Raw genomic sequence first — 72,089 nt, 5'->3', positions numbered from 1 at the left:
TTTTACCGCCATTAGGGCTGCTGCCCTTGCTCGCACATCATGCCTAGGGCGCAACACAAGGTTTGCCCTCGCAACAACAAAGGTGCTTGTCGCGGCGCCAGGAGCCTTTGCGCAGCGATCCAGGGAAAGGCATGATGTGCCAAAGCCAAGGCCGGGATGCCTAGGTCATTTTTGAATAGCGTTAATGTATCGAAGTTGATTCAAAGTGTTTTAATTGATAGGAATTACGGATTTCAATTTGACGGAAAATCGACGTAAAATTGTTAGGAATTACAGCCTTGATGCGAGTTGGATATTTTTAGTTGTGTAACTCCATATTAAATTCTATTTGTTGTTACAGAAACTTGCGGATGTTATCTACAGATTATATTCTATTTTTAGTTGTGTAACTCCATATTAAATTTTCTAAGATATTCGTTTTGATCAAAACATTATCTTGCTTAGTCTGTTCTACAGCTTGAACCTTGTTTAGTCAAATTGATATAATTTAGTGTACAGACCTTGTATTAATGCAAATCTTTTTTATTATAATTCTAGACTCATAGGGCTATAGGTTTGCCAAAGATTTTTCTCCAATTGTCTCTATATTGAGTTTTATACATGGTTTAGTACAAGGTATATGTTCTTCGTTTGTAGGCAAAATTGATACTTTGTTCCTTTCATGCATTTTCATGTAAAATTGATCAAAAATGGTTGTGAAATAGGTGTATAGTGTATTTAGGATGACGTAAATTCAACACAAAGATGAAAGGTTTAATTGTTAAACCTAAATACCTAATTGATATGGTATTAAGTATCGATAAGAAAAGATAGAGTTGTATCGAATTAGACGCGATCGGAACTAAACTATGTGTAAGTTTATGTCTCGAGACTAGCATATCTCTAGAGTTAGATTCTTACTCAAATTACGTTTTTATGTTTCCTATATTCGTTGAGGCAACCAGCTACCATACAAGGTGCTCGTGAAGCTTGACGAGTGTCGTTGATCAAAGAATATTGGTGTAGTACCCTGAAATTTGGGTATTTTAAAATAAGGCGGTGCGTCTTATTTTAAATAATTAAAATGAGAAAAATAAGAAATAAGCGGAATTATTAGATAAAGGAAGATCCGAGTAGGTCGACATTTAACTTTTACTAAGAAAAATTTAATAATAATATTCCATAAGAATAATGGAATTGGGTTAAAAAGGGAAAATTTAAGAAAGTGGCTAAAATTACACTTTAGTTCAAAATTGAAAAATAAGTTTTTTAACTCCCGGAAAATATAAATTATATAGATTATTGACAGAAATTAATATGTATAAAAATAATATCGACAAAATGGTTATCGATTATTATAAAAATGAAATTTGGACGAAAAAGTTGCAAAAAATGCATTATAGCTCAAATTGGAAATTGAGCGTTTTTGACAAAAATTACCAAAACTAAATTGATGGAAAATGGAATTAAAATATATGGGAACAAGATTATTTATTTTCAAAAATAATACGGAGTTGATCGAGTTCGAATAATTGAGCTATTAACGGACTACATTGGACGAAAGAACAATTACGAATTAACATATGAGGAAGTGGCAAACTTAGGGACCAAAGGGAGATATTTTCCATAAATATATAAGACTTTTAATTTGAGTTTAAAACACAGATTATCAATTGAGCCCAGATACAAAAACACTTCATCTTCAACCTCCAAAACCTTTACATTCAACAAAACTTCAATCCACTATAACTCACTCAATTTTTGACGGATTTGGACGATTCTTGCGGCTACGGAACGAGGAGAACGAGAGCTATTCATCAGCCCTGGAATTCAGAGAAATAATTGTAGGTACAAAAAATTGAATTTGAAAAGATAAGGAAAAGAAAAGTGCTGATGAGAATAAAGAGAGCATTGTGGAATCCCACATTGCTTAGGAGATCTCATTTAATTGAACTTATAAGTGTGTTCTCACACACTTGGGTTTGGGCCCCAAGGGGTACCCAATTTTGTGGATGGGCTAGGAGTTACATCCTACCCAATTTACCACACGCGCGCGCGCCGTCCGTCCGCCGGCTGGTCTGGTCAGGTTCGGATCGGTTTTAGCACTTAATAAATTTTTTATTTCTGAAATCTTTTTGTAACGGTTTTATTTTTGAATAAAACACAATCCATGATTTTTCTCCCACGATTTGACTATCTGATTTAATAAAGGAAAACGTTTTAATTTTTATTTGACTGTTTCAGTTTCTAATTTCTATAAACTGTTGTCTTCCCCTTCAGAAAAAATAATATCTTTTCACAACAGCTATTTTCTGAAAAACATAACAAACTGAGTTCTTGAGCAATAATTAGAAAGGTGTAATTGACCGCTGAATACAGTGCAGTATTCATCGGAGTTCGGCTGTTTTATCCTGGGGACGACGTGGTACGTACGACTGGTTGCACCATCGGAGGCAAAGCCGTGAAACGTCTTAAAGATAGCGACCTAGTCCGCGACTCAGCCAGAAACTGTCTTTGGTAATTTCGTTCCATTTCATAAACTGTTCCAACAATTTTAAGACGTATACAGTTTCTGCGATGGCTAATGATGATGTTTCTGGTTTAGATTCTGGTCGCTTTGATGTTAACAAAATGTTCCGTTTTGAGGGTCTCCATTTCAAAAGATGGAGGCAGAAAACTTTATTTTTTCTAACCATGAAAAATGTTGCTGCTGTTCTTACTACTCCTTTGCCTGTTGTTGCTGATACTGCCGATGGTGATGAACTGGATAAACAAACTGCTGATGTTCAACAGTGGCTTAACAATGACTATTTATGAAAAAATTATATTCTAAATGCTTTGTGTGATGATTTATATGACTATTATAATTCAGATAATTATAAGTCAGCTACTGAAATATGGGAGGCGCTGCAAAGGAAGTATGATACGGAGGAGGCTGGGACAAAAAAGTATGATGTCAGTCGCTATCTGAAATATCAGATGACGGATGAAAAATCAGTCGAGGCTCAGTCACATGAATTGCAGAAAATTGCACATGAGATAATCTCTGAAGGTATGGTCCTTGATGAACAATTTCAAGTTGCTGTATTGATTGATAAACTGCCCCCTTCATGGAAGGATTTTATGAATTCTCTCAGGCACAAAACCAAAGAATTTTCGCTGGAAAGTTTGATTACTCGCCTTCGTATTGAGGAAGAGGCGAGAAAACAGGACCAGAAAGATGAGGTGCTTGTTGTTTCAAACAACACCAGAAAGTTCAATTCTTCGGTTCTGAAGCCAAATGGCAAAATATTTAAGAATCAGAATCGCAATGTGAACTCGAACCAAAATGTGAACCGTAATAGAAATAATCAGAATGGTAATCCTGCTCGGAACCATATTGTAAGACAGCAACCACCTGTATGAAATGATCCGCCACAGTTTCTGTGTTTCAACTGTGGAAAACCGGGTCATATGGCACGTAAGTGTCGGAACAGACCAGGGGCAGCCCCTCAGGCTAACCTGACTGAAGAGCCGTTTGTGGCTATGATCATTGAGATGATGTCTGAGATCAACCTTGTTGGTGGATCAGAAGGGTGGTGGGTAGACACGGGCGCATCTCTCCATGTCTGTCATGATCGGGCTATGTTTAAAACATACACTGCTGTTGAAGATAAGAAAGTGTTGTTGGGTGACACTCACACCACTATTGTTGCTGGAATTGGAAGTGTCGAACTGAAGTTCACTTCAGGGAAGACATTGATCTTGAAGGATGTAATGCATACTCCTATGATGAGGAAGGATCTGGTGTCTGGCTATCTTCTCAACAAGGCTGGGTATTTTCAAACTATTGGGGGTGATATGTACACCATCACTAAGAATGGTACTTTTGTGGGAAAGGGTTATGCTTGTGAGAATATGTTGAAGATGAATGTTGAAATTAATAAAGTATCTACTTCAGTTTACTTGTTGTCTTATTTTAATGTTTGGCATGCTAGACTTTGTCACGTTAATAAACGGATAATTAATAATATGAGTAATCTAGGATTAATTCCTAAAATGACTTTAAATGATTTTGAAAAATGTGAATTTTGCAGTCAGGCTAAAATAACAAAAACGTCACATAGATCAGTAATTAGAGAATCTGAACCATTAGATTTAATTCATTCTGATATATGTGAACTTGATGGAACTTTGACTAGAAATGGCAAGCGTTATTTTATCACTTTTATTGATGATTGTTCTGATTTTACTTTTGTGTACTTGATGAAAAATAAGAGTGATGCACTTGATATGTTCAAGTTATTTGTTACAGAAATTGAAAATCAATTCAATAAGAAAATCAAAAGATTTCGCAGTGATAGAGGTACTGAATATGAATCAAGCTTGTTTATAGATTTCTATAACTCGCATGGTATAGTACATGAAAGAACTGCACCTTATTCTCCTGAAATGAACGGTAAAGCCGAAAGAAAAAATAGAACATTTATTAAACTCAGGTGCTGATTCTTATTGGTGGGGTGAAATATTATTGACTGTTTGCTATGTGCTAAACAGAGTACCAAAATCGAACAATAAGATTTCACCTTATGAGATTTTAAAGAAAAGACAACCAAATTTGTCTTATTTGAGAACATGGGGCTTTTGGTCTATGTTAGGATTCCTGATCCAAAACGAATAAAATTAGCAAGTAGAGCCTATGAATGTGTAGTCATTGGGTATGCAGTCAATAGCAAGGCATACAGATTTTATGACTTGACTGCACGAGTGATTATTGAACGTGGATGCTGATTTTTATGAACAGAAATTTCCTTTTAAATTAGGAAATAGTGGGGGCGAATCATCTAGTAGCATTCCTGTTGTCAGGAATAATGAGATTACAGATGATATAGAACTAGAGATCATAAGGAGTAAAAGAGCTAGAATCTCGAAAGACTTTGGTCCAGATTTCCAAGTCTATTCTTTAGAGGAGGATCCTGCAAACCTCCAGGAAGCTCTAACTTCTTTAGATGATGATCTTTGGCAAGAAGTCATAAATGATGAGATGGAATCTTTGGAGTCCAATAAGACTTGGCATTTGACTGATTTACCCCCCGGTTGCAAGACCATAGGTTGTAAGTGGATTTTGAAAAAGAAAATGAAACCTGATGGCACAGTTGATAAATATAAAGCTCGACTTGTGGCTAAGGGTTATAGACAACGTGAAAATGTTGATTTCTTTGATACCTATTCACCAGTTACTAGAATAACATCCATTAGAGTGCTGATTTCGATCGCTGCACTCTATGATTTGGTAGTACACCAAATGGATGTTAAGACCGCTTTTTTGAATGGTGAATTAGAGGAAGAAATTTACATGGACCAACCTGAAGGTTTTTTGATACATGGACAGGAACAGAAAGTGTGCAAGTTAGACAAATCCTTGTATGGTCTAATACAGGCACCTAAGCAATGGCATGAGAAATTTGATAATCTTGTCATCTCAAATGGTTTTAAAGTGAATGAAAGTGACAAATGCATATATTACAAATATGAGAATGAGCTTTGTACTTTCATATGTCTATATGTCGATGACTTGTTGATTTTTGGATCAAATATTCATGTTGTGAATGCTGTGAAATCAATGTTGGGTGCCAACTTTGATATGAAAGATCTAAGTGAAGCGAATGTCATTCTTGGCATAAAAATTACTAGATCTGAAAAAGGAATTTCATTAGATCAATCTCACTATGTTGAGAAGATTCCAAAGAAATATAACTACTTCGATTGTAAACCTGCATGTACACCTTATGATCCAAGTGTAAAACTTTTTAAGAACACTGGTGATAGTGTACGACAGTCTGAATATACGAGCATCATTGGCAGCCTTAGGTATGCCACTGATTGTACTAGACCCGACATTGCATATGTCGTTGGATTACTGTGCAGGTTTACTAGTAGACCTAGTATTGAGCACTGGCATGCTATTGAAAGGGTAATGAGATACCTTAAAAGAACCATGAATCTTGGACTACATTATCTGAAGCATCCTGCTGTACTTGAAGGGTACAGTGATGCAGATTGGAATACATTGTCAGATGATTCCAAAGCAACGAGCGGCTATATTTTTAGTATAGCTGGTGGAGCTGTTTCTTGGAAGTCAAAGAAACAGACGATTCTGGCTCAATCTACGATGGAGTCAGAAATGATAGCACTAGCTGCTGCTAATGAAGAAGCAGGATGGCTAAGAAGTCGTCTAGTTGAGATTCCTTTATGGGAAAGACCGATACCAGCTGTGTTGATCCATTGCGATAGTACCGCGGCTATTGCAAAAATTGAGAACCGTTATTATAATGGTAAGAAACGACAGATACGTCGTAAGCAAAGCACTTTTAGAGAATTTATCTCAACAGGGGCTGTTAGAGTGGATCATGTACGATCTGATGATAACTTAGCAGATCCTTTGACGAAAGGATTAGCTAGAGAGAAAGTCCATAAAACTTCCAAGGGAACGGGACTATTGCCTATAGAATGAATCATCCATAATGGAAACCCGACCTAACTGACTGGAGATCCCAAGAAATAGGTTCAATAGGTAATAACAAGTTATGAATGATACGAGCCAGAACATGCAAATTGAGGCATGATTCCTGAAGCGATTAGAGGATGAGTTAATAGAATCTCTTAATGAAGTCTATACTCCATTTGGAGTAGAGTACCTAGCTACTGGAGTACTCTTGATAGCTTCACCTTTGTGAATGTGGAAGTGGGGCCGCTTTCTATGAAATTTGAGGCAAAATTTCTAGAGCGTTCACTAAACTGGGATAGACGTGCATGGCCATAAACGCACGGGCTTTTGAATACACTCTTAGAAAAGGTTGTGTGTGGTTAGATGTCCGAGATAGAGTTCAAGACTACGAGTCACTCTTGCTGAATCAGAATCTAACACACTACGCAAAGGTTCAAATCGAGAGATACCTTTACTTATGCGCAATCTTACTGGATCCCACAAAAAATTGAATTTAAAAAGATAAGGAAAAGAAAAGTGCTAATGAAAATAAAGAGAGCATTGTGGAATCCCACATTGTTTAGGAGAGCTCATTTAATTGAGCTTATAAGTGTGTTCTCACACACTTGGGTTTGGGCCCCAAGGGGTACCCAATTTTGTGGATGGGCTAGGAGTTACATCCTACCCAATTTACCACACGCACGCACGCCGTCCGTCCGCCGGCTGGTCTGGTCAGGTTCGGTTTTAGCACTTAATAAATTTTTTATTTCTGAAATCTTTTTGTAACGGTTTTATTTTTAAATAAAACACAATCCCTGATTTTTCTCCCACGATTTGACTATCTGATTTAGTAAAGGAAAACGTTTTAATTTTTATTTGACTGTTTCAGTTTCTAATTTCTATAAACTGTTGTCTTCCCCTTCATAAAAAATAATATCTTTTCACAACACCTATTTTCTGAAAAACAAAACAAACTGAGTTCTTGAGCAATAATTAGAAAGGTGTAATTGACCGCTGAATACAGTGCAGTATTCATCGGAGTTTGGCTGTTTTATCTTGGGGACGACGTGGTACGTACGACTGCTTGCACCATCGGAGGCAGAGCCGCGAAACGTCTTAAAGATAGCGACCTAGTCCGCGACTCAGCCAGAAACTGTCTTTGGTAATTTCGTTCCATTTCATAAACTGTTCCAACAATCATTATCCGAGGTTAAAGTTTCTGAACTTTTAATTCGGTTTTAATGGTGAAAATTGGAATAGGTGATTTTAAAAGATAAGTTTGATATTTATGATGTGTAAATGATGAATAAGGCTGAGTTTGATGGCTTATGGTGAGATGTGAGGGTTGTGATTAAATATGTGTTAAGGAGTTTGATCATGGAGTGGCTGTCGAAGGTGGTAAACCACCGTACATGCTGGAACCAACGTCCAACAGGTACTGCCATCGTGCCCAGTAGTGGCACGATGGAGCTGAGCTCCATCAGTTTTGGAGCGACGTACCAGGAATTCATAAAGGGCAGTCCCCCTGGCAAAACAGGGGAGGGTAGTGAAGGAGGATGGGGCTGCAGTCACCCTTTCCCAATGTCCAATGTCGCTAAGTTTTGACGAAAACGTCAAGTTACGTAACTAGTTCGAATGGGACGTAAAATACGTTTGAAAATGGATAAAGAGACTAAGGTTTTTATTGAAGGAAAATGGTTGAATAATGATGCATAGGGCTGTTTTAAACAAATCAAAAACGCTAAGGAAGATTGATTAAAGATTAAGCATTTTAAGTTTAAAACGTCAAACTACGAAGTGGTAATCAAGGCTCGACGTAAAGTAGTTTTTGAAATCAAATAATAGCGAATAATGGCTAAGACATTATCAGTTACAAAGTTGATAAATATGTCAGGTATAATAACACATCGGTTGCATTTACTATCGATGTCAGACAAGCCAATCGATGACAGGTATAAGAACACATTGGTTGACTTTGCTATCGATGTCTGACAAGTAGGATTAAATAAATATAACGTACAACAAAAAGATCGAATACGAATACGAATCAGATATATGAATTTGGAGTATGATTTGAAAAGACGGTATTTTACACAAAGCAGTTTTAAAACGTTTTCACCCATTTTTTAGGTATAGTAAGTGTCAATTTGATGAAGCAAGCTTTTGAAGTTTTAATTCCTCGAGAGTTTCTTTATATGAGATTTGAAAGAAACACTTTCATTTTAGACATCTGCAGTAAATTAACTAGAACTCCTTAGCTATGTTTGTGTGTATACATATATGTATGTATACATATATGTATGTATACATATATTATGTATACACACACATATATATATATATATATACGTCTATACACACACACACATATATATACACGTGTATACACAAACACATATATATACACGTGTATACACACACATATATATATACGTATATATCTATATTTGTTTTAAATGGGTAACATTCATATATGAAATTGTTTTATGAAAGTATAATCGATTTGGAAAGAGAAAAATTTACTATATTTTTAGTTTTGCTATGGGTTTCAGAGCTACCACTCTCATGCCTTAGCGCCGGTCACGGCTCATGAATTTGGATTGTGATATTTTGTCAATATCCTTATTTGAAACATATGGTGATCGGGTATGAAATTTTGAATTTTGAAACTGTTGGAATTAATTAAATTTGAAAAAAATTCAAAAGGAAAGTATCTTGTTGTTAAAAATGAGAATATGGAGAGTTTTTGTGTTTTTCCGCATCTTAGGAGAATTCAATTTTATTGAGTTTATCAACTTGGAATATCTCATTTGGGTTTGGACCCCAAGGGGTACTGAGTTTTGGTAACGGGTTAGGAGTTATATCCTACTGTATTTACCACACACGCGCACGTCGTTTGTCCGTCTGGTCGGCCGGTCGGCCGGTCTGGTCTGAATTTGGTGGTTCGGTTCGGTCGGCACTATATTTTTTGGATACGTAATTTGTCATTTTATTTTATTACGTAACATATTTTTTTATCTTCAGATAAAAACTTTTGAACTGCTCCATAGGTTTTTGACTGTTGTAAAACAATTTATAATAAAAAATGTTGTCTGTTTTTATTTTTATATTTATTACTTCCTCAACAGTTCTATTATTTTCCAGCCTAGAAATAGAGGTCCCTTGTTCATTTGCAAGATACAGAAAATTATAGAGCAATATGAGAAAAGTGTTTTAGAGTTATTTTCATAGTGTAGTGAAAGTAGTATTCCCGGTTATATTATCCTAGGAAAGCCGCGGTTGTCAGTCAACTTTGCACCATCTAGATGTTTCGCGAAACGTCAAAAAGAGAGAGACCTAGTCAGCAACTCTGCCTCATCGTATTCCAGTTCATTTTCAGCAATTGAATCAATAATTTTCAAACGTGTCCCTTTACGATTGCTTCCATGAATACCGATGAGGTGGCTGCCTACGGTTCCTCTACTGTTGATGCCAACAAACCATTCTTGTTTGAAGGTTTGTATTTCAAAAGATGGAAACAAAAGATTGAATTCTTCTGTCGTTGATGAAGTTAATGAGAAAGTTGAAAAAGACAAACATAACGTTAAACTACAACAGTTGATAACCAATGATGACTTGTGCAAGGATTTCATTCATAATCCACTAAGTGATGATTTGTGCGATTATTTCAATGATGGAAAAATTACAAAGGAAACTTGGGAGGCGCAGCGAAGGAAATACGATACCGGGGAGGTGGGCACTAAGAAGTACGCAGTCACCTGCTACCTCAAATGTCAAATGAGTGATGACAAATCTGTCGAGGCTCACTCCCATGAATTGCATAAAATCGCTCATGAGATAATCTCTGAAGGTATGATTGTTGATGAACAATTTCAATTTGCTGTTTTATTTGACAAGTTACCTCCTTCATTGGAGATTTTAAGAATTCTCTCAGGCACAAAACAAAGGAGTTCTCGTTAGAAAGTTTGATCACTCGTCTTCAAATTGAGGAAGAGGCGAGAAAACAAGATCAAAAAGATGAAGTGCTTGTTGTTTCTAACCATACAAGAAAGTTAAGTTCGGTACGTGAATCTGAAGCCTAATGGAAATAAATTTAAGAATCAGAATCGCAATTCAAACTCAAACAAAAATATGAATCGCAACAAATGAAACCAGAATGGTAATCCTTCAAAGATCCATATTGTGAGACAGGCACCACCTGATAAGAATGACTTGCCACTGTTTCTATGCTTTAGCTGTGGAAAACCGGGTCATATGGCACGCAAGTGGCGGAACAGGCCAAGTAATGCTCCACATGAAAACTTGACTAAAGAGCCTTTTACAGCTATGATAACTTAAATGGTGTCTGAGATCAACCTTATTGGTGTTCAAGTAGTTGGTAGGTTGACACGGGCGCTAATCGTCATGTTTGCCACGATCATATGTTTAAAACATACACTGTTGTGGATGATAAAAAGTGTTGGGTGATACTCACACCACCACTGTTGCCAAAATTGGAAGTGTTGAAGTGAAGTCTACTTCAGGGAAAACACTAATCTTGAAGATGTGATGCACACTCCTATGATAAAGAAGAACTTGGTGTCTGGCTATCTTTTCAACAAGGCTGGGTTTTTTCAGACTGTTTGGGGAGATCTGTACACCATCATTAGAAATGGTATTTTTGTGGGAAAGGGTTATGATTGTGAGGGTATGTTTAAATTGAATGTTGAAATTATCAATAAAGATGTTGCTTATGTTTACATGGTTTGTGATATTAATATTTGGTATGCTAGACTCTGTCATGTAAATAAAAGGATTATTAACAACATAAGTACCCTAGGATTAATTCCTAAATTGAACCAAAATGAGTTTGAAAAATGTGAATTTTGTAGTCAAGCTAAGATAACAAAAAAATCACATAAATCAGTAATTAGAGAATCTGAACCTTTAGATCTAATACATTTTTATATCTGTGAACTTAACAGTTCCATGGTATTGGGCATGAAAGAACAACATTTTCACGACCCAATTTCATGAATCGCGACCGGCGCGAGGGTATGGGTAATGTAGTACTAAAACCCGTAGCTAGCCTTTCAATTAACATATAAACACATAAACCTGCAGAAAACCAATGCTCGGGGGCAACCGAGACTTCAGCCTAAATCTAGCAGTTATAATATTCAACAACTAATATAACATGCTTATCCAATTCCGAGTCTAAAATAGATTTATCATAAACCAATGTAAATAATATAACATGCCAAAGCAATATAACCAGTCGAACCAATCCGACAAAATATATAATAATAATAATAAAGACGTCTAGTTACTACTGCGGTCTAAGAATAAAACAGTTTTACAGTTTATCAAAAATAAATGGAACCTCCGAAGAAAAGTAAATGCGGAGATCACCGGACTCTCTCAGATCATAACCCTGGGAAAAATTGGGAAAACAACGGGGTCAGATATATTGAGATGAGTTTATACCACTATCTACATTTATTAAGTGGAAAACCTTTAAAACCGTTAAAAACATTTAATAATGATATTACGAGTAATAGGTGGAACCCTAATCCACAATTCTAAATAATAAACATAATCCAATAGGTCTGGTCCCGAGAGCTGAACTACACCGAGTTACCACTGACCACACTTATACCAGAGTCCCGAGAGCTGAGCTACACCGAGTTACTCTACCTGGTCCCGAAAGCTATGCTCACACCGAGCTATAACATTTCCATATATACCTTACCGAAATCAATACCGGTGCGCACGCAGTCCTAATGATGCCCATTAGGTAGCACGTTCCAACTAAGAGCCACAATATAAAAATAGTTCGAAATATTCGTACAGTATATATATTTAATATTAAAATAACAATATACTTAATAAAGCGGTAAATAGTAAGTACAAACTCACTGCTTGCTAATCCACGTGAATACCGGCAAGCAACTAATCCTGGTTCGCCTATGGAGCACGAACAATAGACGGGTCTAGACAAATAAAATAATTATTAAAACAAACCCTAACTCTAGAGAGTACTAGACACCACATAGGACTAGCACAAATTAACACGTCGGAATAAAACAAGCCAGAACACACAAAAATACCCAATAGGTAATAAACGTTCAATTAGCACAAGTCTATTGAGTTCTCACTAAAAATCCAATTTATAAATATTATTTATAATCTTTAAATAATAATTAATTTCCAAATAGTGGGTTAGCCGAGTTACCAATAACTACCAAGCTAACCCCACTTGTCGGGTGACCCAAGTCTAACCCGTCTCAAAACATTTATTAATGTAAACCCGAGTTTATATTTAGAAAACAATTCGATAAAATAATAATCCATTTTAAAAGCGGAACTCAATAACTTCAATTCCAAGTAACCCAAGTTACATCCCAAAAATCTAACCCTTTTAATTTCATAAAAGTTTAGGGACTAAACTGTACTTTAGCCAATTAGAGACTAATCTGTACTTCTGCCAATCAGGAACTAAATTGTACTTTAGCCAATTTGATATCCGAAAACAATTTAATAACCTTTATTTATAATTTAAACAAATATCAAGTTACCAACCAACAATTTACTTAATTAAATTATAAATTAAAATCAAGGGCTAAATTGTAATTTAGTCATTTTCATGCCAAATTAATATTCTTAACTAAATAGAATTACCCGAGTAATTATATTAACTCAATTTATAATTAACTATCGTTTTCAATATTTAATTTATAAATCAAAGTAAAACTCAAATTATTAAGTAAGGTTTAACTTTAAGAACTCATTTGATTTATAAAAAAACAATGAATGACCAAAGGGACTATTTTTCCATCCCTTTCAATTTGAAAACATATCAACCCGCCATGTTTGCAATTCAATCAACAAGCAACCCTTAAATTTTATCAATCAAACAAACCATTCCCTCCAAACTTACTACATGAACAATCTATAACTTAATCTTTCAATCAAAACCAAAATCAAACTTCAACACCAATATAAGACATCAAACTCTATGAATCCATCAAGAATGTTACTACCGAATCCTATTCATCCCGAGCACGAAGAACAATTGTGGAACAATGGATTGAAACTCATTGAAGTCTTAAACTAACAACAACCCAAGAGATTCATAACCATTAACAACCAAAATCATGGCCAAAAGAAAAAGAATAGATCGGTAACAACCATTATCTCAAGAACAGTGAAAGAATTTCAAAAAACGGAAACCATACGGCGATTAAAACGAGGTCGATTACGTACCGTTCAACAAAAACGAGGTGGGGGATCGAAGGTACGCGAGTCTAGATCGTCCGGAAATAAACGGTATTGATTTCGATCTAGAAACGAAAGAGAACGAATCAAATTACGGAATTTCCGCTTTGAACATAAACTCAATTTCAATGGTTTAAGAAACTTACCGGACATCGACCTTTAGAGGAAGATAACTATTTCGTTTCTCAGCGAACGAGCAAGAGGATGACGGCTAGGGTTTATTTTCAGCGTGGTGAAGATTTTCTATTTAGAAAACGTCCATAAATATCGAGAGGAATTAGGTCGAAAACGAGTGCAAAATGGGCTGTATGCAAGGCTCACATGGCCTGAGATGTTCTCGAACGAGAACATCCCATTTAGACTTGGTTCTCGTTCGAGAAGCCCTGGTCTCGTTCGAGACCAGGCCCCCAAGGTATGATTCTCGTTCGAGAATCTTAATTCTCGAACGAGAATTGATCAATTTCTTTTTTTTCTTTTTGATTTAAAAAAATATTAAATGGTTAAACCACAAATTAACCCACACACGAACCAACACGAACCCGGCCATTAACTTCGATTTTTACTTCAAAACGATCGGAAAATTTGTCGGAAAAATGCTGAAAATTTACGGGGTATTACAAACACCTTGTTCTCTTGAAATGTATGATAAAGCCGAAAGAAAAATAAAACATTTACAGAAGTTGCAGTGTCTATTTTATTAAATTCTGGTGCTGCTTCTTATTGGTGGGGTGAAATCCTATTGATTAATTGTTATATACTCAACAGAGTTCCTAAATAAAATAGTAAGATTTCACTTTATGAGATCCTAAAAAAAAGACAACCAAATTTGTCTTATTTGAAAAACAAGCCTATGTGTGGATTCCTGATCCAAACGAATATAATTAGCAAGCGGAGCCTATGAATGTGTTTTCATTGGGTATGCAGTCAATAGCAGAACATATAGATTTTATGACTTGACTGCACGAGTGATTATTGAATCTGTGGATGCTTATTTTTATGAACATAAATTTCCTTTCAAATTAGGAAATAGTGGGGGCGAATCATTGAGTAATATTCTTGTGGTCAGGAATAATATTACTAACAATACAGAACCAAAGATCAGAAGAAGTAAAAGAGCTATAATTTTGAAAGATTTTGGAACTGATTTCCATGTCTATGGATCATGCGAACTTCTAAGAAGCTCTGACTTCTTTAGATGCTAGTCTGTGGCAATAAGCCATAAATGATGAGATGAATTCACTAGAATCCAATAAGACATGGTATTTGACTGATCTGCCTCCCGGTTGCAAAATCATAGGCTGTAAATGAATATTGAAAAAGAAATTGAAATCTGATGGCACAGTTGACAAATATAAAGCTCGACTTATAGCCAAGGGTTATAGACAACTTGAAAATTTTGATTTCTTTTATACCTACTTACCAGATAATAGAATAACATCCATTGGAGTGCTGATCTCGATCGCTGCACTATATGATTTGGTTGTACACCAAATGGATTTTAAGACTTCTTTTCTGAAAGGTGAATTGGAGGAAAAAAGTTTATGGATTAACCAGAAGGTTTTGTGGTTCATGGTCAGAAGGAGAAGGTGCGCAAATTAGATAAATATTTGTATGGTCTAAAACAAGCACCTAAGCAATAGCATGAAAAATGTATTACGCTTAATTTTTAAGGTATTAAGTAAACTCCCTCGAGACATAATCAATAAGATAAAGATCGAGAATGTCAGATCAAAATTAAATAATAAAGATTTAAACCGAAGCAGGTCTATCAGAATTATCGTAAAATAATAATTTAAGCGAGAAATTACTATCGATAGATTAAATTTAAATGGGATTAAAAGAAAGGAAACAAAATAAAATAAATAAAATTAGTAAATCCCGAGCTAATAATATTCACACTGATATCCGTGAAATATTATTAGTAATTTATCGTCGATATTTTGTAAATTTACGAAATCGTTTTAAAATTAAGCCCGATGGTTAAAGTAAAATTTAGTCCCTTGAGTTAAAGTGGAATAGACCAAGCGGGGTATGTACAGGCACCGGGAGTGCCGCACAACCCAAGGTCGATATTAATCAGTTAGCAGTAGAAATAACTGATATGCAAAACAGTATGCTAATAATAGAACAGTTAATACAAAGACATTGCCAATGTGAAGAGAGAAACACAGTTATAGATTTGATATTGGCATACATGAAGTTATATCCAAAAGAGTATGCCGGATCAAGCGATGCGTTGGATTTTCTAGGAAAAAAAAGGGGAGCAAAGTGCTCGTAGACTTCAATCGGACGAAAGACAAACGGTAAAATTGATTGAGATGTCAATGAAAGGTCCATCCAAAGATTTGTTTCGACAAATAGTTGGACCGATAGTGGGTAAATTAACATGGACAGAGATTGTGACCCTATTTAAGAAAATCTTTCTACCGTTTGCATTGATTAAGGAAAAATCAAGAAAAGCTAATGTCGTTAACTCGAGGAAAAAAATCAATTCAAGGATATGTTACCGAGTTTAATCGGCTAAGTAGATTCGCCCCAGGCTTGATAATAGATCGAGATCAAGCCAATACAAGATTTGTGAAAGAATTAGGATCACAGTTGTAGGAATGTTCACCCAGAGTGACATAGAATTTGTTCAACTTGTCGATTGTTCCAGACAAGTGGGAAAATGCACTGGTCTATTTCGACAAAAATCTTGATTCTTCACATTCACTTCAAATAAGAAATGAACATATAGATTATGACCATCACACACTTGGACAAATGAGTAAAGAACCCGAAAGGCGACATGGTCAAACTCATAAGAAAGGTAGACAAGGGAAAGTAGCCAAAAAGGTTAGAGCCATTAATTTGCAATCGGAACAAGGGAGTTCCAGCTTTGCAAATCACATGTGATTGCAGTGCGATAGGAGACACTTGGGTAACTGTCAAGCTATGACAGATTTATGCTTTTAGTGTGGGTAATAAGGTCATTATGTGAGGAAATGCCCATATTCCGTGTAATGGTGTACCAAGAGTAATACGAACCAACCATCTCTTAAATGACATAGTTTTGTTGCGACGACTTCTGGTTAAAAATAATCAGATAGACCATATAGTTAAAGTGAACATCATGAAGTCCGAACGCGAGAAGCTCAATAGTGATCAAACCTCTTGAGCTAGTCTAGTACAGACAAGAACGTTTAGGGCGTACTCTTCAAACGACGTCAGAACCAGACGAATAGAGTTACATCTTTTTATATGTAAAATATTATATAGTTTACGAACAATAGAATGATAAACGATAAGAATAAGTAGTTATACAGAGTCTTATGTCAAAAGAAACTTATGTAAATTCCGTTTTATGAAAACAAATGTATTTGATAAAATGAGATGTTTTGAAAAGACATAAATGTTCCCGGACACGAATCATAAAGACATCGCATTGTCATGAATAGAATTGCATCACTACATCCATGTTACATTCACTATACATTGCGTATGTCGGGAATAAAAAAAGATGAATGCCATTTCAACGTTTGTGATAAGAGAAGTCATTACACCATGCACAATTATGACAGGATTTGAGATAAGAAAAGAAATGTAATTTTAAACAGATGAGTTTTAAAAAATTGTTGATGTTAAGTTTTGTATAAAAATTCCTTTGATTGTTGTTGAGAAGCTATGTTTGAGTGATGATTTGAACATGTTGTGGTCGGTTTTTCTCACCGGAAAATGGCCGGATGGGAAGGTGGGATGTAGGATTAGGTCCTGGCTGTGGTGGTTCTGCTCCTGTGAGCATAACTAGCTTGCTCCGGTCAATAAAACAGGCCTACTAACCAGAGAAGGCACTGCATTCTTCTTGGCAGGTTCTGCCTAGCAGCCCATGAAGGTTGTTTCTGCAGCTCCCAGTCGGCCGTAGGATTGTCAAAATTGATCCGGGTCTTGACGAATGTCGTAGACGGGATATCTGAGAGAACAAATGCATAATTGGCTCAAAGTTGACTAGTTAGTCACTTTGAAAGTTTGACGGAAATGTTAAATCTTAAGGATAAAAAGGGTTAATTAAATAATTGGACTGTCGGAGTTGTAATGGAAGCTAAAAAGGAAATAGACTTCGTAAAAGACAAATTAAAAACTGATCAGACATATTTTAATTTAATGAAATACTGTTTTAAAAGTAAAGTCCGAGCTAAGTTTGTGGACTGTTTTGGAAGTCGTCAAAGGCGTTTTCCTTGTTGGAAATTACGCGTTTGGCATAAGTGGATGTCTGATTAAACCCCGACCAACTCAGTTTTGCTCTAGGAGGCAGAATTTGCCCTGCACAGTAAGCCAAAGTAGGCTTGTAATAACCTAATTTTTTGAGGTATTACGTGTAGTGCCATGAGGCATAATCGTAAAGATTAAGAACGAGAAAATCAGATTAGGATTGGATAATAAGGACTTAGACCGAAGATGGTCTATTGGAATTATCGAAAAATAATTATCTAAATGGAAAATTATTATGCGAGAAGTTGGATTTAATTGGGACTAAAGAAAATAAAATAAAATATTGGAAAGTCCCGAGCTAATCAATTTTACGATAGAGATCGTAAAATAAATTTATGGATATAAAATTAAATTTCGTGAAATTTAGACAAAAATATTTTATTAAGCGGAATTTGGATATTCGGAAAAAGAAAATTAAATAAATAAATTATTGGACTTGGATCGATAAATAAGATGGAAAAGTTCATTACTTATCGCTAAGAAATTATCGTCAAAATTTCGTGGATTTATGAAACCGTTTTAAAAGCAAGTACGTCGATTTATTGAGAATTCGGGTTAAAAGTACAAGTTAATCCCTTAAGCTAAAGTGGTACTTTGGCCCTTAATGATGTCACTAACTTCTAATGAAAGGAGTTAACATTTATCATCTTTATGATTAAGAAAATAAGAGCTCCAAACTCTCTCTTCTTCCTCACCAAAACCAAACCCTTTCATCTCCATGCCAAATCCATTATTCTCAACCAAACTTGATGGAATTGGAGGCAAAATGATCACAAGGAAGAGGATAAGCAAGGTATAAACAATGGATTGGGAGCTTGAATTTGGAGAATTCATGGAGGAGTTTAATTCGGCCACAAAGATAACTCATCACTCAAGGTATAAGCTTTGATTTTATGGATGTTTGATGGTGATTTATCTTGGAATTGATTGAAGTTTGATGAATTTTTGTTGAATTATAAACTGTTATAAAGGCTGTCAAGGAGTCATGTTTGAGCTCTGTTTTGGACATGATAGAGTTGATATTAATGTCTGGAAATAGGCCGGAATGAAAGAGGGCATGTCGGACTTTACCACGGAAGTGGTGGTTCTGCTCAAAAGAGCAGAACCCATCTGCTCCGGTGAGCAGAACTTGGCTGCTCACCAGAGCAGATGCAGCCCTGTTTCTGGGCTGTTTCTGCCCAGAAACAGGGCAGCCCATGGGAGCTGTTTTGGCAGCTCCCAGCCGGCCGTAGGCACCTCGGATTTGGTTCGGGTCTTAACAAAAAATGTATTCGGGATGTTGATGAATAAGAATACACAATAAGTTTGGTCATTGGATGTTTGTAAGCATGTCGTTTGTCGGCCCAAAGTCGACTAGTTAGTCACTTTGGAAAAATTATTAATTTTAAGGAAAAATTATAAGAAAAATAAACTGGATAGTCGGAGGTGTAAAGTATGAATTATCGAAGTTAAAAAGGTTATAGGCTTCGAAAAAGTCGAATTAAAAATGGATTAAACGTATTTTATGTTAATAAAATACTGTTTTAAGAGTTGTGTTTGAGTTAAGTTTGAGAGCGGTTTCGGAGGTCGTTAGGGGTGTATTTCATGTCGGAAATTGTACATATGGCGTGGGTGCATATCGGACTAAGTCCCGACCAACTCGGTTTCGTCCCACGAGGCATAATATGCCCTGTACAAGAAGCCAAAGTAGGCTTGCTAGGAAGATTTATGGGCTGCCAACAGCTCTAAAATTGTGCAGGATAGACAGTTCGAGTACGTTTTCCGATCCCCTACGCATACCGAATCAAGTTCGGACCTAAATGGAAATTGTAGAACATATTACATAGATTAAATATTAACAATTTAATCACAGTTTTGATGCTTTAAGATAAGTGATTTTAAAGCTCAAAAGTGCATGAAAATGCTGAATTTGGATTAAAAAGAATTAAGGAGTCAACTTTGGAAATTCATTGTGAATAATCGACATGTCAAAACTAGTCGAAGTCTTCACGGAAGTTGTAGATATGAATATGAAGTTTGAATATGTTGAGTTTGTTTTGAAAAATGATCATTGTACATACTCGGTTTTAAGGCCCAAAGTAGCAGCCCTAGTGGACTTTTTGTGCAGCCCCAAAGTGTTTAAATCAGGGAACCAACTTCCGAATCATTTTCCGACACCTTCAGGTGCTAGTTTTAGTCCGAGACCTAAACGAAAGTTGTAGGCGACGTTCCGAACTTTAAGAATGTCAGTTTTTTTTAGGGGTCGGACTATTTTAAGTACGCGTTTTTAATAGCTAAAGTTGGCTAGAAAACCAACTTTTTAGTAAATAGATATAGCTCGAATTTTATTAATTCTTGCTATTATTATATTTGCGTAGACCGGACGAGTGACTATCGATACGGCTCAAGGCGTACGGATTGAGATATCGTCGTGCTTATTTGAAGAATTTGGATAGCAAGTGGTGAGTACACTTTAAATTACTCGCTAATATTCATAAAGCTACGTATTTTAATACGAAAAGCTATATGAATATTTATATATCTGAAAAGTTTATTTTAAATTTTATGCGTATGTATGTTTTGAAAATGATGTTTTATCGTAATGTATTAATTTGATAATAACATAAATGTTAAGGTACCGGGGATGGGTAAAGTAAAATAACGTAAATTGAACCAAATACAAATAAGAAAAGTACAGTACATTCCTATATGTACTAATAAATCGAATATCGAATAATATACAAGTATCAGATCAAATATGAATAAGGAAATATAGTACATTCCGATATGTACTATCAAACATAATAAATACCCATACGTGCGTGTGTTATAGATGTATGCTTGTAGATTGTAATGTGCATGCCATGGTCCATAAAGGATCAATATAACAAAACGAAAAATACAAAAACGTAAAATGAGAATTGTACTACGGTACACAAAATAATAAGAACTGAGATACAAGGTTGAACTCGGTAGAATTATCCCGGGACCTGTATCTCATCCATTCTCGATGATAATCCTCGGAACTCATATGAAATAAAAAGTATGCACAATACATCGAGAATCAATACGAAATAAGATCGAGGCACAATATGAGCAAACTTTCCTATTAAACGACAATAGGAATTATATGAATCGACAGTTAAGTTCAAAAGACCTGCAGGGTGCAGAGTCCGAATGCAGACACGAAGGTAACTCGGTTGAACTATCTCGGGACCCGTGTCTAAGGAGTAACTCGGTTGAATTATCTCGGGACTCCTAACGATCGTTTGGGATTGAGAAATGGTACAAGTAACTCGGTTGAATTATCTCGGGACTGTACCATATGGTTATGGGTAACTCGGTTGAATTATCTCGGGACCCAACCATAAGGATCAAGTCACAAGAGACTTGCCAATGATTTAATTCGACTTAGAATCACGATAATATAAACTTAGATTTAAGATTCGGTCGAAAACTAATGCAACAAAACGAGAAAGAAAAATATCAATATCATAATAAGAAATCAAGGACGACAAATACTTATAAATTATAAGTTTATGAAATAAACAAAGAATTATGAAGGAAAGTAAAGAGGGTATGCAATATGATTTCAAAAGAGTATTTTCTATATATAAAATGGGTTTTCAACGGTTTTAACCCTTTGTGTGATATTGCGTGCAATTTGGTGAACTCACTCAGTTTTATACTGACCCCGTTGCTCCTCCCATTTTTCAGGGATAGCATGATATGATTTGAAGAGTCAATCTTCCGAAGTTCTAATTCTCGGAAGTGATTTGTACAAGAAGAAAAAGAATGTTTTCATTCTAGCAGTCCGCAGTAGTCTAGAATTAGTTAACTATACTATTGTATAACGCGTTTTAACTCTGATATTATTTGTAAGTGGGGTCACATGTATTTTAATATATGAAATATGTTTTGATTTGCGAAAAATTTACACAGGTTTTTAGGCTTGCTACGGGATTTGGAGCTACCACTCCCATTCCCTAGCGCCGGTCGCGACTCATAAATTTGGGTCGTGACAAGGCTTGCTGTGCAGTTTTGAGAGCTGTCTTGCAGTCCCCAAAACTGCTGAAGATGGGTAGTTCGAGTGCATTTTCCGATCCCTTACGCGTAGTATTACGTTCGAACCTCAATGGAAATTGTAGACGGCATTGCATAGATTAAATATGGATAATTTAATCACAGTTTTGATGCTTCAAGCTAATTATTTTGAAGTTTAAAAATGGTTGAAAAACATGAATTAAAAGAGACAAAGTGAGAAGCTAACTTTGAGAATAGTTTTTAGAGTCTATAGAGATGTCGAATGGAGTTTAAGTCTAAATGAAAGTCGTTGAGATGTTACATACTATGGAAATGTCCGATTTATTTAGGCTTAATACATCTGCGTATCCCTGCACTTTTCTCTTTTTGCACATAAGATCCCTACACTAAAACACCCCATCATTAAATCCATGCACTTTAACTTCCATCATCCCGAGATCCCTCTGTTAAGGCGAGTGTTGACGCCGTTAACGCACTTTCAATTTTCTTAACTTTAGATCCCCGCACTTACAATTTTTAAATGTTACGTCTCTGCACTTTTAAATGTAGAATTGTGTATAAATATACATTAATTTTTAGTTTAATAAAAACTAAAATTAAGTATAAAATATTAAAACTTATATTTTTTAATGGGTATGAATTTAACATATTTAAATAATAATAATGTCAAAATTTCTATGTTTTAACTATTATTTTATTGAATATTTAAATTATACTTACTAAATTTTTAATTTATTACTATTCATCTATAAATAAAAAAAACATAATTTATTAATTTTTTTTATTATGTTGAAAAATATAAGTGAATTTAATTTTTATTTTAAAAAGTAAACGTTAGCTTAGAAAAATAAAACTGATTTTAATCCTTTATTATTAAATAACTAAGATAATATTTTATCCCGATAAATTTTTATTGTTTTAAATAATATAACAACATTGCACTTAGAGGTGTAAACGGACGTTCATCTTGATATATGTCAACTTCGAAATTGAGTATGTTATATAAGCTTACAAGTTCGAGCTGTCTACTTCCGTTTATAGAGGAGACATATCAAGCGGAAGTCTGAATGGATTTCTAATTTCTTAATAATTTTTTATGTCACCATTAATTTTTTTTAAACTAATTTTGAATATTTCTTAAGTAAGGACCTCATTCACGAAACGTACTCTAATATTTAAATCATATTTATTTGGATAAAATGATCATTAATATAATTTTATTAATATTTTTAAATTATTATTACTTAGCTTTAAATAAAAATAAAATTAATTAATTTTTTTTATCATGTTAAAAAATAAAAGTGAACTAGACTTTTTATTTTTTTCTAAAAGTAAATATTATGTCACATAAATAAAACTAAAATGATATTCTATACCAATGTTTTTTTAAATAATATAACAACATTGCACTTACAGGTGTAAACAGACGTCGATCCTCATATATGTCAATTTCGAATTTGAGTGTGTTATATAAACTTACAAGATAAAGTTGGCTACTTCATTTTCTAGAGGAGACATATAAGACGAAAGTCTGAATGGATAATGTTTTTATTAATTTTATCTAAGTTGCCTTCAAAAAAAATTATAATTTATTTTAAATTAATTTCGAGTAAGGATCTCATTTACGATATATACTCTAATATCTAAATCATATTTATTTTTAGAAAGTGATGGTTAATATAATCTAATAAAAAAATAAAAAAAATTATAATATTTTTATTAATTTAATTTACATTATTATTGTTAATTTAAACATTATAAAAAATTTAATTAAATTTGCATCAACATCTTATATTATTAATTAAAAAAATTATATAATTTTTAAAATATAAATATTAAAATAAATTTTTATTTTTTATTTTATTAAAATAATTATAAGGACTTCGTTTCTATTAAATCAAAGTGCAGGGACCTTATTTGTATAAATTAAAAATGCACGGATCTAAAATTAAAAGTGCAGGTACCTTATTTGTATATATCAAACTACAAAAATGAATTCTAGTCTCATTAACAACGCTTGTGCTAAAGGCGCTAACAGAAGGTTAACAGAGAGACCTCAGGATGAAGGAAGTTAAAATGCGGAAATTTAATGATGGGGTATTATTTTAGTGCAAGGACCTCATGTGCAAAAAGAGAAAAGGGCAGGGACACGCAAATATATCAAGCCATTTATTTAGAGTACGAGCTATTTTAATTAGGCGGTTTTGATAGCCGAATTTGGCTAAAAACCTAGTTTTGGTTAAAATAGTTATAGTTAGAATTTTATTAATTCTTGAAATTATCGAATTTGCGTAGACTCGTCAAGGAGACTACCAGCGGGGCTTGGAACTTAAGGAACGAGATATCCCTTTGCTTGTTTTGAAGTATTTTGATAGCAAGTGGTGAGTACACTTTAATTACTTGTCTAAATTCATAAAGCCGAGTATTTGCATAGAAAAGTTATATGAATATAATTATGTTTGAATCATATGTTAAATGCATGTTTGGAAATATACTACGACATAAGTTTGGAAAATGATTATTTAATGCATTATGTAATTTTGATAATAACATGACTATACAAAAGTAACTCAAATACTTAAAAGAAACGGGGAAGGGTAAAGCAATATGATACGAAATCAAGTATTGAGAAATATACAAGTAAAGAAATATAGTACATACCTATATGTACTACGAACCATGATAAATTCTCTTTATGTGCGTGTGTTATAAATGTATGGTCTTAGATTGTAATGTGCATGTCGTGATCCATAAAAAATCAAGAAAACAAAACGAAAAGTATAGAAACGATTAACACACGTAATAAAATAATGGGTTAATTCCATAAAAACTCACGAACTTTACATGAAATTTCATTTTATTCATGACCTTTAAAAGTTGTCATTTAAAGGCACGAACTTTCAGTTTGTTTCAAATCTATCATTTAAGTGTATTTTTGTTGACTAAATTCTTCATTAAACCAATAATAAAAGACGCAAATTATAAATCGACATTAAATCTTATTATCTTTCATTTGGATTATGTAGGATTAGTAATTTTTAGTCGGATAAAATACACCGAATTTTATTTTGGTGATAGATTTGAAACAAACTGAAAGTTCGTGCCTTTAAATGACAACTTTTAAAGGTCATGATTAAAATGAAACTTCGTGTAAAGTTCGTGATTTCTTTAGGAATTAACCCTAAAATAATTATACTACGGTACATTTAATAATAAAGATATGAGATACGAGGTAACTCGGTAAAACTATCTCGGGACCTATATCTCATTCATTGTCGATAAAAATCCTCGAGACTTATATGATAAGAGAACCAAACATAACATATCGAGAATCAATACGAGACAAGAACCATAATTGTGTTATGAAACTAACTTTTCTATTAGAAGACAATAGGAATTTATGCGATCGTCAATTAAGTTCAGAGAAGATGCAATATCAGAATTCAAAGACAGACACGAGGATGAACTCGGTAGAATTATCTCGGGATCTTTGTCTAAGGAGTTAACTCGATGGAACTATCCCATGACTCACCTCGATTAGTTCAGACGTAAGAAATGGTACGAGTTTAACTCAGTGGAATTTTCTCGGGACTGTACAATATGGTTGTGGTTAAACTCGATGGAACTATCTCGGGATCAAACCATAAGGAATAAGTTATAAGCAACTTGTCAGAATTGCAGCTCGATGTGGATGTATTAGGCTTAGAATTGTCGTCAACAATTAAAGGACTAAATAAGAAAGGAAAGACATCAAACCATAACAAGAAACAAAAGATGTCAAATATGAATATGACATAAATATATGGTTTATGAGATGTATATACTATGAAATGTATAAACAATCATTGAAATGTATATAAAATGATGCGTTTGAGGAAAGAGTGTTTGAAATATGATTTTAAAAGAGTATATTCTACATAAAGCGGGTTTCAAACTTTTTGACCCTTTATGTAATATTTACTTGTAATATCGTGAATTCACTCAGTTTTATGCTCACCCCGTGGTCCCTTCCATTTTTCAGGAGTAGTAAGCTATGATTTGAAGAACCAAACTTCCGAAGTTTTAATTCTCAGAAGTCATTTATACGAGACATGAAAGAAGGTTTTCATTCTAGCACTCTGCAATAGACTAGAGGTTGTAGACTATGCATTGATATGTAGCTTTTCTAACTCTAATGTTTATTCAAACTGGGGTCAAATGTATTTTCATATTGTTTTATACATGAAACATATTTTATAAAGCAAAACATTTACAGTGTTTGTAGGCTTGCTACGGGTTTCGGAGCTACCACTCTCATTTCCTAGCGCCCTTCTCGACTCATGAAATTGGGTCGTGACAAAAAATTTGATAACTCTGTCATTTGAGGATTTAAGTGAATGAAAGTGACAAATGCATTTATTACAAAAATGAAAAAGAACTTTGTACTTTCATTTGTTTGTTTGTAGATGACTTGTTAATCTTTGGATCAAATATTCATGTTGTGAATGTTGTGAAATCAATGTTGAGTGCCAACTTTAATATGAAAGATCTAGGAGAAGCGAATGTCATTTTTTGCATAAAGATTACCAGATTTAAAAAGGGAATTTTTTTAGATCAATTTCACTATGTCGAGAAGATTCTTAAGAAATATAATTACTTGTACTGTAAACCTGCTTGTACACCTTATGATCCAAGTATAAAATTATTCAAGCGCACTGTGATAGTGTACGACATACTGAATATGCGAGCATCATTGACAGCCTCGACTATGCCATTGATTGCACTAGACCCGACATTGCATATTTCGTTGGATTACTGTGCAAGTTTACTAGTTCACTAAGCATTGAGAGTTGGCATGATATAGAAAGGGTTATGAGATACCTTAAAAGAATCATGAATCTTGGTTTACATTATCAGAAGCATCTTGATGTACTTGAAGGATTAAGTGATGCAGATTGGAATACTTTATTTGATGATTCCAAAGCTACGAGCGGCTATATTTTTAGTATAGCTGGTGGAGCTATTTCTTGGAAATAAAAAAAAAACAGACGATTCTGGCCCAATCTACGACGGAGTCAGAAATGATAGCACTAGCTGTTGCTAGTGAAGAAGCAGGATGGCTAAGAAGCCTACTAGCTGAGATTCCTTTATGGGAATGACCGATACCAGCTGTGTTGATCCATTGCTGTAGTATTGTGACAATAGAAAAAATTGAGAACCGTTATTACAACGGTAAGAAACGACAGATACGTCGTAAGAACAACACTTTTAGAGAATTCATCTCAACAGGAGCCGTTAGGGTGGATCATGTATGCACTGATGATAACTTAGCAGATCCTTTGACGAAAGGATTAGATAGAGAGAAAGTCCATAAAACCTCAAAAGGAATGGGACTATTGCCTGTATAATGAATAATTCATAATGGTAATCCCACCTAACTTACTAGAGTTGCCAAGAAATAGGTTTAATGGGTAATAATAAGTTATGAATGGTGTGAGCCAGAACATGCAACGTCGATGCATGATTCCATAAGCGAGTAGATGATGAGTTAATAGGATCTCTTAATAAAGCTTATTCTCTATATGGAGTGGAGTACCTAGTTACAGGAGTACTCTTGATAGCTTCACCTTTGTGAATGTGAAAGTGGGCCGCTTCCTATAAAATTGAGGCAAAAAATTCTAGAGTGTTCACTAAACTGGGATAGACGTGCAGGGCCATAAATGCACGGGCTTTAGAAAAACACTTATGAAAATATCGTGCGTGGCTTGATGTTCGAGATAGAGTTCAAGACTATGAGTCACTCTTGTTGAATCAAAATCAAACAGACTACGCAAAGATTCAAATCGAAAGATACCTTTATTTATGCACAATCTTATCGAAACAGAAATTACTCGAAAATTTTAAAAATTTATAGTGGAGGATGGTTGGAATTAATTGAATTTGAAAATAAAATAAAAAGAAAACTGCCTTGTTGTTAGAAATGAGAATATGGAGTTTTTGTGTTTTCCCACATTGCTTAGAATAACTCAATTTATTGAGTTTATTAACTTGAAATTTCTCATTTGGGTTTGGACCCCAAGGGGTACCGAGAGCCTGTTTGGTTCAGCAGTTTCTTATAGCTGATAGCTGTTAGCTGTTGCTGAAAGCTGTTAGCTGTTGGCTGGTAGATGATAGCTGATAGACCATACGTGTTTGGTGAGATTTGATTATCTGTTGCTGTTTATATATAAAATGACCGTAAAGGGCATAATTTTTTTATTTTTATTTATTAATTTATAAATATATTATATTATATAATATTCAATAAAATTATTTAAAATTATTTTTTTATAAGAAGGAACGTTTAGTTTAAACTTATTTAGATATTGTTTTTGATAAATTTATGATTTATTTTAAAAAATAATTAAGTTATAGTTTTATTAATATAAATAAATAATATTAGATGATTTAAAAATTATTAGAGTATTTAAAAATAATATAAATAACTATATATATTAAAAAAACAATATATCCTAATAGGGGTAGTTTTATCTAAATAATTAAAAATATTAAAAAAACTATCAGCTGTTGGCGAAAAGCTCTAAAATTGAGATTTTTAAAAAGAAGCTGTTGGAGATTTAAAAAGCTCCAAAAAGCTTTTAGAAAATTCTCACGGAACACTTTAGTGGAGATTTTTGAAATAGCAAAAGCTAAAAGTTCCACCAAAAAGTTGAACCAAACACCCACTACATCCTATCGTATTTACCACACGCGTGCGTCGTCCGTCGGCCGGCCGGCTTGATTTGGGTTGTTCAGTCGGCTCTATATTTTTTTGGATATATAATTTATTATTTTATTTTAGGCTTAATCACCAAAAAATGCCAAACCTATACGTTTTGGGTCAATTATAGCCAAACCTTTAAAAATCACCAGATTTAGCCAAACCTTATATGTTCTGTTTCTTTTTTAGCCATTTTTGAATCGAACCGGTTTTTATGACACCATGTCATCCACGTCACCGCCAACTAAGAAATTGGCTGGCATGGCAGATGAAATATTTAAATAAGGTTTGGCTATAACTGACACAAAAGAAATGGGTTTGGTATTTTTAGGTGAATAAACCAAATTTTAAATTCAAATCAATTTTTAAATTTAATAATTAGTAAATTAATTATATCATTTATAAAATTTATTTATATTTAAAAATAATTAATATTTCCTATTTAATACTAATTAAAATTAATTTTATTTTTTATTAAACCTAATTAAATCTAATAAATTTATATTATAATATATTATAATGAATATATAACTATTTAAATGAATTAATGTATTACTTAGTAATAAATGTTGAACTAAATTTGGTGAAAGTGTTTAATGTTCATGATGATTTTGAAACTGATTTATTATTTTTAATGTTTTGTTATGACTGGATTTAGGTAATAAATAAAATAGTTATGCGTAAATTAAGGTAAATTTTTGGCTATGCCGAGTAAAATAACATATGCGTTTATGCTTATAAACATCATGATATATATTGATTACATGTCACGACCCGATTTCCGCTTAGAAACTCGTGTCGAGACCGGCGCTAGGGAATGTGAATGGTTGTTCCGAAACCCGTAGCAAGCCTAGGAAAAACAGTAAAAACTTTTCGCGTTTTGAAAACATAAAAGGTCTCAATTTCTTTTTGCAAGTATTTGAAAACCTTCAAATAAACGTGTAATCAAAACCATGCAATCGCATTTCTGGAATCAGGGTAATACATGTATACTGCACACACCTTGACACAACCCTGTCCAAAAACAATGCCAGCGGTGCAAACCAGTTATCGCTTCAAGTAACTGGTTTAAGCATGCTACTTAATTAATCACAAAGCTTTTATCAAAACCAGGTTTCTTATAAACAACTGGCAAAAGCCCTTTTTATAAAAACATGCTTTTGTCCCAAAATGATACTCACAGTAGTTTCATATCAGAGTTTAAGCATTTACAATTGAACTACTGTTCGGAGCTAGAACAACTCTGCAGCTCTAGAGTGACCTTTATTTAGTTACAACTTCCAGAGAAAGAATTGGAAGTCTTGTCACGTCAAAATATCATTTACCTGTGAAAAGGGAAATCAACGGGGGTCAAATATGAGTGAATTCACATAGTTACTCAAGCATATTAATAAAAGCAAAAATCGCATGTAAACGCACTTTGTGCAGCCAAATAACCGATCCAAATGAAACCCTAAGAAAAACCCCATTTGGTTAACTGTGATTAATGTCACAGTTCGTGCTCTCTTGTTTAACACAGGATGAAATGTGAACTCACGTTATCACAATTATCTTATCTCTGTGTAAGGTTTGCTGGGCCGTAAATTAAATTACTGGCTCCCCAGGATAACCTGTTAGGTCTTGGCCGCTTTGCAAGCATCTGGCCAAAGAACCCAACTAGTATGCAATGCAATGATTTATTAATACCGGTGATCACACAGTTCTATTGTTGCCCAATAAATAGCACGTTCCAGTGGATCTATATATTGGTTTCAAATTGACTCTATGCAATGCAATTTCAAACACATTTTTAGTTATAAATGTTTTGACATTAATATTCAAAAGTAAATATGCGAACTCACAAAACCGTTATCCACAAAACAGTTCTCGTTCACCCTCTACTCTCCTGATCCGGTAGCTTGCTTGCTCGTCGGATCTAGTTAGAAAACAATTATTAAACACAATTGAAACAAGAATTCTAACTCTAAAGAGTAGACTCTCTATTAACATTACTAAACATAAAGCATATCTAGTCTACACTCATTTTAATCTCAACTCATAGTCCTCTAGCTATTAATCATTTTGATTAATAGAGGACCTAATTAAAACATTTCTAAGTTTTAATTAATCGAACTTCCGTAAACGTCCAACTTCTTTTTAATCCTTATTGAACGTACCGTTCAAAATTGTTCGAAACTAGTCGGTTCGGAACCCGACGTGCGAAAGCACGTCGGAAACACGCGCTGGCGCGAGGCCCTGTGCGCCCGCACAGGACACTGTGCGCCCGCACAGTATCCCTGTGCCTCCGCACAGGTGACTGTGCGGTCGCACAGTCTCATAGAGACTGTGCGCTCGCACAGTCGGGCTGTGCGTGCGCACAGCCTAGGCTGTGCCGCACAGCCACGGGAACTCCGTTTCCGGGCCGATTTCTGTCGAGCTAAACCCATTTTTCCGATCCTAAACACATATACAAATGCCAATCTATCCATTTTCACTATCGGAACGTAAAATCATTACGTATACGTTCGATTCGATACGGTAACCGTTATATATTCGAATATAATCCATTTTCTATATATCCAAATTCAAAATAACGGTTATAACTTCGATTATTAATGGATTACCGATGAAATTTGAGTTAAAAACGAGAAATTGGATCGAAACCGTCAAACCTACCGTCGCCGTTGCAATCGCCGAAGCTCTGAAGCTAATAACCTAAGTTTTTAGGTTTCTGGTGCAAATGAAACATTTCAAATGAAATGTTTATATATATAGTTTGGTTAAATTCCAAACTAGTCCCTAGGTATTCACGCGTTACTTTAACCCAAATTCTTAAATACTCGTCCGTAACTAAAACGGACAACGAACTCCAAATTTTATGAAATTTTAAGCACAAATTCCATAATTCGTAATTAGAATAAAAACGTAATTTTTATTCTCACGGGACTTATATTTTATCTTTAATAAATCATTAAAGATTTATTAGGGCTAAAATAGACCCACTTAATAAAATTTCTATCTCCAAATTCTATAAAATTTTAGGGGTAACTTTCTAAAAATATTTCGTGAATATTGACTCCAAAAATATTCACACGGGACTTATAAATTATCTTATTTTAATTTATAAGCATTTCTTAATTCCCGTTAATTAATATATAAATATCCAAATTTTATATTTTAACTTCTATAACTATTTTATATTTTCGGAGATACTATTAATTAAATTTATCCTTAAATTTAATTTACGTTCTCCCGGTCCTATAAATTATTCCTTACCTGAAATAATTTAATCCTTTAAATTTTACGGGGTATTACATTCTCCCCACCTTATTAAAATTCGTCCTCGAATTTCAATAAGAACTACGTACCTTAGAAAAAAATAGGTAAGGATATCGCTGACGCATATCCATCTCTGTCTCCCACGTACACTCCTCCATAGAATGATTTCTCCACAGCACTTTCACCATAGGAATCTCCTTAGTACGAAGTTTCCGCAGTTGAGTATCTACTATCACAACAGGCTGTTCCTCGTAAGAAAGTTCCTCGTTAACCTCTACAGTTTGTGGTTGAATCACATGAGAAGGATCTGCGATATACTTTCGCAGCATTGATATGTGAAACACCGGATGAACTTGTGACATATCTGGCGGTAGATCTAATTTATATGCTACCGCTCCGATGCGCTCTATAATCTCGTAAGGTCCCACATACCTGGGAGATAACTTGCCTCTCTTTCCAAAACGAATAACACCCTTCATTGGTGATACTTTCAGAAAGACATAGTCACCAACTTGTAACTCTATTTCTTTTCTCTTTCGATCCGCATAACTTTTCTGGCGACTAAAAGCAGTTTCCAGTCGCTGCTTAATTAATGGTACCTTTTCTGAGGTAATTTGGATAATCTCTGCTCCTGTCAACTTTCTTTCTCCAACTTTCTCTCAACAGATAGGAGATCGACACTTACGACCGTATAATGCCTCATATGGAGCCATCTCGATACTGGAATGATAGCTGTTGTTGTATGAGAACTCTACTAATGGCAAATACACATCCCAGCTACCTCCAAAATCCAGTACACACAGTCGAAGCATATCTTCCAAAGTCTGAATAGTCCTTTCAGACTGTCCATCAGTTTGCAGATGAAATGCGGTACTAAAATCTAACCGCGTTCCCATCGCTTCTTGTAACCTTCCCCAAAATCTAGAGGTAAATACTGAACCTCTATCTGAAACTATTGACACAGGAATTCCATGTAAACTGACTATCTTGTCAATATATACTTGTGCCAATTTCGCCGCAGTATGTGATATCTTAATAGGTATAAAGTGGGCCGACTTCGTCAGACGATCCACTATAACCCATATAGAATCAAAACCTTTCTGCGTCTTAGGCAATCCAACCACAAAATCCATCATAATCCTCTCCCACTTCCACTCTGGAATGGGTAGGGGTTGTAAAAATCCATATGGCCTTTGGTGTTCAAGCTTAACTTGCTGACACACTGGACACTTTGCTACAAACTCTGCAATATCTCGCTTCATTCCGTTCCACCAGTACATCTCTTTAATATCTCTATACATCTTGGTAGAACCTGGATGAATACTATAAGTTGATCCATGGGTTTCCTCCATGATCTTCTGCCTTAAATTTTCAATATCTGGTACACATAATCTGGTACTATACTTCAGTGTTCCGTTAACAACACTGAAGTCTTGACACCTTCCTTTCTCTACCTCCTCCATGACACGCTTTAGTTGAGGATCTTCACCTTGTAGTTCCCTAATCCTGTCGATTAGAGTTGGTCGCACACTTAATTGGGCTATCAAGCTTCCAAGATAAGAAACTTCAAATCTGATGTTCTGACTGAACATCGTATAGATCTCTTTGATCAATGGCCTTTGCCACTCTGTTGTAACGTGTGCTAAACTTCCTGCAGATTTTCTGCTTAGCGCATCAGCTACCACATTGGCTTTACCCGGATGATACTGTATAGTGCAATCATAGTCCTTAAGCAACTCTAACCACCTCCTCTGTCTGAGATTCAATTCACGTTGATCAAAGATATACCTCAAACTTTTATGATCCGTAAATATCTCGCACGTTGCACCGTACAAGTAATGTCTCCAGATTTTTAATGCAAAAATCACTGCTGCTAATTCCAGGTCATGAGTAGGATAGTTCACTTCATGCTTTTTCAGTTGGCGTGAAGCGTAAGCTATTACTCGTCCATGTTGCATTAAAACACATCCTAAACCAACCCTTGAAGCATCACAGTAAACAATGAATCCTTCAATACCTTCAGGTAATGCTAGCACTGGAGCTGTCGTTAGACACTCCTTCAGTTTCTGAAAACTGTTATCGCATTTCTCTGTCCATTCGTACTTTGCATTCTTCTGAGTTAATTTCGTCAATGGTGCAGAGATGTTTGAGAAATCTTGCACAAATCTTCTGTAGTATCCTGCTAAACCAAGGAAACTACGAATTTCAGTCACCGAAGTTGGTCGTTTCCATTCCACAACTGCTTCAATCTTCTTTGGATCTACTTTGATTCCATTTTGAGACACAACATGTCCCAAAAATGCCACTTCTTCTAACCAAAATTCACACTTTGAAAACTTGGCGTACAATTGATGCTCCCTCAATGTCTGAAGAACTATGCGCAAATGATGTGCATGCTCCTCCTCCGTACGCGAGTAGATCAAAATATAATCAATGAAAACAATTACAAACTGATCCAAGAAGGGTTTGAATATCCTATTCATCAAATCCATGAAAGCCGCTGGTGCGTTTGTCAATCCAAATGACATAACTAGGAACTCGTAGTGACCATACCGAGTCCTAAAAGCAGTTTTCGAAACATCATCCTCTCGGATCTTTAACTGATGGTATCCTGATCGCAAGTCAATCTTAGAAAAGTACCTTGCTCCTTGCAGTTGATCGAACAAATCATCAATCCTTGGCAATGGGTACTTGTTCTTGATTGTAACTTTGTTCAGCTGTCTGTAATCTATACAGAGCCAAAATGATCTGTCCTTCTTTTTAACAAATAAAACAGGTGCTCCCCATGGTGAAACACTTGGTCTGATAAAACCACAACTAAGTAGTTCCTCTAGTTGATCTTTCAGTTCCTTTAACTCTGCTGGCGCCATTCGATAAGGAGGTATTGATATCGGTTTGGTACCAGGAGCTAACTCAATACAAAACTCTATCTCCCTATCTGGTGGTAATCCCGGTAATTCGTCTGGAAAAACATCTGGATACTCCATTACCACCGGTACATTCTGTACAGTTCCTTGAACTTTCTCTGTATCCAACACAATAGCCAAGAATGCTTGACATCCTTTTCTCATCATTCGTTGAGCTTTCATAGCTGAGATTATGCTAGCAGTGGATTTTAATTTTTCACTTTGAAGTGAAACCACCTCAATTCCAGGGGTATTGAATGTCACTAACTTCTCGCGACAATCCATACTCGCATAATGTCGAGCTAACCAATCCATACCTAATATAACATCAAATGCTAGTACTTCTAGCAAAATTAGATCGGCAAGCAATTCTCGTCCTTGAACATTCACAGGACAAGACGAATAAACTATGTCCGCATCCATACTTTCACCCATTGGCATGGCTACTGATAATGGATTTTGCAAGTAAGCGGGTTGCTTTCCCATCTTAATCGCAAAACTCGGTGAAACAAATGAATGTGTTGCACCCGGATCAAATAATACTAAAGCATCCATAGAGGCTATAGTAAAAATACCTTGCACAACTGCATTAGAGGCTTGAGCCTCTTGTGGGTTTAGTGCAAACACCCTGGCTTGACTCCCCTCCGCTTGAGAGTTCTGACCAGTACCTCTTCCTCCACCATTTCTTCCTCCCCCTCGATTATTACCAAAACCTCTTCCTCTCTGACTAGTAAACGTACTACCAGTTTGACCTTGCCCAGATGCCGCCGAAAACATAGGTCTCCATTGCTGCTGAAAAGGTTGAGCAACACTGGTAGCAGATCCTTGTGCTCCTGACATCGGACACTGTCTTGCATAATGGCCTAGTTGGCCACAAACAAAGCACGCTCCTGGAGCAAGATGACACACTCCATAGTGTTTCCTCCGACAATTCTGGCAATATGGAGTTAAAACTCCAGAACTTCCTGAGCTACGTCCACTTGAACTAGCTCCAGGGGTATTGAAACGCTTATTACTCTTCCCTTTAAAAAATTTACGTCGCGGTCCAGTAAAACCACTTGGATTAAACCACATTTGTGTATTGGCTGTCGCACCAACTTGATCACTCCTTGTCGACACTGGTGTAGTAGAATTTACAATTCTGCCAAACTGTACCAACGAAGTCTCCATCTGACGTGCACTGTCTATCAGCTGGATCAAATCTCGGTTCACATCAGAAACAAGGCTAATAAACTCGGGTCCTAAACCCTTGATAAAACTCGCATTCGCCCTTGCTGGATCAGCCATCAAATCAGGTGCAAATCTTCCCAACCTAGTGAACTCCGTCACATATTCTTGTACTGACCTATTTCCTCTTCTCAAATTCAGCAATTGATCTCGATAACTCTCGGTCACAGAAAATGGCAGATAAAATTCTCTGTACCGATTAACAAACTCTGCCCAGGTCATTTGATTCATCGTAGGTTGAATTATACGTCGAAACCAGTCTTTTGCTGGTCCTTTCATTGACATTTCAACTAACAAGATTGACTGTCTCTCGTCAGCCTGCAAACGTCTAGCATCACGCTCAACTTCCTCAAGAAAATCTAATGCATCTCCTGAACCGTCAAATTCTGTTGGTTTGAGCCGCATATAAGCCAAAACACTGTCTCTATCAACATTTGCACCAACACGCTGTTGTTGTTGCAATAATTGCTCCCTATGCATAGCCTGATTCTCCACTTGGTTAGCTTGCATAGCTGCAACTCCAGCTAAGAACTGATTAAAGTCAAAGCCTGGCGCGTTAGGTTGTTGTGGTATCCCAGGAGCCTGAACCGGTTCCTGTTCCTCCACAGCTTGACCTCTAGCTCTACCTCTAGGTCTACCACGCCCACGGCCTCTACCTGCTACGTTGGCCGGTTCATGTTGCCCTATATGCACAGACGACTCATCATGAGCCTCTTCAGGTGCATCTCGTATCATCGCAACTCGACCACGAGTTTGCCTTTGGTCAGCCATCCTAACCAAATCAAACCACACTGCAATCAAATGAAGAACAACAAATACAAATCCAACATGAACGCATATAACCATCTCCATGGTCACACTCCACGTGCTCATGCGTATCACAATATATAACTCATATCAGACACATTCTAAATTCACAACCTAAGGAAAAACTGAATATTTCACAATTTAATGATGACATATCAAAGACATGACTCAAATCCTATTGCTGCAGTAGTTCCTTAGACCCTATTACTCGAGTATCAGCAATGTTACTGTAGACACTCCAGTTCTACAACATTGCTCTGATACCAACATTGTCACGACCCGATTTTCGCTTAGAAACTCGTGTCGAGACCGGCGCTAGGGAATGGGAATGGTTGTTCCGAAACCCGTAGCAAGCCTAGGAAAAACAGTAAAAACTTTTCGCGTTTTGAAAACATAAAAGGTCTCAATTTCTTTTTGCAAGTATTTGAAAACCTTCAAATAAACGTGTAATCAAAACCATGCAATCGCATTTCTGGACTCAGGGTAATACATGTATACTGCACACACCTTGACACAACCCTGTCCAAAAACAATGCCAGCGGTGCAAACCAGTTATCGCTTCAAGTAACTGGTTTAAGCATGCCACTTAATTAATCACAAAGCTTTTATCAAAACCAAGTTTCTTATAAACAACTGGCAAAAGCCCTTTTTATAAAAACATGCTTTTGTCCCAAAATGATACTCACAGTAGTTTCATATCAGAGTTTAAGCATTTACAATTGAACTACTGTTCGGAGCTAGAACTACTCTGCAGCTCTAGAGTGACCTTTATTTAGTTACAACTTCCAGAGAAAGAATTGGAAGTCTTGTCACGTCAAAATATCATTTACCTGTGAAAAGGGAAATCAACGGGGGTCAAATATGAGTGAATTCACATAGTTACTCAAGCATATTAATAAAAGCAAAAATCGCATGTAAACGCACTTTGTGCAGCCAAATAACCGATCCAAATGAAACCCTAAGAAAAACCCCATTTGGTTAACTGTGATTAATGTCACAGTTCGTGCTCTCTTGTTTAACACAAGATGAAATGTGAACTCACGTTATCACAATCATCTTATCTCCGTGTAAGGTTTGCTGGGCCGTAAATTAAATTACTGGCTCCCCAGGATAACCTGTTAGGTCTTGGCCGCTTTGCAAGCATCTGGCCAAAGAACCCAACTAGTATGCAATGCAATGATTTATTAATACCGGTGATCACACAGTTCTATTGTTGCCCAATAGATAGCACGTTCCAGTGGATCTATATATTGGTTTTAAATTGACTCTATGCAATGCAATTTCAAACACATTTTTAGTTATAAATGTTTTGACATTAATATTCAAAAGTAAATATGCGAACTCACAAAACCGTTATCCACAAAACAGTTCTCGTTCACCCTCTACTCTCCTGATCTGGTAGCTTGCTTGCTCGTCGGATCTAGTTAGAAAACAATTATTAAACACAATTGAAACGAGAATTCTAACTCTAAAGAGTAGACTCTCTATTAACATTACTAAACATAAAGCATATCTAGTCTACACTCATTTTAATCTCAACTCATAGTCCTCTAGCTATTAATCATTTTGATTAATAGAGGACCTAATTAAAACATTTCTATGTTTTAATTAATCGAACTTCCTTAAACGTCCAAGTTCTTTTTAATCCTTATTGAACGTACCGTTCAAAATTGTTCGAAACTAGTCGGTTCGGAACCCGACGTGCGAAAGCACGTCGGAAACACGCGCTGGCGCGAGGCCCTGTGCGCCCGCACATTGTCCCTGTGCGTCCGCACAGGTGACTGTGCGGTCGCACAGTCTCATAGAGACTGTGCGCTCGCGCAGTCGGGCTGTGCGTGCGCACAGCCTAGGCTATGCGTCCGCACAGCCTGGCTGTGCGTCCGCACAGTCACTGTGCGACGCACAGTGGCTGTGCCGCACAGCCACGGGAACTCCATTCCCGGGCCGATTTCCGTCGAGCTAAGCCCATTTTCCCGATCCTAAACACATATACAAATACCAATCTATCCATTTGCACTATCGGAACGTAAAATCATTACGTATACGTTCGATTCGATACGGTAACCGTTATATATTCAAATATAATCCATTTTCTATATATCCAAATTCAAAATAACGGTTATAACTTCGATTATTAATGGATTACCGAAGAAATTTGAGTTAAAAACGAGAAATAAGATCGAAACCGTCGAACCTACCGTCGCCGTTGCAATCGCCGAAGCTCTGAAGCTAATAACCTAAGTTTTTAGGTTTCTGGTGCAAATGAAACATTTCAAATGAAATGTTTATATATATATAGTTTGGTTAAATTCCAAACTAGTCCCTAGGTATTCACGCGTTACTTTAACCCAAATTCTTAAATACTCGTCCGTAACTAAAACGGACAACGAACTCCAAATTTTATGAAATTTTAACCACGAATTCCATAATTCGTAATTACAAGAAAAACGTAATTTTTATTCTCACGGGACTTATGTTTTATCTTTAATAAATCATTAAAGATTTATTAGGGCTAAAATAGACCCACTTAATAAAATTTCTATCTCCAAATTCTATAAAATTTTAGGGGTAACTTTCTAAAAATATTTCGTGAATATTGACTCCAAAAATATTCACACGGGACTTATAAATTATCCTATTTTAATTTATAAGCATTTCTTAATTCCCGTTAATTAAAATATAAATATCCAAATTTTATATTTTAACTTCTATAACTATTTTATATTTCCGGAGATATTGTAAATTAAATTTATCCCGGTCCTATAAATTATTCCTTACGTGGAATAATTTAATCCTTTAAATTTTACGGGGTATTACATTACACCACAATGCGCTTCACTTTTTAAAGAAAAAAATGAGAAAAAATTACACTCGTTCTTTAAATAAGCAGTCTATTCAGTGATTATTTTTATGTTTATGTGTGTATAGTTGAATTATGAACACTGTCGTATGTTTGTTGTGTATATTACTCTCAGATTGTTCATCGGAAGATGAACAATTGGGTCTCAAACGGCGGCGGTGTCAACGAACCGACGACGGAAATTTAAAAAAAAATTAAGATGAATATGACATTTTTTGTTTTTAATAAAATTTAAATTAATTATATATCCATCAAATATATAAAAAAAATTATTAGAATTAATTAAATTTAGTAAAAAATAGATTAATTTTAATTAGCGTTAAATAAAAATATTATTTTGTAAATATATATGAATTTTATTATAATATAATTAATCATTTAATTATTTAATTTTAAAATTAGTTTTATTCACCAAAAAATACCAAAACTATGCATTTTGTGTCAGTTATAGCCAAACCTTAATTAAATATTTCAGCTGTCATGCTAGCCAATTCCTTAGTTGGCGGTGACGTGGACGACACGGTGTTCGATTCAAAAATGGCTAAAAAAGAAATAGAACATATAAGATTTGGCTAAATCTGGTGATTTTTAAAGGTTTGGCTATAATTGACACAAGACGTATAGGTTTGGCATTTTTGGGTGATTAAGCCTTTATTTTATTACGTAATAGTTTTTTTATCTTCAGATAAAAACTTTTGAACACCTAAATACGTTTTTGACTGTTGTAAAACAATTTATTATCAAAAACGTTGTCTTTATTTTCATATATATTTCTTCCTCAACAACTGTATTTTTTCAGCATATAAATAAAGGTCCCTTGTTCATTTGCAAGATACCGAAAATTATAGAGCAATATAAAAAAAGTGTATTAGAGCTCTTTTCACAGTGCAGTGAAAACAGTATTTCCGGTTGTTTTATCCTAGGGACGACGCAGTCGTCAGTCAGTTTTGCACCATTAAGCTATGCCAGGAAATGTTTAAAAGAGAGCGACTTAGTCCGCGACTCAGCTTCATCATATTCTAGTTCATTTTCAGCAATTGTATCAACATAAACTTTTTAAATAAATATATTTGTTATGATTTTGAAAAATATAATAAAAAGGACAAAAGAAGAATAAAAAAACCGTGAATGAAGGAAAATTGGTAATGTTTAATTGGCACTGCAATGATCTAGTGTAAACTAAACCACAAAATCAAAAATTGCAGCCAACATGCATTCCTTTTCCTATATATAGCTGTCCCAAAATGGGTTTAAGATCTGCAAGCAACTGAAACAAAGTAATTAGCTAGTCTCTGTGTGTTTACAAAAGCTAATAAAAGACATGGCGCCACTGATCATTGTCGGGTTTGCGGTCTTCCAATCAAATAAATCAAACAACGGGAAGTATCTACAAAACGTTAGAGAAGGAAAGTTGCGCAATTACATTAAATGCAACGGAGACGATATTTTTGATCATCTATCCAAATTTCGAGTAGAGAGATCGAAAAGCAACAATAATTTAGTGAGCATAAGATGCTGCTATAGCAACAAATACTTGAGGCGCGTTAGCGAAGAATCGACATTTATTGTCGCAGCAGCTGATGCAGTGGATGAAAACCCATCGAATTGGTCATGCACGCTGTTCAGGCCCCTTCCCATAGATGACGAAACATATCGTTTCCAACACGTCCAAAACAGGAACAATCTCTGCCACTGGGTATCACCGGGCAACGAATATGATGGCTGCTTAGCTGCGAGATTGTCCAGCAAAGACGAGCATGGATGGGATCGGTTCACAATTATTGACTGGGAATCATTGGTGATATTGCCCAAACATGTGGCAATCAAGGGATACAACGGCAAGTATCTTGTTTATCGTTCAGGATTTCGCGACGAGCTTATGGAATTTGCAGTTACTGATATTGGGTATCATAAAGTTGGAGAGTAGATCTTCACCAATCCTGACGGAAGCATCCGTGTGAAGAATGATTACAGTGGAAAATTTTGGAAGGCTACCCCAAATTGGATATATCCAATTGCAAGTGATAAATCCGACTCAGATTCCAGCAACGTCGTTTTGGCCAGTCAAAATAAAAGGAAACGCTATTGCGCTCCGTAGCAAGGGTAACGACAGATATCTGCGAAGCACCACTGAGCATGGCAATGTGGACTGTCTTGCTGCGGCATCTTGGGCGACAACTATTGACAGAGAGAGCTACTTGTTGCTGGAAGAGCTTGTGATCAATAGGCAAATTGACGTTGTGGGGTACCGATTGGAGGACGCCCGAGTGTATGATGAATCAATAATGACATTGGCGCGCTCCTGTGTCACAAATATGACTCAAGAAACGGAGACATTAGAGGTGACGATGACTTATGAAGACCAGCGGATGCACCAATTTAGTAAAAGTGCTTCCTTCACAGATAATTTCACCGGCAGCGTTTCATTGGGTATTCCAGAGATTGGGGAAGGTGGGATTGAAATCAAGAAGACGAGAGATAGCGAGTTTCAGAGGGGATGTAGCACAGCTAGAACCACTACTTTGACACAAAAGGTCATGGTAACCGTGAAGCCAATGACAAAGATGACTGTAACTCTTGTTGGAACACTTGGATTTTGCGATGTTCCCTTCTCCTACACTCAGCGGGACACCCTCGTTGATGGCAAAATAGACGAGAATTCATTTAACGACGGTCTTTTCCATGGTGCCAATTCCTTCAAAATCGATACCAAAAACTTCGAGCAACCACTGAAAAAGCTACCAAATCCGTCCTAAATTTATTTATCTAAGCCAACGGTGATGCCTTTCATATCCTATCTCCAAAATAAATAAAAAATAGCCAAGTTGTAATAAATATTTTTATCATTAAAAATATCTCATTTTTATTATTTCTAACTTTTAAATACATTAATTTTACACGGAATTTCAATTTTTATTTTTAATTGTAGTCATTTTTTAAATAGAAGTAAAAACATATCCTCCATATTAAACCCTTAATCTAAATAAATGGCTAATTGATTATGGAGTTAGTTTTCAAGAATTATAAAATAGTGACAGATATAAAATAGGCCTCTTTATATAAGTACCTATAAAAAGATAAAATATTTTCAAAAATACAACATTAAAGTTTGTTTTTGAAAAATACAATTTGTACTTTTCTTTTTGCAAAAATAACTTTCTTTAAATTGAAAAATACGATTTTGGTTAACCAACGGTATACTAACAAGTTTAATAATTTATATTTTAAATGCACAATTTTAATTTACTAAAATATTATTAACGATATACTATAATTTATCAGCGGTTTACTTACAGTTCACTAACGGTATACTAAAAATAAAATTAATAGTTTTTAAAATGTACAGTTTGTTTAAAATATAAAATTCAAGTTACCAACGAATTACTAACTATTTCATTAACGATATATTCAAAATAAAATTTATTACAAGTTCAACAACGATCAACCCAACATTTACTAACAGTGTATTAAAAAATAAAATTAATGGTGTACCATTAATAAACCACTTGTTAACCAACACTGATGAATCACCAAACTGAATCCGAGCTTGACCGACCTGCACACTACAAGCAAACAGAGGTCAGAAGGAACTCCGGTGGGGGTCACCGGACGTTCACTCCGACGCTCAAGTAAGGTTTTGAAGTAGAGGAAGAAGAAGAAGAGAAAAGAGTGTGTTTTCAGTAGAGAAAAAGAAATTACCTAGGGTTTGTCCTTAAACCCTCTATTTATAGTTAGGGTTTAAGGACAAACCTGCCTTGCTGGCAGGCTGTGAGCCCAGTGGTCCCAGAAATCAGTTATGCTGACGTGGTAGAATATCCCTGCGGGAGGCACGGGTTGTTAGGTGTGTCAGAGGGAACATTCCTCACGTACCTGTCAGAAGATCTTCTGTGGTCCCAGGATCTGGTACACGAGTGAGCGCTCTTGGGCAGGACCTCGGAGCCCGGATAACTTGGGAGTCAAGTTATCATGGTTCCCGTATCTGAGAGCAGCTCAGAGCTCGAACCAGATGGTCCAATCTTTCGGGCTCAGGAGCTCGGAGCTCGGCTTAGGTCTGAGTTGAACATACTTCAGAGCTCGGGTAGGATTCTTGGTCCGACCTTATCAGGCATGATTGTCTCGGATGATGTTTGAATTCCCATCGATCCGGTGACCCCCCAAGTCATACGTTCTATGATTTCAAGCAGGTCGGACATCGTTACCAGGTCGGTGAAATGCTTGACTTAGTGATGTTCGTTCCTGGCGAGGTTGCTTCGCCCCTACTAGATGTGCTACGTTATCACTAGTCCCCCCCCAGTGTGTCGGATATTTATGTCCGAGATGGTAGTGTCCTTCGAGGTCTCCAGTTACGTGACTGGTGATTTGATTGTCCTAGTATTGGTCAATGCTGACACCGGGCCGCTTGTCAGAAGGAGTAGCTGGTGGGATGTGAAAAGACCTGTCCTTTCGAGCTGGTGAGCATGACAGCTGTTAGAGATGGGTCTCCTAGATGGCGGTTGTGCTTCTGTGCACGTTTCGTCCACGTGTCTAGCGGTTATTGCTAGTGCAGTTTCCTAGGAGACGTTTTAAATGGGAAGAGAGAGAAAAATTAAAGGCGTGTCCTTTCAATTTCCCTCTCTTTTTTCAGGTATAAATTTCGTTTTGCCGAGTGGGTGAGCCGACATAATGACGGGGCTCGCCCATCTTTGACCGAGATGGCCATTGCGGGGGATGTGGCCCGGGTGACCACGCTGCCCATAGACCTGGCGCACTACAAGACATATAAACCCGAGAATCTTCTGGCTGCGGTCTCCTCTCTTTGCCTTCAGGTATTCTTTGTTTTAATTAACTTTCTCTAAGTGTTTGTTTATTTTTCGTGTTTTTAATCCTGCTTTGTTTTGACGATAGGCATCTCAGATGTCCTATCTGGCGGACCAGAACGTCAACAAAAGCGAGGTGGACCTCCTTCTGGCCAAGGATCTTCTGTTGTCGGAGAGGGCTAAACTCCGGGATGCTGAGAAGCGAGCTGCCGAAGCAGAGAGAAGAGCCTCAGAAGGAGCTTCCTTGGTGGCCAACTTGGAAAACCGGTTGAAGGAATCTGAGGACCGGCGGGCAGAGGACTTAGGGGTTTTGGAGTCCCTGCGAAAGGATGTTGGTCGTCTGGAGACCGAGAAGGTGGCTGAAAAAGAGGACTTTTCCAAGCAGCTCGCCGACATAACCCGCCGGAACGAACTAGCGAGCAAAGGGCTCCGGGACACTGTGGACGACCAGAAGAAAAAACTGGAGGAGGCCAACAAACGGGCGGGGGATGCGGAGGCTAAGGTTGCCCAAGCGACTACTCGGGAAGAGGATATGTACGAGGACTTCCGACGAATGTTGTATGTTGGGGAGGTCCAGGTCGGGGAATATGTAAGAAGCCGGTTCGGGGCTGATACCGATGTATCGAGTTTCAAGTTGGATGCCGTGGAGTTACATCGCCGGGCCAAAGAGCTGCCCGAGGATTACGATGTGCAAGCAGACATCGACGACTACCTGGCTGACGACCAGGATCAGGGCCCAGTTTAGAATAACCATAGTTGTAATTTCCGGATAGTTTTTGCTTTGTTTTTGTAAGTTTTGAACATTGTTTAGTTTTTTAGGAATGCTGAGCTTCCGAGCTCGTTCTGCTCTGTCTTGAATATTTTTCCGTGCTTGTTATATGTTTTTTCCTTGTCTGAATGTTTGTGTTTTCTTTGTTATCTCTGAATGTTGTTTCTTTGAATGAACTTTTGCTTTTGAGAATTTTGACTAAGTATGTGACAGCATGTTTTTCACCGCTAACTTAGCTTAGTTTCCGGGCTGGTTCCAGTAGTGTAAATTTTCTAGTTTCTATGTTGTTTTTATACATGAGCTCTTGACTCAAACTTGGGATAAAAAAAAATGCTAGGGTAGGTTCTTGGTTGTTCATAGATCGAGTTTGATCAAGTTGCTTGGCGTGGGTAACCTATTATCTCTGGATGACCCGGGATTGTCGTAGCTCGCAGGTGGCACATAGCCCGTGGGTGGCACATAGCCCGTGGGTGGCACATAGCCCGCGGGTGGTACACAGCCCGTGGATGGCACATAGCCCGCTGGTGGCACATAGCCCGTGGATGGCACATAGCCCGCTGGTGGCACATAGCCCGTAGATGGCGTATAGCCCGTGGATGGCACATAGCCCGTGGATGGCACATAGCCTGTGGATGGCACATAGCCCGTGGATGGCACATAGCCCGTGGATGGCACATAGCCCGCTGGTGGCACATAGCCCGTGGATGGCACATAGCCCGCTGGTGGCACATAGCCCGTGGATGGCACATAGCCCGTGGATGGCACATAGCCCGTGGATTTTTTACCGAGTAGAGTGCTCGGGTTTTGGAAAAGACATGAATTCTTTTTAATCTTTTTTATTCATTGAGGGGAAAAACTTATGTTTGAGTTTTACAAAGGTCTAACTCAAACATAAGTGAAAAAACCCCTAGGTACCTCGAAAATGAAAACAAGAGACTACTGATAATATTTTCGAAGAACCTGGGAGTTCCAAGTTCTTGGGAGCACTCTGCCCGACATGTGTGCTATTTTATAAGCTCCTGCTCGTCCGACCTCCGTGACTCGATAGGGGCCTTCCCAGTTGGGATCGAGCTTTCCCACTCCAGCATTTCCCTTAGCGATGTCTGCCCGTCGTAGGACCAGATCGCCGACTTGGAAACTCAAGGGTTTAACTCTCTTGTTGTGATACTTAGCCATTCTTTGCTTGTATGCTTCGATTCTTAGCGCTGCCTGCTCTCTTCGCTCCTCCAACAGGTCTAGGCATAGTTTTTGCTCTTCCTCGTTCTTAACCTCATCGAAGAATTGGACCCTTAGAGTTGGCATCCCGATTTCCACAGGTATCATTGCCTCACACCCATATGTCAGAGAAAACGGGGTGTCTCCTGTGCCTGCCCTTGGCGTGGTTCGGTAAGCCCATATGACCTTTGGTAGCTCTTCCAGCCACTGCCTATCGAATTCCCCTAGCCTGGCTTTGAGCCCTTTTAAGATCGTCCTGTTGGTTACCTCGGTCATCCCATTGCTTTGCGGGTGAACTACTGAAGTGAAACGCAGGTCAATGTGCAAGTCGTTGCAAAATTCTTTGAAGGCTCGGCAGTTGAATTGCTTTCCGTTATCAGTTACCAACGCTCTGGGTATACCGAAACGGCACACAATTTGCCTCCAGAAGAAATCCCGGATCCGAGCTTCTGTGATGGTGCTCACTGCCTCTACCTCGAGCCACTTTGTGAAGTGATCTACTGCCACTATCAAGAACTTTTTCTGCCCCGTGGTTGGCGTGAAAGGCCCCAGGATGTCGATTCCCCATGTTGCAAATGGCCAAGGACTGGTAATAGGACACTGCTCTGTAGTGGGAGCATGTCGGATGTTCTGATGCCTCTGACAGTTTTCACATTTCTTTACTATCTCCTCTGCTTGCCTGACCATTAGGGGCCAGTAGTAGCCTTGCAACACTGCTTTCTTTGCTAACATGCGAGGAGCTATGTGTGCCCCACAAATACCTTCATGAATTTCTCTCAACACATACTCCCCTTCTTCTGCCGTCAAGCATCTCGACCACGGGTGGGTGAATGACTTTCTGTACAAGACTCCGTCGAGGAACGCGTAGTACGGAGCTTGTCGCAAGATTTTGTAGGCTTTATCTCTGTTTTCTGGCAGAGTTCCATCCATCAGATAGTGGGCTATACCTTGCATCCAATTTTCCAAAGGCTGAGTTAGAAAAATGGTTTCATGGTTGTCGATACTGGAATGCTTTTGAACAGAGAAATGGACCCCCGGTATCTTTTCGTTCACTGTTGCTGCTTTGGCTAGTACATCGGCCTCTTGGTTTTCCAAACGAGGAACTTGCTCTATCACCCATTTTCCTCCGAGCTCCTGAATCTTGTTCAAGAAGAACTTGACTCTGTCCACGTATCTCCTCATTTCCGAATCCCGAGCTTCAAAGGTACCCAAGATTTGACAAACGACTAACTGAGAATCACTCCTTATTGTTACATGCTCGGCCTTGACCACGTTTACCATTCTCAATCCGATCAATAGAGCCTCATACTCCGCGGCATTGTTGGATGCCGGGAAATCGAATTTTACCGAGCTTCGGAGTGTGACTCCGTGAGGGCCTTTCAAGACTACGCCTGCTCCAGATCCATCCAGATTTGATGCCCCGTCGACTTCTAATACCCACCGTAGAAGTTGTTCGTCAGGTTCCTCAGGTTGGTCGCTTGCTGTGGTCTCGGCTATGAAATCTGCCAATACTTGTGCTTTCAGAGCCGGTCTGGGCTCATACCGGATGTCATATCCTCCCAGCTGGACCGACCAGCTGACCAGCCGTCCCGACATTTCTGGCCTCTGCAGCGCCTTTCTCAGAGGTTGGTTCGTACGTACTACAATGATGTGAGCCTCGAAATATCTCCTTAGCTTTTCCGCCGCCACCTTTAATGCCAAAGCAAATTTCTCAATTTTTGGGTATCTGACCTCCGGGCCTTTCAAGACCCTACTGAGATAGTAAACTGGGGTTTGCAGACCCTTATCCTCCTTCACCAGGACTGCCGCTGCTGTCTCGTCATTCACCGAGAGATACAAGTATAAGATTTCCCCAGGCTCAGGTCTACCTAGCACCGGGGGTGTGCTGAGGTAAACCTTCAGCTCTTCAAAAGTTGTGTTACACTCCTCTGTCCACTTGAAATTCTTTGTATTCTTCAGGATTTTGAAAAATGGCAAACATCGTTTGGCCGAGCAACTCATGAATCTGCCCAACGCCGTTACTCTCCCGTTCAACTTTTGTACTTCCTTCACCGAGCTGGGTGCTTTCATGCTCATTACTGCCTCGATTTTCTCCGGGTTGGCCTCGATGCCTTTCTCCGAGATGAGGTGCCCTAGAAATTTCCCCGAGCGGACTACGAAAACACACTTTTCTGGATTCAGCTTGAGGTTAAAACCCTTCAGCTTTTCAAAAGTTTCTGCCAAATCCTGTGCGTGATCCTCGATCCCCTTAGATTTCACTACTATGTCATCCACATAAACCTCGACATTCTTGCCCAGTTGATCTTTAAAAACATGATTCATGAGTCTTTGATAGGTTGCCCCAGCATTTTTCAAACCAAAAGGCATCTTCTTGTAGCAATAGGTCCCCAGATCCGTTGTGAAAGCTGTTTTTTCTTCGTCATCTTTGCTCATCGGGATCTGGTGATATCCCTGAGAAGCATCTAAGAATGCATAGACCGCAAATCCGCACGTCGCGTCCACCAGTTGGTCAATGTTTGGCAGAGGAAAACTGTCCTTTGGGCAGGCATTGTTTAGATCAGTGAAATCTATACAAAGCCTCCATCTACCGTTGGACTTCTTGATCAAGACTACATTAGCCAGCCATTCAGGGTAGTCTACTTTCCTGATGAACCCGGCTTTCAAGAGCTTCTCCACTTCATCTCGGATAGCAATCTGTTTCTCTAGAGAGAAAGTTCTTTTCTTTTGCTTGACAGGTTTGCATTTCGCATCCACGTTTAACTTGTGCGAGATGATCTTAGGGTCTACCCCCCCAATATCCTCTGGCTTGTTGGTAAACTCCTCCACATACTGTTTTATCCGAGCTATGATAGCTTCCCGGTGCTCGTCTGGCCAATCTACCCCCAGCTTTACATACATCTCGGATCCCTCTGTAAGTTCAATCGTTTCTAAGTTTTCTCGGGGTTTCTGAGCTTTTTTCTCTTTGATGAGCAGCTCTGGTGTATCGATGTTCATCGTTTCCACCGTGCTGCCCATAGTGGCCATGTAACATTGCCTAGATAGGGTTTGGTTTCCCCTGATAGTTATGACCTCGTTTTCCATTGGGATTTTCATCATCAAGTAACGAATACTAGTCACTGCACCTGTGCTATACAACATAGGTCTACCAAGAATACCATTATATGCAAGAGGCATGTCAACTATCATGAACAGTGAACGTACCTTCCGTGTTGGTTCCGCCAGGATTCCCTCTGTTCCGTCCTCCTGAGGCATTTCGATGCCGAGCTCTAAATCTAGCTCGACCATGCCCTCTGGGGTGACCGGAGCTCCCCCCAGCCCCAGGAGAGGAATGTTCACAGGCTTGAGGTCAGTCTTGGATCCTCCCATTGTCAAAAAGACTGACAGAGTCAACAAGTTAACCGAGCTTCCATCGTCCACCAGCAATCGTTTTATCCATTTCGATCCAATGATGGCTGATACAATCAAAGCGTCTTCATGAGGAAAATCTACTCCTTTCGCATCCTCTGGCCCGAAAACAATGTTAGGCCATGGCGACCCAGTAGATACCGACATGACCATCTTTTGCTTTTTCTTTCTGCGTTTGCGACCATACTCGGATTCTGAGGTTCCTCCTGAGATAGTGTTGATTACTCCCGTGACTTGTGTTTTCTTTGATGGGGATTGGGCTTCCCTACTCCCCCCGGGCTCCGACCTGACCGAGTTGACCCTCGTATTTCCTCGGTCTTGGCCCTCCTTGGCCACAACAAAATGTTGTAATCGCCCCTGGCAGACCAACTTGTCTATTTCACTTCGCAAACGTCCACATTCCTCTGTTTCGTGGCCATAACCATCATGAAAATCACAGAACTTGGATCGGTCTCCATCTTTCACTAGCCTCGGTGGATAACGAATCTCTTCGTTGTTGTGCTTGATCTAGGATAGAATCTGCTCCCTCGGTGTGTTAAGTGGCACGTATTGTCTCGGTACTCCTGCTCGATCCACATATCCTTCCGTTCCCCCTCCAATACTGAAACTTGGCTTAGTACCCGGCCCTGTATTTGGCGGGCTGGTCTGAGCATTGAATGGCTTGTTACCTCTGTACCCCGAAGTCTCGTTCAGAGGTCGGTACCGATCTTGGCTACGGTTAGATCCCTGAGTATTCTGCGTTTTACTGGGAACCGGGCTAGCCGTCCCATAAGACTTCCTCTGTCTTTCCTCGTCGAGATTGATATAATTCCAAGCCCTGTCCATCAACTCGGTGTAAGTGTCAACCGGGTTGGTGATCAGGCTGTCTCGGAAGACTTGCATGCTGGTGTTATCTTTCATAGCATCGATGGAGGTATCATCGTTCAAATCTTCTATCATGATCGCCTCGGCATTGAACCGAGCAATGTAAGCTTTCAAACTTTCTCCCTGCTTTTGAAAGCATTTCTTCAAATCACTGGATCTTTTCTTTCGTTCAATGCTCGGGGAAAAATGGGTTTTGAAAGCCATAGCGAGCTCCCTGAAACTAGTAATAGAGCCCTCCTTGAGGTTCTGGTACCACTTTTGCGCCGCATCACTCAACGTTGAGGGGAACACTTTGCACACCGTGGCGTCCGAGACACTTTGAACTCCCATGGCAACCTGAAAGCAACTTAAATGAGTCATCGGGTCGGATTTACCGTTATATCTGTCAATGGGCGGATATTTAAACTTATCTGGAAATGGGTCATCCCATATAGCCTTTGACAAAGGGCTAGCAATGCCACAGGTAGTAAAAGGTCGAGATTCTGCCTTGTGCCCTTTGTGCCTATCTAGCTCGGCCTGGACCAGACGAGTAACCTCGTCATGCAAAGTTTTCTGATGCTGTGACGCTGCACCCGAGCTATGAACACTTTCTGCCCCGTTTCTCCTGACCGGTGGAGCTCCTGCTCTCGCGGTCCGCAGAGGATCTGCCTCCGGGTCTGGGTCTCCCCTCCCCAAACCAGCGTCTCCGCGCTGTGTCCCCGGTGGTAGATTCTCGTCTTGCACCCCCTCCCTTCGAGGAGGAGGAGGATCATTCCGACCTTCGTCTCTCGGAAAAGGGCGATCATGCCGACCTTCATCTCTCGGCAAAGGGCGATCATGCCGACCTTCATCTCTCGGCAAAGGGCGATCATGCCGACCTTCGTCTCTCGGCAAATTAGTGTCACGATGATCTTCGCCTCTTGGTACTTGATGCTCTGTGGGACCCCTAGGTCTGGGTCGTGGGTGGTCGCTCCGACCTTCTTCCCTCGGAGGACGACTATCCTGAAACTCAGCAGCTCGGGACGGTGGGGCCACCGGGGTGGCCGAGGGATTGTAACTGGGGTAATACTGGGACATGACTGCAAAATGCATCTGCTGGGCCTGGTGCAGTTGGCGAGCCATGTATTCTAAATATTCTTGAGCTTGTAAGACCGCCGGAGGTATATCTTGCCCCGAAGTTGTTCCTGTTCCCGTAGCCACCAGTGTAGCGTCTACCGGGAAGTTGAGTTGAGTGGGAGACAAGGTGTTGTGGAGGAAGCTCTGAGGCACGGTGGTTCCTGGGGTTGTCAGGTGGGTGTGACTTGCATCTGAAGCAAAAGGGTTCGCCCTAGGATAGTTTTCCAATCCATATAAAGGCACAAATCCAGCTCCACTGCCGGAGGCCCTGGATCCTCCCACCTGAGCATTCGCCGGAGGAGTTAAGCCAGTGATCACAGAGGTCCGACCACTAGCAGAAACTCCACCAACCAAGTTGGTGTCCGTAGCCGTAGTTCCCAGAGGGTCTACCCTGTCCAAAACAGGATCATCAGCCATTGTTTCTTGTCAAGATCTGATCAGCAACGTCAAGAGAACCAGAGTAGAACAGGGGAATACAAAACGATTTCCCACAGACGGCGCCAAGTGATGAATCACCAAACTGAATCCGAGCTTGACCGACCTGCACACTACAAGCAAACAGAGGTCAGAAGGAACTCCGGTGGGGGTCACCGGACGTTCACTCCGACGCTCAAGTAAGGTTTTGAAGTAGAGGAAGAAGAAGAAGAGAAAAGAGTGTGTTTTCAGTAGAGAAAAAGAAATTACCTAGGGTTTGTCCTTAAACCCTCTATTTATAGTTAGGGTTTAAGGACAAACCTGCCTTGCTGGCAGGCTGTGAGCCCAGTGGTCCCAGAAATCAGTTATGCTGACGTGGTAGAATATCCCTGCGGGAGGCACGGGTTGTTAGGTGTGTCAGAGGGAACATTCCTCACGTACCTGTCAGAAGATCTTCTGTGGTCCCAGGATCTGGTACACGAGTGAGCGCTCTTGGGCAGGACCTCGGAGCCCGGATAACTTGGGAGTCAAGTTATCATGGTTCTCGTATCTGAGAGCAGCTCAGAGCTCAAACCAGATGGTCCAATCTTTCGGGCTCAGGAGCTCGGAGCTCGGCTTAGGTCTGAGTTGAACATACTTCAGAGCTCGGGTAGGATTCTTGGTCCGACCTTATCAGGCATGATTGTCTCGGATGATGTTTGAATTCCCATCGATCCGGTGACCCCCCAAGTCATACGTTCTATGATTTCAAGCAGGTCGGACATCGTTACCAGGTCGGTGAAATGCTTGACTTAGTGATGTTCGTTCCTGGCGAGGTTGCTTCGCCCCTACTAAAATTCAAGTTACCAACGAATTACTAACTATTTCATTAACGATATATTCAAAATAAAATTTATTACAAGTTCAACAACGATCAACCCAACATTTACTAACAGTGTATTAAAAAATAAAATTAATGGTGTACCATTAATAAACCACTTGTTAACCAACACCAAAACCATTACATATACACAAATCAAAAAAAATTGAAAAAGGTGACCACTGGAATTAAAAATAAGCTTTTCGGGGTACAAATTCGGGTGCGTAGGGATTCATGGTTCCAGGAGGCATTGTCATCGGAGTTGGGTACTTGAGCAAACCTTGTTTCATGCGATATGATCTTGTAGTTCTATAATACAGTGGAGATCTTGGTCCACAAGGAATTATCAATTTCAGATCTGGAATTCTCTAATTTCTTCAATTCCATAAAAATTAACAAGAACCCATTCTTCTCCTTTCACAATCTTTCTTCAAGGAGATACCACCACCGCGGTGTCGGCGTAGTAATAGACAGGAGGACTGACGGCAACAGCGCTGAAAAAGTGAGGCGGCACGCTGAGATCTCAGTAATGGTAGAAGAGATTGAAGCTAAGAATAAGGATTGTGAAGAAGGCGGTGGTCGACGGACGGCAGTAAAAAAGGCACATTCCGCATTCTAGGAATGTGGAACGTGCTTCAGATTCCCTGCCACCGCAGGGAATCTTACCGTTGGGCCAACGATAACAAATGCGTTCTGCATTTGAGAAATGCGAAACGCATTTGCTATAAATAACCCCTTCAGCATGAAGGGGTTATTAAAAGCAGTAAAAAATATTTAGTAGAGGAAAATTAAGTAGTGAAAGGAGGGTTTGGGGAGATAATAGAATAAGAAAAAAATTATTTGGAGAAGCAAAAAAAATATCGTAGATAAACGGAAAAAATTTCACTGGAATATTTGGAGAAGCTACATTATCTGTGCGATATTATTTTTTCTCGAGGACTACAAGAGGTTAGTCCGTTTAATTTTTTTTAACGCCTAATTACTTAAACAAACCTTCACTTTGTAATGTTTTTTCGTTTATACCCTCACCTAGAAAAAATTCATTTGTACCCTTTTTTTGATTTTTCATTTTCATCTCTACCCTAAAATTTAAATAGTAATAGAAGTATATGAAATAGTGACTCTTAATTATCTATCTAATTGAAGTAACATGTAGCAAACACCTATTATTTTTCGTTTTTCTTTTCACATTTTTCATAATTGATATTTGCATATATTTTATATTGACTAAATACAATATTTTAATTTTGTAGTTCAATCAAACTAAAATATAGGTATTCCTACTAATTTAGAGACAATTTAGTTATTTTTTACATACTAAAAACTAAATTGGAGATAATTTAGCTACTTATTCTAGTTAGGACTTTAATTACAATAGAGATTAATTAAATAACGAATTTAAACCTTTATTTAGTAGTAAACTGAAAGGATTATTCAGTAAATTTGTCTGTCCCCCCCCCCATCCGTGCTTTTATATATAGTATAGATTACTTTAAATATTATTGCAGTAGTAAATATTAAAAATTATTATAATATTATCAAATGTTAGAATTTAATTATTAATTGAAATTTTAAAAAATAATTGTGTTAATTTTTTGAAAAATTATAATTAATTTGTTCATATAAATTTTAAATATTTTATAGATAGAAAAATGATAGAAAATATTATAGTTTATTAAAATATTATTGTACTAGATTATGTGTATGTTATAAATTTTTAATATAGATTGTTATTTCATATAATTATACTACGGTATGTTTAATTCATTTTTTGTAATATTTAGAAAAAAATATTAGAAATGAAGTAACAGTAATTGCAATTGATAAAACGCGCAATAAATTTAAGAATCGCATTTTAAATATAACTGTGATATATTTGCTGTTTATTAATTAGAAATGATGACCCCAAATATATCTTTTTTGATATGGTGCGATGGCAGTATTGTAAGTTCTCTGTGTGGAATAGAATATCATGGCGGTCGTCCGGTTAATATGGCGCTTAGCGAGAGAATGAGTTTCGAAGAATTACAAAATATTTGTAGAAGGGCAGTTTCTACCGACGGGGAGGTAGAAATTACAAAAATCTACTTCCGGCTTCCAAGAATAGTTGGGATGCGATACGCTCTTACTCGTTGTTTTCCGTGAAAAATAACGAGCATGTGTTTGGAATTTTGAACGAGGCTGTGCGGTATTCACAACTGGATATTTTGGAATTGTATGTGGAATACGAGGCTGTGGTTCGTAACGAGACTTTACTGGACCAGTTGGTTTTAGGTTATTCTAGCGGTCTGAGAGGGGTAGCGATGAAGAGGAAGAAGAGGATTTCTGTGACAGCAACGAAGAGGATGTCGGGGAAGACTTGGGAGCAGATTCACAATATCAGTCGCGACTTCCTAAGCATGTAAGAAGGGTGGATCTTTGCGACTTTAACGTCGCCCCGGAGGCTGATAAAAAAATTATGTGGAATCCCGGGATGGAATTCCAACTAGGGTGGTGTTCCCAAATCGCGATGCCGTCCGAACTTGTGCGACTTCTTATTCAGTCAGGGTGGGACGGGAGTACAAGGGTCGCCGGACTACCAACTCCACAATAGTGTTGGTTTGTAGGCACAAGCCTATCTGCAAATGGTGGTTGCGCGCTACACTTCTACAAATGACTCAGGCGTGGATGTTGACAAAATATAATGGCCCGTACACGTGCAATCAGCTGTTACATGATCCAAACCATCCGAATTTTGGGTCTGGTCCGATCGCAAACTATATCAAGGGTCAAGTAATGCTGCAGCGTGACATACAGATTGATACCCTCAGAGCTGGAATTTGGCAACAACATGGAGTTAGGCCTCCGTATAAAAGAACCTGGACTGCAAAGGAAAAGGCAATAGCTGATGTTTATGGTTGCTGGTATGATTCATTTTCTATCGTTCACAAGTTCATGAACGAGATGATGCATGTCAACCCTGGATCATTCTGGCATGCACAAGGTATAATATAATTTTCAAACTAGTATATGGTTTTGTTATAGAACAAGTTGGTTCACGTAATAACTCTAATTTTGTTGAACTTGTGATATGTAGGCGCTGAGGTGTACGCTGACGGGATCCTTCAGCTGAAGTCGTAACGTTCATCAGAATGTTCTGGACTTTCAAACCGACAATTGAGGGGTTTCGATTTTTGCAAGCCTGTTTTGTTCGTCGACGGTACTCATTTGTATGGAAAATACAAAATGACCTTGTTGATCGCGTCGGCAATCGATGGGAACAGTCAAATAATGCCACTGGCATTTGCACTTGTTGAATCTGAAAGTACTAACAGTTATGAATATTTTTTTGTACATTTGCGGGAGCAAGTGATTTGTGAAAGGAAGGTGTCCATTTTATCTGATCGGCACGCTGGAATATTGTCGGTTTTGAAGCGTCCTGAATGGGCCGGTGTCGCTCACAAGTTTTGCATCAGACATTTCTGTAGTAATTTTCGGACTAAGTTTAGGAACAAGGTTTTAAAAAGCTGGCGGAGAAAGCAGGTAATGTTTTTTATGATTGATTAGGTTGACAAAATAGGTTATTACTATGCGCTAATATTATGGTTACATTTGTATTTTAGGCCGCGCATATCAGAAGAAGAAGTACTGTCGCTACATGGACAGCATCAAGATTAGAAGCCCAGAAGCGTATGCATGGCTCACTAAGAAAGAAAAGCGGCCGAAAGAAAAGTTGACAAGGGTGTATGACAGAAAAGGCCAACGCCACAATGTGATGACAACTAACTATGCTGAGTCTGTCAACGCGACGCTGAAGAATATAAGGGGGCTTCCGGTCATATCAATGCTTGAGGCAATTTTTGATAGGATGGTCAAAATGTTCGACACGCGTTGGAAGACGTATGAGTCATTGATTGCCATAAACGTTCGCTACACTCCAATATGCATCCAACTACTGAAATAGTGGGGGGAGAAGGCCCGTTTCCATACCAGCCAGACATACGTACATTTTTTGTCTTTGAAGAACAAATCAGATTGCGTCCCCGTTTGGCCGACTTTGGTGTCACGGGGGGTTTACCTTTGGGTGACAGGTACATTTTTTGTCTAAAGTTATCTTTATTTAGTTTTGTCACTACACTTGCAATATAATTTAATAGTGTATTCAGATGGGGGGTCCTAGACAGCGGGAGCGGGGGACACGACGAGTTCCCAAACACTCAGTTCGTCACTTCAGACTTGTATTAGACGAGCTATGTTACGACGATGTGAGTATTAAAGTTATTTCAATTGAAATAATGTAAGGACAAATGTTAACTAACTTTTTAATTTACGTACGCATATCCTGTGGCAGCCATACTCCGACGACGTTCTCCAGTCCATCCCACAAATCTACCTGACAGGGGAACATATTTGGCGTGCCCGAGTGCCACTGATCTACTACCACATCGTGGAGTGGCACCATCCGGATAGAGTTCTTCAGCAGTTCGGCTAACAACAGCCTATTCCCCTCCCTGCTATGCAGGATCGGCTCCTTTATAACATCAAGTATCAAGGGAACTACAACTTCGATGAACTGCTCACAGATTACATCCAGATTTGGAACAACAGAGCGGCTTGCGTTGTTCAGGGCTACCAGCTCCAGCATCCACCTCACTACCATTCAGCGTATATGGAGTGGTTCCGGAGCCGCAGCCGGCATTGGATTACCCATGAGAGTCGAGCGGCCGGACAGAGTGTACATACTTATTTTATTATTAAATTATTCTTATTATTGTATACACTGACAATTTGTTTGTTTGATGTAAACAACGCGACACTTTCGAGATGATCGCCCTTCAGAGAGAGGCGTGTGCGTCTAGGATTGGGACTGCTCCATGCAGTTCCCAATTGGCTTACGGAGAGGAGGGCCGTGACGTCACACTGCCCCCAACAGAGCCAGTAGTTCCGGCTTACGTACTACCTCCTCTTCCTCCCCTGACGATCGATCTGGCTCACATCAGGGGAGCGCGTAGATGGCAGCCTAAACCCCCCAGCCTCGCCAGCGCCCGGACGCCCCTATCCCCCCCACCGGTCTAGTACCACTTCGATCCTACAGCCACTTCAGACAGACGGGGGGAGTACTATGGGCCGACTCAGTACTACGGTTCCACCTCCGTTTCAGCATCACAACCTCCGTGGCCTCAGACCTCGTTCCCACGGGTTTCATGTCATTCATTAATTATTTTATTGCTTTTCTAACTTGTATTTAATTATATAATCTAAATGTTATCTTTTCCACTTTGTGTTTCAGGGACCCTAGGTATCATCGTATCAGGTCCCGCCTTCGTAGATGCCAAATTTTGAGCCGTCATATGGACAGACAACATATATGACTCCTCTGGGCACGCCGCCGTCTCAGTTCCACCAGGCCACACCACCAGCGTCTCAGTTCCAGCAGGCTACACAACCGCTGTTTGCTGCATCATATCAGTATTAACGTCACACACTATCTACGGATGATCAGCAATTCACTCTTTTAGATCAGTGTTACCGTCCCACGCTGCCTCCGGATGATCAGCCGTCGGCGTCACATTCGCGGCCATCTTCTTCTCACCAGGCTCAGGATCCATCACAGCTTCATTTTTCACTGTCAGAGTCTTAGTTGTTCAGTCCGTAGCTCGGTTCAAAGGCATACGACGAGTTTGGTTTAGACTCCTACCGCCCACACGGGAGGAGACCGGTACTGCGCCACCAGGAGCAGACGTTGAGCTTTCAGCTCAAGACGAGGACGACAATGATGACAGCGAGGGCCCTCCGGTACCCAGACAGTTTCAAGCAATTACAAACAGCTCGCAGCACCGACGGGAGACTCACGGTTTGAGGATACATAGACTGAGGAATCCTAAATATCAGGATTAGATTTCATATTTTTGTTCATTTATCGATTTTTGTATTTAATAGATGTTGTATTTTTACTGTATTTTGTATTTTGTAATCGTTTGTTAAAATTGTTATTTTTTTATAAGTGTTTGTTAAAATAATTAGTTAATAAAACAAATACTTAAATCATCTGCTAAAGTCATTTTTTAATATATAGTTTGTTACTATTATTTTAAAATCGTTATTAGTTTATAGCGCTTATTTATGTTTTTTCAAAATATATTTAATTTTTTTTTAACTTTCAACAATGATTGGGCACTTTAGTGCCCAATCATTGCATCTCCCAAATTATTTGGGAGACAAAACTGCTCCCCAATCATTGGGGAGTAGCACGTTCCGCATTCCTAGAATGCGGAACGTGCTTAATCATATGATTATTAATTAATCAACTAATTAAGTGGTACGCATTTCTTGAATGCGGAACCACAATTGGTCCGCATTTCTTGAATGCGGACCAAGTGGGACTAGGCACTCTTTCGGAATTAATTCCGAAAGAGGCACTGGAATGGAATTTTGGGTGCCTATGAGGCACCCAAATATCAAAAACCCCAAAACAAAGTAGAAGCTAACCGGACGGTGGTCGTCCGATTAACTCTCCGATGCCAAAGTCAGTTTAGAGCTTTGAACAGCGTTTTAAGTGTATGAATGTAATTGTGTTTTTAGGCATACCTCATGCTCCTTTTATAGTAGATGATTGCATACCTAGCAGTGTTGTAGTAGGAAAGTGAATCCTACATTGTAGGGATTGATCCTGATTTGGCGTGATTTACCTTATTCAGACATGAGTTCTATTTAGGAACGTCTTCCTAAATGGTCTCGTCTTCCTAGGTTAGAGCTTATCTTCTTAAATTGGAGTTTGTATCCAAATAGGAAGGTTCTTCAAGATTATGTAGCAGATATAGGGATCTATCTGAATCCCAGGATCAACGCACTTTGTCCGAGTCCTAAGGGATTTGGTCTTCGTCTTCTTAAATGATATATTGGCGAATCCTAGGGATTCGGCCGTCTTCCTTATATATTTAGTTCTTCAGATGGGAGTCTGATATCACCTGAGAGTGGATCTCTTGTGACTCGGCTCCATTGTAATAAAGGTAGCATTCGGTATCCATCATTAGACCCCCGCAAGTGAGCTGAAGTATTTGGTATTTATGTCTTAGTAAATTTTGGCTCCAATAAGATTTTCTTTTTCTCTTTCTTGCCACGTGTTATTCATCGGCGAATTGTAGTTCCTGGATGAAGAACAAATGTCTTGTTTGTGCGCCATTTGTCATTCATCCAGTTCGACCCTTGGGGTTTCATCTCTTCAACTTCTTGATCCTTTTCTTGGGGTATATAAGTGTTCATTTATCATATTTTCTTTCTTTACTTTTATTTTTCTGCAAAAGATTTTCTCAGCAATTCTGCCATTCTCATCAATTTGCCATTTTTTCTCATTCATTTTCAAGAATTCTCGTTTTCAAGTTTCTCCATATCTTTCCTTTGATCCAGCATATTTAATTTCGAGGTATTTTCTCTTTCCTTCGCTTCTTTGATTTTTTGTTTCTGAGTTTGGTTTTTCCAATTGTTCTTCATGTTCTTCTTATTTCAACTTTTTCTTTCTCTTTTGATCTTTTAAAATCGAAATTTCACCATCCTTCCTTGTTTCCCCCCATTTTTAAATTTTCAAATGTCAGAAGTAACAGAAAACGTTCGGGGTGCTCGTGATGACTTAGGGCATACCCGAAGTTCTTTGTCTGTTCATCAAATAAAAGATTTTGTTGATGATTTTGATATTTCCGGGTTGTACGTTATTGTAAGGCCCGGAAAATTATTTCGGGGAAATAATAGTACCGATTCGCCTTTAAAAGTTGTTGTTTTTCATGAGCAACTTTTAGCGGGTCTTCGATTTCCTCTTGAATCTTTAATTTTCGATATTTGTCTGTAATACACCAAAATAATTAGTAGCTAACTGGACCACGTGTCCAGTTTGGACTCGCCCGAGAAGCATTATCGGAAAGTTTTTCCGATAAAATAAAGATAAATAAATTTCAAGTAGGTCGGTTTTGAGAAATTAATTATGAGAAAATTAATGTTATATTTCAATTCTAAAGATAGAATTGGAATTAAAAGGAAAAATGTCAAGAAAAGCCCAAAATAAAGTACAGGGGCTAAAGTGGTAATTTAGCCACTTTGTCTCGAAAAATGGAAATTTTAGATTTTGACGGGAAAGTATTAGTATCAAGCTTCGTATTATTTATTGGATATAAATAATACGTATAAGTTACAATTTAAGAAGTTATTAATTGAGTTATGGATTAAATTGAATAAAAAAAGTTTAAAGGATAAAGGATAGTAAAAAAAAGAACAAGGACCAAAGTGAACCTTTAGCCAAGAAATATAAGAAACCAAATTCAAAGAAAGAAGATCAGAGAAGGATCGAGAGAAATTGGAAAGTTATCGCCGATTACCGTCGTTTCGCCGCCGTTTCTCTGTTCGACGTCCGATTCACGTGATTTTCGCGGCAATCTCTTCAGAACCGAGGGCTCTATCAATCCTAAGCTTCATTCAAGGTAAATTTCGATAATAAATGTCTGTTTTAAGTTTTATGGTATATTGGTTTGAATTCGACGTTTTTGAAGTTATTATCGCGTTTTAATGAAAACGGAGGAACGAGTTTTGACTATGGAAGTGTTAGGAGCACGTCGGGATGGTTGAAAACCCCAGAAATCACATTTCCGGGGCTGTGCACCACGGGTGCACGAACGTGCACCCAGCAAGGTGCAGGAACGTGCACTCTTCATGGTGCACGAACGTGCACCAGTGAGGTTCACGAACGTGCACTTGGTTGCACGATCGTGCACCCATCGAAGGGCACGCCCGTGCACCCCGACTCGTATCCACGTGTGTATGACGTCTATGCGATCTAGAGATTTGATGTTTTCGAGAAAATTGGATTAAAAGACGAATTTTGGACTTTGGGAATCATTAGTCTCGAGCTAAGCTCGACGTTTTAGATAGTCGACAATAACGGAAAACGTTAAGAACGCTATACGATTCTTGAGAACGCTATACGAAACTAAACCCTAAAACTTAGAAGTATAACGCGTGTAAAAATACGAGTTTCACGTCTAACTATTAAAAGATTTGTCAGACGTGTCAGCGAGTAATGGGTTCAGTAGACGTGGACTAGCGAGGGCTTACCATCAGATCGACCACATCATTACTTGGATAGCGGTCACTGTGAGTTGCACTTTACTTTCGTGTATTTTATATATCAAAGTTATTTTATATTGACATATATACTTTTTATACGCACCGCCATAATATATGATTTGATTAAATGTTATATGTTTCTATCAAGTTTATAGATGAGAACTAGTATGCGATCCGTAGAAACTAGCTACCTATTTGGGTGTCTTTAGGCTGTGTGATCACCAATATTGAGTCAGTCTAGTGTGTTTGCGTTTGAGAAATGATTTGATATGTACGACATGATTTGAATATCAGATAATGATTTGATACGAGTGAGCACTCGGTTACGGTGTAACCTGGAGTCCCCGTATCTAGTGCGTTGGACCCACCAGTGAGTTGGACTCACAACTTGAGATATATGATTGGGTTGAACGATATATGATTATTCAAGAGTTGTGTCGCATGCTAGGATATTAGTTTCGTACGGATCAAATACCTGTTTATATGTTTTATATTATTGTTTTCTTGAGATGCGATGCTATGTTTTTATAATAATACCGTTAGTAAATGCGAACTCACTCAGTATTTTCCCAAATACTGACCCCTCACCTTTGATGTCTTTCAGGTGCTTAGCTTGTGGACCTAGCTAGAGGCCAATTTTGATGTCCAGAAGTCAGCTGTGTATGTTTAGTATCTGACTTCTGTGAATGTTGCAGTAGTGGTCCCGTGCGACAGAGTCGTAGCCTAGACAGCAGTACATTTTGAGTGTACATATTACTTGATGTCCTGTTTACATGTTTTTGTAGGCTACGTGTTTTATATGTGGTTCATGGCCCCAGATGCCGGTGACATGTTTTGAGACATTAACTGATGTATATAGTACCGCGAGGCCAATTCGTACAGGGTACGGTAATTAGAGCCCGCGAGGTTTAAACAGTTAATGTAAATATTTGGTTATATGTTATATAAATGTGTTTGCTTCCGTGATTAAATATTATTTGTTTATTATTGCGAAAAATTAATTTTTATTTGAGGCTTGCTACGGGTTCCGGAGCTACCACTCCCGTTCCCTAGCGCCGGTCGCGGCTCAATAATTTGGGTCGTGACATTGTCATAACTTAAATGTTCCCCTTGATCAGCTTCATCCGAATATGGTCCACATTATTTGCTCCTTTATCGAGTCTTGTAGGTCTCGCGACCAAGAACCTTCCCTTAGTTTATTTAATTATTTTTATGTCTTCTCCTGCCGAAAAGGTGAGGAGTTTATTTTTGCGGGTGGTCGACCAAATCGGTCTCTGTTTTCTCTTCCTTATTTTTTTAAAAGGCTGGACCTCGAAGCTTTTCTTGGTTCAGCATGCTTCTTTCTCTTCTTTGTCGCGAAGCTTTACTCAAAGTAAAGTTTCGATTTCTTCTATTCCTTCTTTGTCTGACGAAGAGAGGGACTTTGCTTTGGCACTTTTGTCCGATTGTCGGGCTGACAAGCCTAAATACGGCATTCTCTTGGAACAATATTTACTTCGCCGAGATTTACTTTTGGCGGATCTTCCTTTAGAAGGTATTTTTTTCTAACCTTTGTTATTTTTTGTTTCTTTTGTAGGATGTCAACTTCTCTTGATCATCTCCTTGATAATTTTAATGTCGATATGAGTGTAGATATGGGCGAAATGACTAGTGGAGTCGTTCCCACCCATGCTGCCATCTGGAGCCCGAATCCGAGCTTGCCAGATCTTACACCTGCTACGGATCAGGTGCCTTCAGTTAGTCCTGAATCGACTTCTCTTCCGTCAAAGGATTCAGATTATTCTCTGAAGGAGTTGCCTACTTCTCTGAAGGAGTTGCCTGCTGTGGGCGAGAAGCGGTCTGCTGAGGATCAGGCCGGCCCTTCTTCTAAACGCTTCAGGAAGAAGAAGGCTTCTAAGGGAGCTTCTAGTGATGAAGCGCCTCGTTTTGCTGCTTGGGCGGATGCTCAAGATCCGCCTCGGGTGTCGAATGTTGCTATTTTTCATGCTTGCATGGAGAATATTATGATCAAGGAGGACATAGAGTCCATAGATCGGGACCACAGTGACGGTCTTGCCGAGTTCGTATGTCTTGGCGGTTTTTCGGTGAGTTTTATTTTGTTTTACTTTCTTTATCGCCTTTTATTATCTTGTATTCATATGTTATTTCTTCTTTTATTTCGTAGGTGGTTCAGACAATCGCCGTTTTAGAGCGTCGCCGTAGGGATGCGGTGGACCAGTTGAAGAAACTTCAGAAGGATTCCGAGTCCTGGAAATCGGAGAAACTGAAGTTGGAAATAGAAGTTGGTGAAGCGGCGGGTCTGAACCAGCAGCTGCGCTCATCCATTGCTGCCAAGGAGCGAGAGATCTCGTCTTTAGAGGCTCGGGTTTGGACTTTATCCGAGGAGATCCAATCTCTAAAGTCTTCTTCAGATGCCCTTTTTATAGAAAGGGATGGTTTGAAAAAAGAGCAAGAGCGTCTCCGCCGGCATCTGGGCGAGTCTGGGGGTTCTTACTTCCAAGTTATGACCCAGTACTAGTTGTCTATCGGGGCAAAGTTACGAGAGCAGAACCCTGGCATCGATCTTTCCGGAGTGAACCAGCAGGACCCTGCCTCCCTAGCAAAAGAGGTGAAGGCGAAGGTGGACAAGCAGAAACATGATGCTTTACATAAAGTTTAGCTTTTATCTTTTTTGCTTAGATTTTTTGTACCGGATCGAGGCGAAACCAATTAGGATTCGGTTGTATGTAATTTATTTGTAGGTCCAATCGGATCCCTTTCTATTTATTTTTTGACTCAAACGAGTCTTAATTATTTTAACTAAGACTCAAACGAGTCCTTTTAAATTGTGTATATTGACTAGGACTTCAATGTCGAATCCTCTTTATTTCATAATGGAAATTTGTACATGCCACGAACTAGTCTATTGGTAATACGTTCTTAAATGTTCTACATTCTAATATCTTGGGACCATAGATCTGGTTATTGTTTTTAGCTTGTACGCGCCTTTGCCAGTAGTTTCCTCTACTATGTAGGGACCTTCCCAGTTTGCTTGCATTTTCTTTACTCCGGCGTTTCCTCTGTCGATTTCAGCATTTCGTAGGACTAGATCGCCGACCTGGAATTCTCATGAGCTTACTCTTTTGTTGTGATATCCTGCGGCTTGTTTCTTAGAAGCTGCAGCTCAGATTACTGCCTTAAATCTTCTTTATTCTAGTAGATCGAGACACAACCTTATTTTTGATTCGTTCCCCTCCTCTTCTAGGTAATTTACTCTGATACTTGGTATGCCAATTTCTACGGGTATTATGGCCTTAGTGCCGTAGGCGAGCCTGAAGGGTGTTTCGCCTGTTCCTTCCTTGGGGTCGTTCTGTATGCCCATAGAACGCTATAACGCTTGTCAACCCAATTTTCTTTGTACTGGCTAACCGTTTCTTTATTCCTTGTGCTATGGTTCGATTAGTAACTTCAGTTATCCCATTTGTCTGGGGGTGCGCAACTGATGTGAACTTTAAGTTTATCATCAGGTCTTCACAGAATTTGTTGATTCGCTTGCAGTCGAATTATTTTCCATTATCCGCTACTATTGTGTGAGGTATGCCAAACCGATATATCACTTCATTCTTGAAGAATTCTTCTACTCTTGCTGCAGTTATGGTTACGACTGGCGCTACCTAAACCCATTTGGTGAAGTTTTCGACCGCGACGATTGGTAATTTCATCTGATTTTTTCCCGTTTCGAATGGCCCTACTATATCGATTCTTCATGTGGCGAATGGCCAGGGACTTTCCAGCAATCCTTGCGGTACTGCTGGCCTACGGATAATATTGTCATGTTTCTATCATTTGTCACATTTCTTTACTAGAGCTTTTGCGTCCTCTTTGATGGTTGGCCAGTAGTAGCCTTGAAGTATTGTTTTTCTTGCAATGGTAACCGCTGCGTCGTGTGCCCTGCATTTTCCTTCGTGGATTTATTTCAGGATTGAGCCCCCAGTTTCGAGCGTGACACATCTCGGCCAAGGATGAGTTAAGGAGGTTCGGTAAAGAACTCTGTTATGGTACGAGTAATTGGCAGATTTTCGGATGATTCAGATGGCTTCGACATTATTGGTTGGTAGTTCACATTGGTCCAAGTATTTGATTAGCGGGATCATCCAAGAGTTGGCTTCATTAATCGCCATGATTTCTTCTTCTTTGGTGCTTGGTGATTCAAGAGTTTCTTTCAGCTGCATTTTCATGAATAGGTTGTCACGACCCTATTTCCACCAGAAACTCGAGCCGAGACTGGCGCTAGGGAATGAGAGTGGTTGCTCCGAAACCCGTAGCAATCCTAAAATCCTCTATAAATTTTTCGCAAATCAAGACCATACATCACGTATGATCAGTTTTCAGAAAACATTGTTAAAACATTTCTCTTATTTAACGAAAACACATTTCTGAAAATAAAATCCTGATTGTTTTTCAAGAAACCAGAGCGGGAACATCAATCTCAGTTGACGCACCTGCTATGTTTCTAATACAATCATAAAATGCTAAACACATGAAACCAGTGTATCACTCAAACACCTGGTCATAGCATTTTAGAAAACACGCAGCTTTTCAAACATATACATATGCAGTAGTTCAAATCAGATTATATCAAAATAAGTTTGAACTGCTGTAAATAAAAAGAAAAACTTCCCGGTACCCAACTAATTGCAGCTCTTGAGGTATGGTTGACATTGACTTCCAGAATTATTATGGAAGTCCGACCTCATACTTGATTACCCGAAAGGTGAATATTGGGGAGGGTCGGAAATATAAATATTTTTGAGTGAGTCTACAATTTACAATTGAATATTCAAATCACAAATACATAAAATATTTGTATATGTAAAATATTACCAATTAGTCGATCCAGAGGAAACCCTACAAGGTAAACTATTGTATGGGTCTCAACCTACACAACATGGACCTTAGACCGTGAACTGAATCACTGCCGACTAAGCCTGGTGTCTGGACCGTAACCGTGAAACTGCCATCACAGTATTGCATGTGACCGTAACCGTTACTTCCGTCTCAAACTGTTAAGTCAGGGTCGCTAGCACTTCCAACGCCCAATGACATTAACTGACCTCTATGTCAGACACAGTCTCGTATCTATCGTATTACTGGTGATCACACAGTCCTATTGAAAACCGATAAGAGGTTTGTTCCAATGGATCTTTCATGGCATAATTATATTAGTGCGATTTGTTATTTAAAAACAGTTTAAATATAAATATTCAAAAGTAAAACCACAAAGTAAAACTCACAAAACTGTCGTCCCCATTTTAAAAAACATAATCACCAAGCAAGCTTGTCAGTCAAACATGTTGGTGTTTGACTCGCTAGATCGACTACTCGTCGGATCTAATTAAAATTCAAATGTCGAAATAATATTAGACATCGAATTTCTAACTCTAGTCCCATCGTATAAATGATAGACTCAATAAACTAATGTTTATAGACGACTCTATAAACAAACACATAGTCAATCTCAACATTGAACTACTCGTTCAATTAATTATATCTCTCACGGTATAGAGATATAGTCCTTAAACATTAATCACTATGATTAACGTAGGGATTTATTAAAACACAACGTTGTTTTAATAAACCGAATATGTTTTACTTTATATAAATATTTTAACTTTTTAAAATGTTCTAGTTCACTTTTCAGAGTCTGATTGGACTAATGTCGAACACACTGTTCGAAATAGGGCGAAAATGCTCCGCCCCTAACGTCGGCTGTGCGATCGCACAACCCTAACATAGGCTGTGCGATTGCACAGCTCGGACTATTTTGACATGCTTCCGACCAAAATTTCACACGGAACACTAAAACACCATCCAAACAATCCAATTCCGTAATTAAAATGTTAAACCGATTTGAATTTGATCGATTCGATACGGTCGACGTTATAAATCTAATTATAATTCAATTTATAAATAACCGAAATCAATTTAACGGCTATTACCTCGAATACGTGCGGATTGTCGAAGAAATCGGAATCGGAATCGCGGTACCGGACGCGAATCGGATCGAACCTAATTTCGCGCAATTGTTGCGCGTGCCCTCTCTTTATTAGCAAGCAGTAGGAGAAGAAAGAAATGAGAGAAATGCGCTGTGCCCTTTTCTTATTCATTTTGGCTAAAGTACTATTTGATACTAGCTCAATCATGCACTTTAAAACTGATTCTTAATTATTCGTCCGTAACTCAAATGGAGACTAATTCCAAATTTCGCGAAACTTTACTCAAAAATTCAATAAATATTAAACGAATAAAAATATAACTTTTATTTGCATTCGACTTATATTTTATTTTTAATAAATCTCCAAAGATTTATTAGGTCCAAAACTGTCCCGCTTAATTAAAATTACTATGTCCAAATTGCATAAAATTTTGACAGTAGCTTTGTCAAATTATTTCGCAATTATTAACACCAAAATTATTCGCTCGGGACATATACATTGTTTAATTTTAATTTGGACTAACGAATAACATTTAATTAGTTTATAACTAAAACTTATTAAAATAAAAGTTTAGGGATTAAAGGGAGCATTTTACTTTAAGAGGAATGACGTTGGACTTCGATAAACTTTAGAGGTCTATGCAACGCGAGAAAGGAGATAGAAATTCATCAAGAAGTAATACAACCTAACGAACGAAAGTTAGGACTGAGAGTTAAGACCTTAAAAAGCAATCAAAGGGATAATCGATGAGACTATTATGGAATAATAGTTCATCACAAATATCGAAAGACGTAAAGGACCTCGCTAAGCAAGTCAACTCCGATGAGCATAGTTGGCAACAACTAATAAGATAATTTCGGAGGTTGAGGAGATGTCGAAAATAGTTCTACTCTAAAAGCAGGTTGTATACAAGATGTCAAGGTATATGAATACTAAATGTATTCCAGATAAAGAGTGTGTGAATGCTTAGTCTATAGACTCAAACAACATTCTATACAAGCAATTCTACAACTCTAAAGTTAGCCCAGAAAAGCGATTTTCGGGCTATTTTTCGACGCTTTTGGGTATTAATGACAACTTGTAGTTCAAATGAAAATCATAGACGACATTGCAAACTATAAGAGTGTTGAATATGTTCAGTGAACAGTCCATTTCGAATAAGCGGTTTGGATTATCAAAGTGAGTTAGAAAAGCCAAGTTTTGAACAAGTTAAGGATAACTTGAAATGACAGAGTCAAAGTTAATATCCACAAGTAATAAAGACTAAAAAGATATTAAGGATAGGAAGTGAAAAGATATGAGCCTAGTAAGGTAGGAAGTAATAGACAACGGGAGTAAAATCCCAACGCGACAACAATTGTTGTCCCACCATCACGAGGATCATATGCGAAGCAGCTACGTGTGAACTAAGAGGTTCACAATGGGATAGATCCTAAAAGAGATCAATGACTTAAGAATAAGATACGAAAGAACATAGCGATAAGACTAATCATCTTAATCAAGATGTTAGCAGTTATTAAATTATTAATCAAAGACTTGATAACAAAGACAATATTCAAGTTATAGACAGAAAATGTCATAAGGAGGAGGACCACTCTAATACAAGAGTGTACATAGAAAGTCAAAATGATTATGCGACGAAAATTTTCATATATGTTTATTTTGCGTAAGTGGAAAAGATTTGAATTCGAGGACGAATTCATTATAAGTTAGGGTGAATGTAATACCCCGAAATTTGGGTAATTTAAAAATAAGTGACTTGTCTCATTTTAATAATTTAAAATGAGAAAACAATGAAATTAAGCGGCATAAATAAATAAAGGAGGCCCCGAATAGGTCGACATTGAAATTTAAATAAGAAAATTTCAATAATAATATTCCACAAGAGAAATGGAATTGGGTTAGAAAGATAAAACAAGAGAAAGTGGCTAAAGGTACGCTTTAGTCCAAAATTGGAAAGTAAGCTTATAATTCCCGAAAAATATAATTTAAACAGATTATTGACGGGAATTAGTATTTATAAAAGTAATATCGATAAAATGGTTATCTATAATTATTCAAGTGGAAGTTGGACGAAAAAGAAAGAAAAAGCGCAGTTTAGCTCAAAATTGGAAATTGAGTGTTTTTGGCCAAAATTGCCAAAATAAATTGACGGAAAATGGAATTATGAGGTATTAAGGTAATATTATTTATTTGGATATAAATAATATGAAATTTTTTGAGTTGGAACGATTAAGCGATCGACGGACTAAATTGGACAAAAGAAAAGTTAAGAATTTGAAAGTAAGGAGGTGGCAAACTCAAGGATCAAGTGGAGAGTTTTGCCATTAAGTAATACTCAAAACATAAGAAATTTTCTCCGGTCATTCATTTATTCCCGTAACCAAGAAAAATGGAGAGAAAAGAATTCATGTTCTCCAGATGCAAAATTTCTTAATTTTGCCATAACTTTCTCGTTTTAGCTCCGATTAAGGCGATTCTTGCGGCCACGGAACGAGCGCAAGATCCTCTATCTACTGAGATCAACCATTCAAGGTAAAATTAGAATTATTTTTGTAGTATTAGACCTGTTAATTTCGGGATTATTTGAGCTTGATGGAATTGATAATTATTGATGTTAGAAATGATGTTTTTTTTTATAAATATCGAGATTATATAAAGCACAAATCAACAAGCTTAGAAAGTTTTCAAAAGCCTAACATCAAGCAAAAAGGCTACAACACTGCCATCTTTGATATAAACTTAAGAATCTAACATCATTACATCGATTTGAATACATCTTCATAAGTACCTCATGTCTGATCCATCCGTATATAACCTCCTCTGAGATGTTTTCATTCTTGAAGATTGTTCTATTTCTAGCTTTCCAGATATTGTGAACTGTGGAAGCAAATGCCATTCTTCTAACTCGAGCCACTCTGCTCTTCCCATTGGCTTTCTTGCTGAACCAGGAGCATTCTCTACTCCAACAGTACACATCTTTGTTGATCAAACAATTCTGCAGCACCTTCCCAAAAACTTTCTGAGATACACTGCAGTCAAAGAACAAATGCTCAACACTTTCTTTTCCCCTGTTACATAACATACATACATCATTCTCTAAACAACCCCATTTCTTCAACTTCTCTTTTGTTCTTAGCTTCTGGTGCAGTGCTAGCCATGTAATGAAACTGTGTCTAGGAACATATCTTGGACTCCATTGAATTCTCCACCAAGTAACTTTACTGCTCCCCTTCCTGAAATGCTCCCAAGCAGAGTTAATAGAGAAGTTACATCATCTTTTCAGATTCAATCTGATACAATCATCTATGTTCTCATCCACAACATGATTCTCTTTTATTATGCTTCAGGCTGTATCACATTGTTCATCAAATGGATCAGGAAGCTGCCAGCCATCTCTCCTCTATAGATCCATCACTCTAGCATGTGTTGGAATGTCTGAATCTTCAATGAAGATGCTTGAATATCTATCTTTAACAGCTTTTCCTCCCATCCAAGGATCAAACCAAAAGGACATATCACCTTTCCCCAAAATGTACTCAAAGCATTCTTTCATTTCATCTCTAATCTTGATCAGACTTCTCCAACTCCAGCTTGCTACTAGTGGTTTAGTTATTCCCCCAGAAGCTAAGCAGTTTAAGCTTATTCCTGATGACCCACTTAGCCCACAAAGACTTTTTTACAGCAAATAATTCCCAGACATGCTTCATAATGGCTACTCTATTCCAGAGTACCATATTCTTGATTCCCAAACCTCCCTCACACTTCTTCTTACAGACTTCATCCCAAGCCACTAAGCTGCCATTTTTGTATTCTGCTGACCCCTTCAACAAAAGA

The 72,089-nt window shown here is 38.0% G+C and overlaps 5 protein-coding genes and 1 long non-coding RNA gene across 6 annotated transcripts; 4 read left to right on the top strand and 2 right to left on the bottom strand.

Annotated features, from left to right (window-relative positions):
- The first annotated feature begins 18,575 nt into the window (after positions 1 to 18,575).
- LOC126683366 (uncharacterized) lies at positions 18,576 to 21,862 on the top strand. The gene is made up of 3 exons (XR_007641709.2): positions 18,576 to 18,826; positions 20,308 to 20,391; positions 21,647 to 21,862. It is a non-coding gene; the product is annotated as an uncharacterized LOC126683366 (long non-coding RNA).
- A 10,988-nt stretch (positions 21,863 to 32,850) lies between these two features.
- LOC126681708 (uncharacterized) lies at positions 32,851 to 36,874 on the bottom strand. The gene is made up of 4 exons (XM_050377263.1): positions 34,184 to 36,874; positions 33,875 to 34,084; positions 33,092 to 33,721; positions 32,851 to 32,922 (listed from the first exon to the last, which is right to left on the bottom strand). Exons 1-4 carry the CDS (start codon positions 36,872 to 36,874, stop codon positions 32,851 to 32,853), a joined length of 3,603 nt encoding a protein of 1,200 aa, XP_050233220.1.
- Positions 36,875 to 41,091: 4,217 nt separating this feature from the next.
- Positions 41,092 to 41,697, top strand: LOC126681707 (uncharacterized). The gene has a single exon (XM_050377262.1). The coding sequence runs from the start codon at positions 41,092 to 41,094 to the stop codon at positions 41,695 to 41,697; it is 606 nt and encodes a 201-aa protein (XP_050233219.1).
- Positions 41,698 to 41,734: 37 nt separating this feature from the next.
- Positions 41,735 to 42,526, top strand: LOC126681706 (uncharacterized). Its single transcript, XM_050377261.1, has one exon. The coding sequence runs from the start codon at positions 41,735 to 41,737 to the stop codon at positions 42,524 to 42,526; it is 792 nt and encodes a 263-aa protein (XP_050233218.1).
- Positions 42,527 to 45,567: 3,041 nt separating this feature from the next.
- LOC126681705 (uncharacterized) lies at positions 45,568 to 49,916 on the bottom strand. Its single transcript, XM_050377260.1, has 7 exons — positions 49,752 to 49,916; positions 49,139 to 49,436; positions 48,282 to 48,478; positions 47,604 to 48,239; positions 46,737 to 47,270; positions 46,545 to 46,661; positions 45,568 to 45,729 (listed from the first exon to the last, which is right to left on the bottom strand). The coding sequence occupies exons 1-7, from the start codon at positions 49,914 to 49,916 to the stop codon at positions 45,568 to 45,570; spliced, it is 2,109 nt and encodes a 702-aa protein (XP_050233217.1).
- A 5,923-nt stretch (positions 49,917 to 55,839) lies between these two features.
- On the top strand, positions 55,840 to 57,130 carry LOC126681704 (uncharacterized). The gene is made up of 4 exons (XM_050377259.1): positions 55,840 to 56,170; positions 56,264 to 56,271; positions 56,368 to 56,709; positions 56,804 to 57,130. The coding sequence occupies exons 1-4, from the start codon at positions 55,840 to 55,842 to the stop codon at positions 57,128 to 57,130; spliced, it is 1,008 nt and encodes a 335-aa protein (XP_050233216.1).
- Positions 57,131 to 72,089: the final 14,959 nt, after the last annotated feature.

The sequence above is a fragment of the Mercurialis annua genome, linkage group LG5 (genome assembly GCF_937616625.2).
Source record: "Mercurialis annua linkage group LG5, ddMerAnnu1.2, whole genome shotgun sequence".
Taxonomy (NCBI): domain Eukaryota; kingdom Viridiplantae; phylum Streptophyta; class Magnoliopsida; order Malpighiales; family Euphorbiaceae; genus Mercurialis; species Mercurialis annua.
The sequence above is the reverse complement of the archived record's forward strand: the minus strand, read 5'-3'. Positions and strand labels throughout refer to the sequence as shown.

Excerpts from the sequence above, each read along its gene's own strand:
- LOC126681704 (XM_050377259.1), top strand. The coding sequence starts at position 55,840 with ATGACTCAGGCGTGGATGTTGACAAAATATAATGGCCCGTACACGTGC. Across the intron at positions 56,710-56,803 it reads AAAGCTGGCGGAGAAAGCAG|AAGAAGAAGTACTGTCGCTA; the intron begins GTAATGTTTTTT and ends CGCGCATATCAG.
- LOC126681706 (XM_050377261.1), top strand. The coding sequence starts at position 41,735 with ATGATTACAGTGGAAAATTTTGGAAGGCTACCCCAAATTGGATATATC.
- LOC126681707 (XM_050377262.1), top strand. The coding sequence starts at position 41,092 with ATGGCGCCACTGATCATTGTCGGGTTTGCGGTCTTCCAATCAAATAAA.
- LOC126681705 (XM_050377260.1), bottom strand. The coding sequence starts at position 49,916 with ATGGGAGGATCCAAGACTGACCTCAAGCCTGTGAACATTCCTCTCCTG. Across the intron at positions 49,437-49,751 it reads TGGCGGAACCAACACGGAAG|CTGGGGGTAGATTGGCCAGA; the intron begins GTACGTTCACTG and ends ATGTATGTAAAG. Across the intron at positions 45,730-46,544 it reads TGGAGGAGCGAAGAGAGCAG|GTTACCCACGCCAAGCAACT; the intron begins GCAGCGCTAAGA and ends CAGAGATAATAG.
- LOC126681708 (XM_050377263.1), bottom strand. The coding sequence starts at position 36,874 with ATGGCTGACCAAAGGCAAACTCGTGGTCGAGTTGCGATGATACGAGAT. Across the intron at positions 34,085-34,183 it reads AATGGAAACGACCAACTTCG|AAGAATGCAAAGTACGAATG; the intron begins GTGACTGAAATT and ends AAATTAACTCAG. Across the intron at positions 33,722-33,874 it reads GCCAACTGAAAAAGCATGAA|AGGAGGTGGTTAGAGTTGCT; the intron begins GTGAACTATCCT and ends AATCTCAGACAG.